This window comes from Meles meles, chromosome 3, assembly GCF_922984935.1.
Source record: "Meles meles chromosome 3, mMelMel3.1 paternal haplotype, whole genome shotgun sequence".
In the NCBI taxonomy this organism is placed as follows: domain Eukaryota; kingdom Metazoa; phylum Chordata; class Mammalia; order Carnivora; family Mustelidae; genus Meles; species Meles meles.
This window is the reverse complement of record NC_060068.1, coordinates 72,514,294-72,586,382: the sequence shown is the minus strand read 5'-3', so window position 1 is coordinate 72,586,382 and position 72,089 is coordinate 72,514,294.

Sequence of the window (72,089 nt, the reverse complement as noted above, 5' to 3'; positions counted from 1 at the left end):
GTTTTAAAAAATTTAGCAGAAGAAGAAAAAAGAAAGAAAAATTGAATTAACCGCAAGACTAAAGAATCATGGGGAGAAAGCCATGAGTTCTGTGCTTTTGCTTTCTCCTCCTCTGGAATTTCGCTCCTGTCTTAGAAATTGAACCTGCTTTCCTTGATATGTGAACTTCATCCTGGCTGGATATTTTGTTGATCTTCTGGGGGAGGGGCCTGTTGTAGTGACTCTCAAGTGTCTTTGCCCAAGGCGGAATTTCACCGCCTTTACCGGGGGCCGGACTAAATAATCTGCTCGGGTTCGCTTTTGGGAGCTTCTGTTCCCTGAACGCTTTCTGTAGAGTTCCGGAGGACGGGAATGAAAATGGAGGCCTCCTAGTCTCCAGCCCGGAGGAGCCGAGAGCCCGGGTCCCCACTCCTCAGTGCGCCCCCAGAGGACAGCACCCAATCACTCCCGTATCCCCAGCCTCTAGCCACGCTCCGAGCTCACCCAGCCAGTGACCAGTTCAAGGTAACCCCGAGCTGAGAGTTCAGTCCTCGGCTCTGTCTCTGTAGCCGGCTTCTCTGTTCTAATACCTGCGAGCTCTGCGACACTCCGACACCCCCGATCCTTCTATGACCCTGCGGGACCTGGGGCCATGCTGACCCCGTGTGGGCTTCACCCCAGTTTAGCCTCTGGAGCAATGTCCCTCAGTGGAACAGACTTTTAAAAGTCCTGATTTTGTGCTCCGTTTCTCTGTCACTTGCCGGGAGCCGGCCCCTCCCCCGCACTCTATCTTCCCATCGTTTTAGATTCACTTCTCCACCAGTCCTACCTTTCAGAAAGTGGTTGATTTTCTGTTTCTAGAATTGCTGTTCTTCTTCTCTTTGATCTCCCGTTGGATTTGTAGGTGTTTGCAATGTTTAGATAAGCTATTGAGCTGATCTCCTTCTACCTGATGTAGTTTCAGCCTGCTACTTCTCCACCATCTTGACTCCGCCTTTGGTGTGATTTATCTTCTTATTCTCTTGACATTGTCTTTCATAGAACAGAAGCTTTTGTTTGTTTGTTTGTTTTTAATGTAATCCAGCTTACTATTTTTTCTGTTTGATTCATGGATCATGCCTCTGCTATTTTATCTAAAAAGTCTTTGCCATATCCAGGTCTTCTAGGTTTTCTCCTATGCTGTCTTCTGGGATATTATAGTTTTGGATTTTCCATTTAGGTCTGTTACCAATTTTGAATTAATCTGTGAAGACTGCAAAGTGTGTGTCTATATTCTTTTTATTTTATCTTTTAATGTGGGTATCCAGTTATTTTAGCACTATCTGCTGAAAGACTGTCTTTTTTCCATTGTATTCCCTTTGGTCTTTTGTCAAAAAACAGTTGGCAGTATTTATATGGGTATATTTCTGGGCTCTGTTCTGTTCCAATAATCTATTTGTCTATTCTCTTGCCAATACCACAGTCTTGATTACTATGACTTTGCAGTAAGAGTTGAAGCTGGGAATTGCCAGTCCTTCACCCTTGTTCTTCTCCTGCAATATTGCAGTGGCTATTCTGGTTTTTTGGCTTCTCTATATAAACTTTAGAGTCAGTTTGTCAATAACCATAAAATAACTTGCTGGGATTTTTATTGATATTTCATTGAATCTATACATTAAGTTGGGAAGAACATTTAACAACATTAAGTTTTTCTATCCATAAGCATTGAATATTTCCCCATTTATTTAGGTCATCTTTAAGTACATTAATCAGAATTTTGATTCATAGGTCAATATATAATGATTAACTCTCAAAACTCTGCAGTAAAAAAGAAAAAATAATTAGAAAATAGACACAAGACATGAAGACACATTTCACCAAAGAAGGTGTACAGATGTGCGATTAGCACATGAAAAATTAAACATTGTAAGCCACTATTTGGAAATCCAAATAAAAACCCTAATGAGCTATCACTATGTTACTGAAACCCAAGCTTGGCTGCCCATTGCTTAAAGGCCAATAATCAAAAAATGAGTTTTGATTTGAAAGGAATATGAGTTTTATTCATGAAGCTGGACACTGTGGGGAAGAAGGCAGTCTCTTGTCCAAAGCCAACTCTAAGGTTTCTGCTTGGCCCGCAGATTTTTATACACTTAATTAGTTAAGGAAATACAGTCATCTATCGCATTTTGTGCAGAGTCAGTGATGCCAGCTACAGAGATATCTTGGCAGTTGGAGGTTGTGCAAGAAGGTCTGGCTCCTTGGTACCTAGGGGTGATTGTGCGGGAGTACTTATTCTTCCTGCAAAGGAGTTCAAGATCTACAGATGGGAAAAGAGTGGTCAGTAAAGTCATTCGTATGACCTTAGAAGAAATGGAAAAAAAAAATTGGCTGAAGGATTGCTGAGCTAATCAGAAAGCTGAAGGCACTTCAAAGAGGCTTGCTGGTCTCTGTGGCCTGCGGAAGTTCTGGTCCCTTGTTTCCCAAGGCCACTGGTCTACAAATCTTAAAGAAAGCAAATTAATTGTGTTACAGATCAAGAGCCTTAATTCAGCTGGCAAGGAAGGGAGTGTGTTAAGTTAAAGCAAGTTAACCCTTAAGACGGCTGGAGGGCTGTTACAACTACAATCTATTAAAATGACTAAAACAATAATGATAGGAGTATGAAATGCTTGAGAATGCAGAATAACTGTATCACTTTCCCGTTGCTTATGGGAATGTTAACTGGAACAATCACTCTGAGAAAATAACATGCCATTTTCTTTTAAAAACTACTCTTGTAACTACCATGTGACCAAATGTACTCTTGGGCTTTTATTTCAGAGAAAATTTTTAGATTGAGGTATAAGAAAAAGTTGTTTAAATGATCAACTTTCATGCTGAAACTTTGTAGTCAAATATCGTATCTATAGAAAGCTTGTACATGATTCTTCATAGCAAATTTGTAATAACTAAAAACTGTAGTCAATCAAAATGCCATCAATAGGTGAAACAATCTGGAAACATCCATACAATGGGATACTACTGAGAATTTTAAAAAGTAGAGATTTGGGCCATTAATATATGTAAAACTTGGATAAATCTTTTTTTTTTAAGATTTTATTTATTTATTTGACAGAGAGAGATCACAAGTAGACAGAGAGGCAGGCAGAGGGAGAGAGAGAGGGAAGCAGGCTCCCCGCTTAGCAGAGAGCCCGATGTGGGCCTTGATCCCAGTACCCTGAGATCACAACCTGAGCTGAAGGCAGTGGCTTAACCCACTGAGCCACCCAGGCGCCCCAAAACTTGGATAAATCTTAAGTACATTATGCCAAGTGAGAAAAGCCAGTCTCCAATGACACATACTATATGATTATATTTACATATTATTATCTAAGTGGAAAATATAGAGTTGGGAAACAAATTTGAGGCTTCTAGGATGTTGGCAGTGGGGAATGGACATGACTATAAATGAGTAACACAAGGGAGATCTTTTTGGTGATGGAGTAATTCTATATCTTGATTATGGTCATGAATTTTTTAAAGATTCTATTTCTTTATTTGAGAGAGAGAGCGAGCGAGGGCACACCAGCAGTGGGGGAGGGGCAAAGGGAAAGGGAGAAGCAAACTCCCAGGTGAGTAGGGAGCCTGTTGTGGGACTCTATCCCAGGACCCTGGGATTATAACCTGAGCTGAGGGCAGACCCTTAACTGACTGAACCACCCAGGCGCCTGCTTATGGTCATGATTATACAAATATATATGTGATAAAAGGGCATAAAGCTGTACACACAGCTTTATTAATAATATTAATTTCCCAGAGTTTATATTACACTACAATTACATAAGTTGGAATCATTGGGGAAAACATTGAAGAGTACATGGGACTTGTCTAACCTATCTTTGCAAACATTTATGAATATAAAATTATTTTGTGGTGCCTGGGTTGCTCAGTTGATTAAGCATCCAACTCTTGATTTCAGCTCAGGTCATGATCTTAGTGTAGTGAGACTGAGCCCGGCACATGGCTCCACATTGAGCATGGAGCATGTTTACGAATCTTTCTCTCCCTCTACCCCTCCCCCTGCTCTGTCTCTTTTTCAAAATAAAATAATTTCAAAATGAAAAATAGAAAATTTTGATTGAAATTAAAAATGTCCCTTTTTATAAAAATAGCAAAATATTGGAGGATGTGCAAGATGGCAGAGGAATAGGAGACCTAAATTTTGTTTGGTCCCAAGAATTCAGCTAAATAGTTATCAAACCATTCTGAATACCTACATACTCAACAGGAGGTCGAAGAAAAGAATAACAGCAATTCTGTGAACAGAAATTTCTGTTCTGTAACACTTTCTGGAAGGTAGGACATGTGGAGAAGTGATATATGGGAAGATAGACCACAGGGAGTGGGAGCCTCCACTAGCCAGCTCTCAACAAGTGATAGAGCAGCGGAGCACAAAACTGGAGCTTTCAGCAGTAGACTCTGCTGAGGGATGTCTCGCTGGTGGCTAAGCAGGGGGGGTGGAATCGTCGCTGGGTCAGTGTGATCTCAGGACCCTCAGGGTCACAGAAAGATGGGGGTGCCTGAGTGTGGCAGAGCTCTCAGGTACTGGAGCGAGGAAGCCAGATGAAAGATGGAGCCAAGGAGTGGGTTTTCAGCTTGGGTTTGCCATAAACCATGATTGGAGGCATAGTCAGCCACTACTCTACGAGCAGGATCCCTACAAGTGGCGAGTGGGAGACCCCTCCTTCCTCCACTAGGAGGAGCAGCATGAGAGTGCACTGCAGGAATCTGCTGGGTTTGAAGACTCCAAATGAGGCAGTGTTCCAGAGATAGAAATGCTTGGTCATAGGCCAGGTGAGCTCAGAGTGGGCCAGAAACCAGGGAGACAGGAGAGATTGCTTTTCTCTGAGGGTTCACGGAAGAGTGGGGCCCACCGAGCTCTTGGTCCCTTCAGGGCCAGAGATTGGGAGGCCACCATTTTCATTCTCATCTTCCAAAGCTATATGGAAAGCTTTCAGAGAACAAAAGCTACCATGAGCAAACTCCAGCAGATTACTTAGCCTGGCCCCTGGCAAGGGCAGTGCAATTCTGCCTTGGGAAAAGACATTTGAGAATCACTGCAACAGACCCCTCACCCAGATCAGCAAGAACATCCAGCCAAGACCAAGTTTACTGATCAGTGAGAACTGCAAGTCACCAGTGCTAGGGGAATACAGAACATAGAATTCATGGCTTTTTCCCCATGATTCTTTAGTTTTCAAAGTTAAATTTCTAAAATTTTCTTTACTTTCTTCTTTTTCTATTTTCTTGAATGTTTCCTCTTTCCTATTTTAACCAACATCTTATCAATACCTTTATAAAAGTCTTTTTTTTAATTCTCATTTTTATAGTCCTATAATGTCCCTTCAATGTATTTAACCTTATTTTTTGTACACATATAAGTTTTTCTTTCTTTAAAATTTTGGGATACAGTTTCTTCTACCAGACCAAAATATACCCTAAATCTAGCATATGCCTTTGTTCTAGTCTCCAGCCTGACCACATTCTATACTTTTTTTTAATATTTTGCTTTCTCTTTTTTAAATAAGTTATCAATTCCTTTTTTAAAATATTTTTAAATTATCACCTTTACATTCAAATTCCATCCCTTCATTGTGTTTACTCTAATTTTTGTATATATATAAGTTTTTCTTTCTTTAAAATTTTAGGAGGCAGTTTCTTCTAACAGACCAAAATACACCCAAAATCAAGTGGATGGCTCTGTTCTATTCATAATCCTAATCATATTTTTTTTTCCTTTCTTCTCTCCCCCACTTTCAGGTGTCTTCTGATTTAGTTAGTGTATGTTTTCTGGGATCATTGTTTCCTTTTAGCTTTTTGTTCTCTCATTCATCTATACTTCTCTGGACAAAACAGACAAAGCAGGAAAACTCACCTCAAAAAAAAGAACAAGAGGCAGTACTGACTGCTAGGGACCCAATCAATATGACATTAGTAAGATGTTGGACCCAGAATTCAGAATGATGATTATAAGCATACTAGCTGGGCTTGGAAAAAAGCAGAGAAGATACTAGAGAATCTCTTTATGGAGCAATAAACAAACTAAAATCTAACTAAGTTGAAATCAAGAAAGCTATTAATGAGGTGAAACAAAAAATGGAGGCTCTTACTGCTAGAATAACTGAGGCAGAAGAGAAAATTAGTGATATAGAAGACCAAAGGATGGAGAATAAAGAAAATGAGAAAAAGAGAGTTAAACAACTACTGGATCATGAGGGGGAATTTGAGAGATAAGTGATACCATAAGACAAAACAATATTAGAATAATTGGGATCCCAGAAGAAAAAGAAAGAGAGGGGGGCACAAGGTATATTGGAGCAAAGTATGGGAAACAACTTGACTAATTTGGGGAAGAAAACAGGCATCAAAATCCAGGAGACACAGAGAATCCCCCTCAAAATCAGTAAAAATAGGTCAGCACCCCCAAATCTAATAGTAAAACCTACAAGTCTCAGGACAAGGAGAAAATCCTGAAAGTAGTTTGGGACAAGAGGTCTATAATTCACAATGCTAGAAATGTTAGATTGGCAGCAGACCTATCCACAGGGACCTGGTAGGCCAGAAAGGACTGGCATGATATATTCAGAGCACTAAACAAGAAAAAAATGCAACCAAGAATACTATACCCAGCTAAGCTAATCATTGAAAATAGAAGGAGAGATAAAAAGCTTCCAGTACAAACAAAAACTAAAAGAATTTACAAACACCTAGCCCTACAGGAAACCAAACTAGCCCTACAGGAAATATTGAAAGGGGTCCTCTAAGCAAAGAGAGAGCCTTAAAGTAGTAGACCAGAAAGGAACAAAGAAAATGTACAGTAACAGTCACCTTACAGGCAATACAGTGGCACTAAATTCCTATCTTTCAATAGTTACCCTGAATGTAAATGGGCTAAATGCCCCCATCAAAAGACCCAGGATATCAGAATGGATAAAAAAATAAAATCCATCCATGCCAGCATAGCCAGCATATGCGGGCTATGGTCAATTCTTCTTTAATTTCATGGTTGACCCATTCATTCTTTATTAGGATGCTCTTTAGCCTCCATATACTTGAGTTCTTTTCAGCTCTCCTCTTGTGGTTGAGTTCTAGTTTTAAAGCACTGTGGTCCAAAAATATGCAGGGAATGATCCCAATCTTTTGATACCAGTTGAGACCTGATTTGTGACCCAGGATGTGAACTATTCTGGAGAATGTTCCATGTGCACTAGAGAAGAATGTGTTCCTGTTCCTTTGGGGTGGAATGTTCTGAATATATCGGTGATGGTCCATCTGGTACAGGGTGTCATTTCAAGTCTTTATTTCCGGGCCACTTGGGTGGCTCAGTGGGTTAAAGCCTCTGCCTTCGGCTCAGATCATGATCCTGGGGTCCTGGGATCGAGCCCCACACCGGGCTCTCTGCGGGCTATGGACATTGGGGAGGGGAGGCGAACCATAAGAGACTATGGACTCTGAAAAACAACCTGAGGGTTTTGAAGGGTCAGGGGTGGGAAGTTGGGGCAACCTGAGGGTTTTGAAGGGTCAGGGGTGGGAGGTTGGGGGAACAGGTGGTGGGTAATGGGGAGGGCACGTTTTGCATGGAGCACTGGGTGTTGTGCAAAAAGAATGAATACTGTTACGCTGAAAAAATAAATAAAATGGAAAAAAAAATAAAGAAGAATTGAAAAAATTCATGGAAACAAATGAAAATGAAAATACAGCTGTTCAGAATCTTTGGGATGTAGCAATGGCCATCATGAGAGGAAAGTATATAGCAATGCATGCCTTTCTCAAGAAATAAGAAAGGTCTCAAATACACAACCTAACCCTACACCTAAAGGAGCTGGAGAAAGACAAGGAAAGAAAGCCTAAACCTAGCAGGAAGAGAGAAATAATAAAGATCAGAGAAGAAATAAATGAAATAGAAACCAAAAGAATTTTAGAACTGATCAATGAAACTAGGAGCTGATTCTTTGAAGGAATTAATAAGATTGATACGTCTCTGGCCAGTCTTGTCAAAAAAGAAAAGAGAAAGGACCCAAATTAAAATCATGAATGAAAGAGGAGAGATCACAACCAACACAGAAGAAATACAAACAATTATAATAACATATTATGAGCAACTATACACCAGCAATTTTGACAATCTAGAAGAAATAGATTCATTCCTAGAGATGCATAAACTACCAAAACTGAACCAGGAAGAAATAGAAAACCTCAACAGACACATAACCAGCAAGGAAATTGAAGCAGTAAACAAAAATCTCCCAACAAACAAGATCCTAGGGCAAGATGACTCCCCAGGGGAATTCTACCAAACATTTAAATAAGAATTAATACTAATTCTAGTCTGAGAACTGTTCCAAAAAATAGAAATCAAGGAAAACTTCCAAACTCATTTTTTCCATTGGGCACTCTTTCTCCTGAAACTGTTCCAAAAATAGAAATGGAAAGAAAACTTCCAAACTCATTTTATGAGGCCAACATTACCTGGATCCCAAAACCAAACAAAAACCCCACCAAAAAGGAGAATTACAGACCAATATCCCTGATCAACATGGATGCAAAAATTCTCACCAAACTACTAATCAGTAGGATCCATCAGTACTTTAAAAGGATTATTCACCACAAGCAAGTCGTATTTATTCCTGGGCTACAAGGTTGGTTCAGCATCTGAAAATCAATCAGTGATACAATACATTAATAAAAGAAAGAATAAGAACCTTATGATACTCTCAATAGATGCAGAAAAAGCATTTAACAAAGTATAGCATCCTTTCTTGATGCTCTTCACAGTGTAGGGATAGAGAATACATACCTCAATATCATAAAAGCCATCTATGAAAAACTTACAGTGAATATCATTCTCAATGGGGAAAAACTGGGAGCTTTTCCCTTCAGGTCGGGAACATGGCAGGTCTGTCCACTATCACTACTGCTATTCAACATAGTACTAGAAGTCCTAGCATCAGCAATCAGACAACAACAACAGCAAAAAGGCATCTGAATCAGCAAAGAAGAAGTAAAACTCTCATTCTTGGCAGATGATAGGATACTTTATGTGGAAACCCAAAAGACTCCACTCCAAATCTGCTAGAACTCATACAGGAATTCAGTCAAGTGTCAGGATGTAAAATCCGTGCACAGAAATCAGTTGCATTTCTAAACACCAACAAGAAGACAGAAGAAAGAGAAGCTAAGGAGTTGATCCCATTTACAATTGCACCCAAAACCATAAGATACCTAGGAATAAATCTAACCAAAGAGGCAAAGAATCTGTACTCAGAAAATTATAGAATACTCATGAAGGAAAATGAAGAAGACACAAAGAAATGGAAAAACATTCCATGCTCATGGATTGGAAGAATGAATATTATGAAAATGTCTATGCTACCTAGAGCAGTCTACACATTTAAAGCAATCCTTATCAAAATACCATCACCTTTTTTCAAAGAAATGGACAAATAATCCTAAAATTTATATGGATTCAGAAAAGACCCTGAATATCTAGAGGAATGTTGAAAAAGAAAACCAAAGGTGGTGGCATCACAATTCCAGACTTCAAGCTCTATCACAAAGTTATAATCATCAAGACAAGATGGTATTGGCACATAAATAGACACATAGATCAATGGAACAGAATAGAGGAATAGAGGCCCAGGAATGGACCCTCAAGTCTATGGTCAACTAATCTTTGACAAAGCAGGAAAGAGTGTCCAATGGAAAAAAGACAGTCTCTGCAACAAATGGTGTTGGGAAAATTGGATAGCCACATGCAGAAGAATGAAACTGGGCCATTTCCTTACACTACACACAAAAATAGACTCAAAATGGATAAAAGGCCTCAATATGAGACAGGAATCCATCCAAACCTTTGAGGAGAACACAAGCAGCAACCTCTTTGACCTCAGCCACAGCAACTTCCTCCTAGAAACATCGCCAAAGACAAGGGAAGCAAGGGCAAAAAATGAATTATTGGAACTTTATTGAGATAAAAGGCTTTTGCACAGCAAAGGAAACAGTCAATAAAACCAATAGACAACCAACAGAATGGGAGGAGATATTTGCAAATGACATATCAGATAAAAGGCTAGTATCCAAAATCTATAAAGAACTTATCAAACTCAACACCCAAAGAACAAATAATCCAATCAAGGAATGGGCAGAACACATGAACAGACATTCTGCAAAGAAAATACAAATGGCCAATAGTCACATGCAAAAATGTTCAACATCACTTTGTATCAGGGAAATTCAAATCAAAACCACAGTGAGATACCACCATACACCAGTCAGAATGGCTAAAATTAACAAGTAAGAAAACAACAGGTGTTGGTGAGGATGTGGAGAAGGGGAAACCCCTCCTATGCTGTTGGTGGGAATGCAAGCTGGTGTAGCCACTCTGGAAAACAGTGTGGAGTTCCTCAAAAAGTTGAAAACAGAGCTACCCTATGACCCAGAAATTGCACTACTGGCTATTTACCCTAAAGATACAAATATAGTGATCCAAGGGGGGAACGTGAACCCTAGTGTTTCTAGCAGCAATATCCACAATAGCCAAACTATGGAAAGAACCTAGATGTCCATCAACAGATGAATGGATAAAGAAGAGGTGGTGTGAGTGTGTACACACAAACATACACACACACGAATAATATGCAATCATCAAAAGGAATAAATCTTGCCATTTGCAACAATGTGTTGGAACTAGGGGGTATTATGCTAAGCAAAATAAGTCAATCAGAGAAAGACAATTATCATATGATCTCACTGATATGAGGAATTTTAGAAACAAGACAGGATCATAGGGGAGGGGAGGGAAAAATGAAACAAGATGAAACCAGAGAGGGAGACAACCTGAAGTTTGCTGGAGTGCAGGAGAGTTGGAAGGATGGAGTGGCTGGGTGATGAACATTGGGGAGGGTATGTGCTAGGGTGAGTGCTGTGAATTGTGTAAGACTGATGAATCACAGACCTGTACCCCTGAAACAAAGAATACATTATATATTAATTAAAAAATAACAAAATATTATGAAATATTACTCTTCCCACACCCTGATGAAGAAAACTTCCTGGAAACCATTCAAACAGTATATATCATAGGGTGTAATATTTATAAATATTTTCCTCCAGTTTTTGCAAATTAAAAAAAAGGAGACATAAGAATATGTTTAGTTACAAAATTATTGTCAGAGCATTGTTCAACATATAAAAATAAAGGAGTGGGACTCAAATGCTGACAGCGAGCAATTGGTAAAATTAGACTTTCAAACACTTAGATGTATGGTACATAGATTTATTATTACTATGTACAGTTAAATTTATAATATATTAGGTTTTCATAAGATATTTACAGAATTCCATTCTTGGAGAAATGTAGACAGAAAAACTTCAATCCCAGAAATCAATCTGGAGACAGTGGTTTTCTATTTAGGATAAGTGATGATTTTTATTCTCACCTTTTTTTTCCTTAATTAAAAAAAATTCCTACCATTAACGTATTATATTGTAATTAAATTGCATATAAGTTCTGTCTTAGTCCATTCAGATTGCTGCAAAAAATACCATAGACTGAGTGTTTTATAAACAACAAACATTTCTTTCTTATAGTTCTGGAGTATGGAAAATCAAATATCAAGGTACCTGTAGATTTACTTTCTAGTGAGAGCTAGCTTTTTGTTTCACAGGCAGTTGCCTTTTCTGTGTGTCCTTACATGCGGATAGAAGCATGGGATCTCCCTGAAAATTCTTTTATAAGGATACTAATTCTATTCATGAAGAATTAGTCCCAATTTTTTGTTGTTACCATGAGTTAAAAAATCCAGAAAGCTTTGAAAATATATACATGAGATGCTATATTTTGGTTACATGCAAAATGAATATCAAAACATAGGAGTCCCAGCTGCCATTGTATTACTTCACTATACAGGTATTTATTTTCATGGTATTTTAAAAATGCAAACTTTAATAATAGCTTTTATACTGCAATTCTTAAATTCAAAACTCATCCTAATTTAAGTGCCGTTTATCTAGGACTCTTATCTTAATGCAGTCATACCACACCAAAGAGAAAGACACTTTTAATCTTAATCACAAATGCTCCATTTCTCCAAATAAGTGAAAGACTTTTTCCTATTCTAGAAAATAATGGAACCCCAATTATGAACATTAGACATAGTGTGGAAGAAAATAATTTGCCCTAAATAAGGATGCTATAGTAGATCTTAAATCTTATTATTCTTCTAGCTTGCCCAAATTAATACTTGAAAAATAAGTTTAATTCAGTAGACACATTTCTTAAAAAGTCAGATACGTAGGTCTTACGTATTAGAAAAGGTCTCTACAGAATGGGATTGAACTGAATTTAAATGAAACTTTAAAACCAGAGCAACATTTAAAAGTTAAAACTGATTTATTTAGTTTGCTCATTTATTTCTTCTATTTATTAGTGGTCTTGGTGTCAACAAAATTGGAGGGCATATCATTAGATCCTGCCAGAAAACATAATAAATGAAGTAGGGAAGAGTTGTATTTCTAGAAATCCTAATTTTGAACCAAGAGGAAAATGCTCAGGGTTATTCATATCCTTTGGTAGGCCTGTCAGACGTTCAAGTACTTAAATCTGTAATGAGCTTGGGAGGTTTAATTGTGGATACTCAAATAGCTGCTCTGGCTAAGCTCATGTCCAGTGAACTAGAAATTAAACTTTAGTGTTTAGTTATTCTTTGAGATTATAGTAGTTCCATTTTACTGAAAACCAGGTTTGAAGTTCACCAGAAACACACTGTTTCCAGAATAAATTACTATTGACAAATTTGGGTCTAAGGAATCCTGAATCTGATGTCCTCAATTTTTAATCCAAGCACTCTTGAGAAGTCAACCTCCTATCTCTTTGGATGAACTAAACACCTTGAGCAGGGTTGGTTCACTTGGACGGAAATTACAAATTACCAAATTTGTTAATTTTCCAGATTTGGATTCCGAGTCTGGGGAAAAAAGAAGTAGAGTCAGGTTATAATCTAAATACCTAAATTATCAATCCATTGAGAAATAATCCATCAGAGAAGGGTTAGGGCTGGAGATAGAATCTGCATAAGTAATAAAGACAAAAAAGATTCCAGGACAGTCAGTAGAGAAAAGTTAAGAAATACAAAGGCATAAAAACTTTAGAATGATCTGTATTTAGTTGTATGGAGAAGGAAAAGCAAGTAATATGGAGAGAATTTTAAAAGTTGTTTGTTGGAGTGCCTGGTTGACTCAGTGGGTTAAAGCCTCTGCCTTCGGCTCCGGTCATGATCTCAGGGTCCTGGGATCGAACCCCGCATCAGGTTCTCTGCTTAGCAGGGAGCCTGCTTCCTCCTCTCTCTCTGCCTGCCTCTCTGCTTACTTGTGATCTCTGTCAAATAAATAAATAAAATCTTAAAAAAAAAAAGTTGTTTGTAGATTTCTGCAGTGTGGGCTTAACCTTGAGGGTCCTCCTCTTCCTTTTTTTCCAGGTTGACTTCCATGAGAAGAGTTTAAAAATTTAATCAGTTAATTAATTTTGTTGATGCACTTTTCTTGATGGAATCAAACTTTGATCTTCCAAGATACCAGTATAAGAAGAATGAAACTGAAAGCACCATTATTTCCCCTAAACTTATCTTTTTCTAGCAATTTCTTGCCTTTTATTAACTATTTTTTAAAGATTTATTTATTTAGTTGAGAGAGAGGGTGCAAGTGGTAGTAGGAGCAGAGGGAGAGGGAGAGAAACTCAAGCAGACTCCCCACTGAGCATTGTGCCTGACACAGGGCTTGATCCCATGACATTGAGATCATGACCTGAGTGGAAATCAAAAGTCCAGATGCTTAACCGACTAAGCCACCCAGGCGCCCTGCCTTTTATTAATTATTAATAGTCATGTTGTCTTCTAAGAAAAAGAGTGATATTTTGTGCAGAAGGTCCTATTGTAGCTGGGGTGAGGATGAATATTTAAATAGGACTTTCATATCATTTTGGCCTCCACAAGGCAGAGAGAGCAGCATAAATTGAGATGACTTTCTCAGGATCCAGTGTCTGTGTGCACTCTACTTCTGAGTTGCCCTGCTGTAGAAATTTTCATCTTAATCTTTACTACTTGAAAACCTTCCAGCACTTCTTAATAAATCCTCAAAGTCTGTACCAGATAAATCATGTTCCCTACAGTAGTTGGATTTTTCTCTCAGATACCAAAAGTTGAAATTTTTTTCAGTGTTGTGCCTGAGAAATTCTTCCCTGGGTAATCGACACCAGTATCCATATCCTCCAGATATTCAAATTAAAAAAAAGAAATCCATGTGAAAAGCAACACAAGGATGCATATGTGGTTAATAATAATAATAACAATAATAATAAAGTAAAATAGCATTGTTTAATGAAATATGTTAGACAGGCATTAATATGTGACAAATATTGTATAGAATCACAGATTTTTGAAATGATAAAGGGATTGTTTTAACCTTTTAATAGAAAGTTTATAAACAGGAAGTATCTTTCAATAATTATCTATGTTTCAATCTTCATCTCCCCTGAATTCATTGTAGCTAATAAAAGATCATGTTTTTGTAACAACATGATAGGTAGAATTACTCAGGATATTTTCAACTCTCAAGAGGAGAAATACCATGAAATGTAATACATTCATTTATAAAAATGTTTATTATGAGATTACTATGTGGCAAGCACTGGTTTAGGTCATGGAGATCCAAAACAAATAAACAAACAAATAAACAAACTAAAACAGGTCTTGCCTGAAGTAACTTACATCATAATAGGAAAGAAAGGAACCAAGGTAATCAAGAGTGTGGTAATAGAAAATAAAATAAACTTCTATCAGTTTGAAATATCATTATGGACTTAGCATAAATATATTTGGACATGGAATAAAAGTATTTGAAATATTGACAACTAAATAAAGTTAAGTGAGGGTTAAAAAAAGTATTTCTTTTCATTTAGGAGTGTTTCAACTACTTTGATAATACATGGATATTCAACATCACAGCTCAACATCTGGTGTATTTATTCAGTATCATTTTATTAATTGCATAGGTAGCAGGGTGACAGAATTAATCAGTGACATGACCAGCATACTGAGTAATTAGAATGATAATGTTAGAATTAGATCATTAACAGCCTGCCTTTTTGTCTAATGACAGGGTATCCACTGTAATTACTAACAAAGAACAGAATAATAACATATTCAGTAAAGGGTTGTGTTTAATTGCACACAGGATATATGGTAGAAAACTAAGAAGGGGGGCAAGGAAAAGATTATGGTTAACAAGGAATACAGAATGTTGTCAGTTGGATTTTGTCATTAACTGAAGAAAAGCTGCACAGCCCCTCTTGCTTGAAACAATGCTGTTAATTGTTACCATTCTCAAAAGAATAGGATAATTTTCTGCCTTAGAAAGTTTATTGAATATCACAAACTTTCACCAGTGACTGCAAATGTGCTGCTTATTTATAGTTATCCCCTCCAGGTCCAACCTTCATTCTACACGCTTCTTTGTGCCCTGGGAGATATGATCTTCACAAACAGTATCAGTTTGACTTCCCAGTTGCTCTTGCATTTTTGGCCAAAGGCATACACTTGCAGGAGATGGGGGAAAAGGGCAGAGGAAGAAGCTGGGTATTTTTCCCAAGCTTTCTCCCTCCTGAGTGGAGAGGAAGTTAATGTTTTTCTGTTCTTCCTATGGGTATATTCCTCCTCCATACTTTCATTTTAGATTAATTACTCCCTAGACTGATGACTTCACACCTAGTGAAGTGATGATAATAGTTTCTCAGTAGTTTCTAGGCCTGAGTGCTTCACTCTTCTTTTGACCTTTCATAGTCTCTTTCATGAAATTTTTCCTACTGTGACTTAGCATCAGTATTACATAGATACAGAAAATACTGGAGACTTAACAAAATTCTTAAATTTTAGTTTACACTCTAGAGCTTCTTTTCAACTAACTTATCTGATCTGTGTACCCAGAACCTTCATAGTTCTCATTAAACAATGCAGCTTTGGAATGGGATAAGGGATAGGGAGAAACACATCATGCATTCCTTTTCTACTATAAACTAATGCAATAAACCTTCATATTATCAACATTTACTAGAATTCCCCCCAAATTACATTTTTCTTCAAATGGTATTATTTTATTATATAAGCCAACAGCAAAGGTAACACCTCATCATACTCATTATTTATTTTATATAGAAACATAATTATTACTTAATTTACATGTTATTGTATAATTTTACCTGCATCTAACTAAATAAAAAACATATTAACATCTGCCATGTAATCAAAATACAAGCTATTAGTAGTTTTTGTATTTTTGTTAGCTTTAGTTTTTACCTACATATAATACTTATAATTTTTAAAACATTTACAAATTACTATTCTACACCTATAAGTGGGAAAATTCATTACTATATATAATGTTTTAGAATAATTGAGATATCAACTCATTGAAACATCTTAAGAATATTTTATTTATCTCTCTTAATAGGCATATTGTTTTAAAATTAAAGGTACTGATTTAAAAATTAGAATATTACAAATTATGATTCATAATTAAGAATTTATAACTTCTAAGCCCTAATGAAATCGTCCTTGATAGTTCTCCATACAGTATCACATTTAACGTTTTTAACATAATAAAAGACATTTTATATAATTCAGATTTGCCTGGCAAATTAATTGGATCAAATTAATTGAAGTTAGGTCCTGTTACCTCTAAATCTTTAACAATATTTGTAAAATTAGCTCATGAATTTTTTGCAATTGCATCTTGTTCCAAATCATGATTATTCTGTTTTTAAACATAATCTGATATAAATGGCTCTGTACATAGTATATGTATTTGTTTTCTACTGTGTATGAGATTACCCCAAAATTTATTGTCTTAAAATAACAAATATTTATTATCTTATAATTTCTGCACCTTGGGAATTTGAAAGTATCTTAGTTAAATGGCTTTGGTTCAGGGTCGCTCATGAAGTTGTAGTGCAGATGTTATTTGAGGCTGCAGTCATCTGAAAGAGCATCTGGTGCTAGAGGATCTTCTACCAAGCTTACATTTTCACCTCACCTATTAGCAGGAGTGTCAGTGCTCTACATGGACCTATCCCCAAGAACATGGCAGCTGCTCTAGGAAGCTTCCTAGAGCAAGGAGTCAAAGAGATAAAAAGAAAAGTGAGAGAGAGAAGCCCTAATGGCAGAGGTATACCATATTTTGTTGGTCTTATAAGCCAATGCTGACACTGTGTACGAGGGGACAAGACAAAGGAATGAATATCAGAAAGTGGAGATCCTTATGCCTCTTAGAAGCTGGCATATTTTTAAATCAGTATATATTGCATCAGATATCAAGTAATGTAAATAATAGTAGTTCTCAGGTCAGAAAATGGTCATAGAATAATGAAGCACATTGCTATTTGAGTTTGCAGTTCTTTGATAACAGTGCAAAAAATTCTACAGTACAATAGAAAATTATACAGACAATGGAATTCAGTTAGTTGGTTCTACTTTGTCTTCTGTGTTACTTATTTTAGTCTCAAATGATACTTAAAGGGATAGTTAGTTCTGAGAATAAGCTGATCATAGCAAAAAGGCAAAGCAGTGCATTGGCTTATATCATTATCATTCTACAGAAATGCTACAGAGTCAACCTCAGTAAAATATTAAATAAATAAATCTATAGGACCTTTAAAATTTGACATAAAAAGTATAAATTATGAATTACACATCCTGTAGGTATGAAAGTTTCACCTGATTTGTTTTGCCTCTGACTCTTTTTTTTCCCAAGATTTTTTTATTCATTTTGTCAGAGATAGAGTATAGGCAGGGGGAGCAGCGGGCAGAGGGAGAAGCAGACTCCCCACTGAGCAAGGAGTCCGATGTTGTACTGTATCCCAGGACGCTGGCATCATGACCTGAGCTGAAGGCAGATGCTTAACCAACTAAGCCACCCAGGTGTCTCACCCTCTGACTCTTTAAACACCCATTGTCTTTATTCATGTAGTTCAGTTTTTAAAAAAATAAGTTTAACTCTATCAGCAAGAAGTTTTATATAAACAAGGAAATGTCAAGAAATAGAGATTTTTGGACTTAACAGTCTCTCCCTCAGCATAGCATTTGTTTTACTCCTGTGACTGTTCTACTGCATATTTATCAAACCTCCTATTGCTGTAGTAACTGACATAAACATAAGTCAAGGAATGTTTTTTTCTGAGACCTTGGCAAATAATTTTAAATTACTAACTTAAGTTAATTTAGCACAACTAGGTAAGGGTCTCTGTTGTCAAGAAATGGGTTTATTTTTCATTCCTGGTAAAGCATTATTCTTCTAAGACACTTATTCTTACTTTCTAAGACAAATAGCAATGTTTAAGTATTGATAGAGCTAGCTTCTCAACTTTTTTGATGTCCCCTAAGGTTGATTTCAGGTTGGATTATGCGACATGCAAAATTACGACACCTATTACTGAAATGTGAAGGCAGCACAACTCTGTGAGGCAGAGAAAATGTTCTGACAGCAGAAGAGGTATATGAGTCTGAGATATATATATGTAGGATCCAAGTTTTCCTAGGTTTATGGGTTTGTTTGTTTGTTTGTTTGTTTTTTACCAGAAACTGGAACAAACTATGATGAGAGTAATGATGAAAGTCACTTTATTAACTTAATAAAATGTTTCAAGTAAATTTCTAGCTGCAGTTAATGTATCTGAAAATAAATGCACATTTTTCAAGAAAGCATATTGAATCCTTTTCTCAATAACTGAGAAACTTCATTCTTTCAGTCATTTACTAATTTAGCATATATTTGTTGGGTATTTTATTATGGGCACTCTGCTAGGCCTTGGGGATAGAGGTGTTTAAAAATACGTATTTCCTACTCATAAGAATTGTACAGACTAATGGGGAAAATAACCAATAAACAAATAACAAAAATTCCAAAAGTTCAAACTGCTGTAAGGACATAAACTTGGTGCTATGATAGTTGAAGATGTAATAAAAAGCAAATTTTTATATTGATAAGAGCATTCTCACTTGAGAGATAACTAAATTAAGGTGGGGCCTGAAGTGTGAGAACACAGGAAGATCTGGGAAAGAGCTTTCAGGGTAGGGTGAATAGCCAGTGAAAATATTGTCATGTATTATAAGAACAGAGACAGCCAATGAGGCTGAAGTGTAATAAATGAAAAGGGAGAATGGCACGAGATGAGGTTTGGATTGGTGTAGTGAGGACAAAACCTTACTGAAATTCATAGGCTATTAGAGTATTAGTTTCCTAAGGCTTATATTACAAATTACTACAAACTTGGTGGCTGAAACAACAGAGATTTCCTCTGACAATCCTGATGGAGAGAAGTCTGAAATTAGGGGACTCCTTTTAAAGATTCTAAGGAAGCATCTCTTCCATTCCTTGCTCCAGCTTCTGGTGACTGCTGGAAATTCTTGTCATTCCTTGGATTGTGATTGTCCTGCAATCTCTGCCTCTATCATTTCATCACTTCTCCGTTTCCCTTTGTCCCAGATCTCTTCTTATGGCTCCGGTCTTTGGATTTAGGATCCACCCGAAACCCATAATAATCTCATTTGGAGATCTTTCGCTTAATTACATCTGGAGAAAGATTTATTTCTGAATAAGTTCACATTCATAGGTACAGGGAATTAGGGCTTGAGTACATCTTTGGGGGGCACAATGCAACCATTATAGTAAGCTTTCCAAATTCAAAGTATTCAAAGTAGTATGAGTAATATAAATTGAAAATTTATAAGCAGGAAACTAAAAATAATATAGGTTCAATAAAAGTAACCTCTTAGCTGTTACATAGGAGAAAACTAGATGTTGCAAGAGAGGAAGCTAATTAATAATTACAGAGCTACTTTCACAGTTTAGATGAGCAATGATAGTGACTCAAGTTGGAATATTAGCAGTAGAAATAAAGAGAAGGTATATAGATTCAGGATATATTTTGGCAGGAGAATAATTAGTGCTTAACAATGGATACTATATTCCATGTTTCAAGGGAAGGAAGAATAAAAGATGACCCCACATTTCTGATTTGAACATCTCAAACTGAATGCCATAAATTGAAATGGAGAAATCAATGATTATCTTGTCTCCAAGTATGTCTTTCTTAAGAGATTTTACCTTACAATTAACAATATAATATAAAATTAATACAATTTTATTTACTGGAACTAATTAACTAAATATTTGACCAAATAAGCTTATACTTCTAGGAGAGTAATATGTAAATTTATATAGAACTCCATTGGATATTAGCATTAATACAGTGTAAAAATTCTAACTGACAAATGGGGACTGGACAAAAGGAATCACCTTTAATTCAGTTATTTGGGTTCTTAACTCAGAAAGGAAAGTGGGTTCTTCCTCTTAGAGCATAACAAATTTGCCATTTCCTATTGATGTTTAATGTTTTGAAGAAGTTAATGCACAAGGCAATCATAGAGGGTTTTACAAACCTTTCATGCAGATAATAAATACAAATTCACATGCAAGTTGCAGCCAAGGCAAACCTTTAAGCATACGAAAATTCCCGCACTCAACACACTAATGTAGCCATGAAAACCAAAGATATATTTCAGTAATCTTTGACTAAGCATAGTCATATGTATTTGTAAACACCTACTTTTCCTTAAAACTAAAAAAAAGAAGGCATTATGAAATAAAATTTTCAAAATACAGAAAATTTAAGAAAAATAAAGAGAATTATCTTTATATGGTTACTATCTACGAATGCTTATGAAAGACTTATGTCTTGTGTGTTAAAAACAGAATAATCTGGGGCACCTGGGTAGTTCAGTGGCTTAAGCCTCTGCCTTCAGCTCAGGTCATGATCTCAGGGTCCTGGGATCGAGTCCCTGGGATCGGCTCCCTGCTCAGTGGGGAGGCTGCTTCCTCCTCTCTCTCTCTCTCTCTCTGCCTGTCTCTCTGCCTACTTGTGATCTCTCCCTGTCAAATAAATACATTCTTTAAAAACAAAACAAAACAAAACAAAAAACAGAATAATCTGTATTATCTACCTCAACTTTTTTTGAAGGAAGATAGTAGGTGAAAAAGAACTTGGCAGCTAGGCTATTTTGTGTTAATTCATGATAACAAAAATCTTGCATTAGATACAAGAAAAATACTTGGATTATAATGTAGTTTCAGTACACTCACATGAGAATACTTCATTTTTTATGTATTAAATATTTACATTTGTGAGTAATAAAGTTCTTAATCATCTTTAATTAAAACACAAAGGGTTTATTGCAAACCATTAACAGGGTTTATTTTAGGCTAACGGGCACATTAAAAAAATGTTCATCATCGTTAGCCATCAGGCAGATTCAAATCAAAACCACATTGAGATACCACCTGACACCAGTTAGAATGTCCAAAATCAACAAGACAGTAAACAACAAGTGTTGGAGAGGATGTGGAGAAAGGGGAACCCTCTTACACTGTTGGTGAGAATGTAAGTTGGTGCAGCCAATTTGGAAAACAGTGTGGAGATTCCTTAAGAAATTAAACATAGAGCTTCCCTATGACCCTGCAATTGCACTACTGGATATTTACCCCAAAGATACAGATGTAGTGAAAAGAAGGGCCACCTGTACCCCAATGTTCATAGCAGCAATGGCCACCGTCGCCAAACTGCAGAAAGAACCAAGATGCCCTTCAACGGATGAATGGATAAGGAAGATGTGGTACATATACACAATGGAGTATTATGCCTCCATCAGAAAGGATGAATACCCAACTTTTGTATCAGCATGGATGGGACTGGAAGAGATTATGCTGAGTGAAATAAGTCAAACAGAGAGAGTCAAGTATCATGTGGTTTTACTTACTTGTGGAGCATAAGGAATAACATGGAGGACATTGGGAGAAGCAGAGGAGAAGTGAGTTGGGGGAAATCAGAGGGGGAGACAAGCCATGAGAGACTGGATTCTGAGAAACAAACAGGGTTTTGGAGAGGAAGGGGTGGGGGGGGGGGGTTGGGTGAGCCTGGTGGTGGATATTAAGGAGGGCACATATTGCATGGAGCACTGGGTGTGGTGCATAAACAATGAATCTTGGAACACTGAAAAAATAACAAAATTTAAAAAAAAAACAGATTTTATTTTAGGTAACTGTTCTAAAGTCTCACTCTATCCTGCAGGAAAGCTAGGAGACTAACAGATTGGAACTAAAATGTGAACAGAATACAGCTGTCAAAGTGCAAATAATACCTTCACTTCCTCAGTCATAATATTAAGATATCCTTTAATGCCTGTATTAAGCCATGTTCCCTTGAAACGGAGTTTGGAACAATAATTCAGATGTGTGTATTGCTTGGGGGAATAATATAAGGGAAAAATAAAGCAGATAAAGGGGGAAAGACTAGAATGTTTCCTCAAAAAAAAAAAAAAAAGGATTGGCATGATACAGAAGCATAAATTGAATCTCAGTTTTTCTACATTAAAGAAAGGGAGTCAGCTTTTTTTATCCTCAGTCAAGAGAAATTCTCTGGAGAAAGGAGACAGATAGCTGTCAGACAGCAGAATTACATCAACTTCCAGTGTTTATAACTACATCAAACAATAGCATCTACAACTCTGTCTCACTTTTTTTTTTTTTAAGATTTTATTTACTTATTTGACAGACAAAGATCACAAGTAGGCAGAGAGGCAGGCAGAGAGAGAGGGGGAAGCAGGCTCCTTGCTGAGCAGAGAGCCCAACACGGGGCTTGATCATAGGACCCTGAGATCATGACTTGAGCCAAAGGCAGAGGCTTAACCCACCTAGCCACCAGGTGCCCCCTCTCTCTCACTCTTGATATGAAATCAAGGCATATCCTATCAGCTATACCTTCCAAATATTTCTTGATCTAGTATCTTTTTACCTCCATGGTTCTGCCTTAGTTTATTCTCTGTCTTTGACTACTACAAATCTCATAACTCATCTCACTGAGCCTTTCACATTGCAGTCAGTTCTTTATGCAGAGAACACAGACTATTTTCTTTCCTTAAAAATCCCTTGATTCCCATTGTTTAAGGACTTCTGTTGTCTCAGACTGGATTGTCAATCAGTGGGTCCTAAATGTATTATTTAAGCTTGAGACACCCAAGCCTTCAAGACAAAGTTCAGTCTTCTGTACACATGTGTCTCTTATGTATTTTAAGTTTATAAAGAGTGATTCCTGTATTTTCTTCAATCTTGAAATATGCAGAGCTTTACATAACACTCAGAAGTATTTCTTAAGGGCAACTAATTATAGAAACAAAGTGGGAAAAGGATAGATTTTGACATCTTTGAAATTTGGTTTTAAATCACAACTGATCATGATCTTGGGCAAATTAGGAACCCTGATATGTTTCCGTTTCCTCACCTGTAAGATGAGGACATTTCCATCAAGTATTTTTGAGGTGATTGAATGGGGTGAGCTATGAGAAATTTCTGACATAATATGAGCAACAAATAAGTGCTGTTTCTACCTGAAAATATCTTGTATGGTACTGAGCACAAAAGTTAAACAAATTTTATAGCCTTGATACAGGCTACTATCAGTTTTGGTCTTCTGTATATTTTCTTTTAGAATCAATTTCTTTACTTTATATAATTTTATTAACATGAAAATAATAAAATTACCTTGAAAATATTCAGAAAAGATTGACATTTCACACTAATTAATGAAAAAAATTAATCTATGAATATCCTATGGAGTATACTTTATTTGCATGTTAATAATTTTCAGGAGAGAGGAAAAGTAAAATGCAGAATTTCTTCTTAAAATATATTTAAGCTACAAGTATTCTGGAGTTGGCTAGCAGGAGCTCACAAGAGCCAGCTGGGTGCATCTTTTCCCAATTCTGGGTTTGGTGTCATCATGCTGATAGTTTGAATTGAGCCATAGTAAGAATATTTATGTCAAGTATGTCATAGAAATTAAAAACTGCTACAAAGCACAGTTTACCTTCCCAAACAGGAGAGCCAGGTTTTAAACGTTTCCCAAGCACTGTATTTAAGAGTTCGTTTATCTTCTCATGATGAAAGACAAAGTAAACAAATTAGTAGAACTGTATATCCAGATAAACATTTGGGGGAAAAAAAGCATACCACTTTCAAATTTCCAGTGTTTAAAGAGAAAGAAATGATCTTCAGAAGACAGTATAAATACCTAACTTAATTATTATTTCATTAATATCAACTTTAATAAATATTTACTATTTTCCACCAAATTGTGGCAGGAAGCAACTGGAGAAAATAGAAAACATCTTATTAAGTTTACACAGAATGTACAGAAAAATACAAAAACTCTATGAATACAAGGACCACATAATCCTATAAATGAATGTTGCATTCATTTATACATTCTTCCTTTCCTCCACACTCTACAGTTGTGGGGTCAACACAAAATCAAAATGCCGCTGTATTTTAAGACAATACAAATATGGTTTTTATAATTCAGTTTGTGCCTTGCTATTCTTTTTTTTTTAATTTCAGTATAATTAACCTACAGTATTGTTTTAGTTTTAGGTTTACAATATAGTGATTCAGCAACTGATTCTGTATATTCCTTGGTGCTTATCATGATAAGTATACTCGTAGTCACCTATTTCACCCATTCCCCTATGCACCTCTCCTCTGGTAACCATCAGTTTGTTCTCTGTAATGAAGAGTCTGTTTTTTACCTTTGTCCCTTTTTCTTTGTTTCTTTGTTTTCTTTCTTAAATTACATTAGTGAAATTGTCTTTCTCTGACTGATTTATTTCTCTTAGTATTATACCCTTTGGATCCATCCATGTTGTTACAAATAGCAAGATTTCATTCTTTTTTATGGCTGAGTAATATTCCATTGTATGTATACGCAACATCTTCTTTATCCATTCTATCAATGGACGCTTGGGATGCTTCCATACCTTAGAAATCATAAATAATGTTGCAATAAATATAAAGATGCATGTATCTTTTCAAATTAGTGTTTTCATAATCTTTGAGTAAATGCCCTCTGGTAGAATTATTAGGTCATATAGTAATTCTATTTTTAATTTTTTGAGGAAACTCCATACTGTTTTCACAATGGATGCACCAGTTTGCAGTCCCACTAACAGTGCAAGAAGATTTCTTTTTCTTTGTATCCTCACCAACACTTGTTTCTTTTGGTTTTTTTATTTTAGCCATTTGGACATATGTGAGGTAATATCGGTTTAGTTTTGGTTTGCATATCTCTGATGATGGATGATGTTGAGCATCTTCTCATGTATCTGTTGGCCATCTGTATGTCTTTTATGGGGAAATCTCTATTCATGTTTCTGATTATTTTTAATTGGATTATTTAGTTTTTTGGTGTTGAGCTGTTAAGTTTTTATATACTTTGGGTAGTGACTCTTTATCAGATATGTCATTTGCCAATATCTTCTCCCATTTGGTAGTCAATCTTTTGGTTTTATTGATTGTTTCCTTTGCTAGGAAAAAGCTTTTCATTTTGATGTAGTCTTAATGGCTTATTTTTTATTTTGTTTTCCTTGCCTCAGAAGACATAACAGAAAAAAATACTGCTATGGCCAGTGTCAGAGAAATTACTGCCTATGCTGTCTTCAAAGATTTTTGTGTTTCAGGTCTCACTTTTAGGTCCTTGGTCCATTTTTAGTTTATTTTTGTGTATTATATAAGAAAGTGGTCTAGTTTCATCCTTTTGCATGTAGCTGTACAGTTTTCCCAGTACCATTTGTTGAAGAGACTTTTTCCCATTGAAAATTTTTGCCTCCTTTGTCAAAAATTAATCGATAATATAATCATGGGTGTATTTCTGGGCCTCCTATCATGTTCCATTCATCTCTGTATCTGGTTTTGTGCCAGTATCACACTGTTTTGATTATTACAGTTTTGTAATATAACTTGAAATCTGGGGCTATGATAAGTTTTGTTCTTCTATTTCAAGATTGCTTTAGCTATACAGGATATTTCATAGTTTCATACAAATTTTAGGATTGTACTAGTTCTTTGAAAAGTGTTAATATTTTGACAGAGATTGCATTAAATTTATAGAATTTTCAATTCAAATTGTTAAAATTTGTTTAACAAATTGTTAAAATTTGTTTAACAATTTGTTAAAATTTGTTTAACAATTCAAATTGTTAAAATTCAAAATTTTAACAGTATTTGTTGTCCCAACCCATGAGTGTGGAATATCTTTCCTTTTGTTCTGTCATCTTCAGTTTCTTTCATCAGTGTTTTATAGTTTTTGTGGTAAAGGTCTTTCACCTCCTTGGTTAAGTTTATTCCTGGTATTTTATTATTTTTGGTGCAATTTAAATAGGACTGTTTTCTTAATTTCTCTTCCTGCAATTTCATAACTACTGCATAGAAATCCATATATTGATTTTGTATCCTGTGAGCTTATTGACTTCATTTATCTGTTCTAGTAATTTTTTGTTGGAGTCTTTGGGGTGTTCTATACATAGCATCATGTCATCTGCAAATAGTGAAAGTTTTACTTCTTTCTTGCTGATTCAGCTGCAAAAGAAATAATCATTTTGTTGTATGAGTACTGTGGCTAGGACTTCCACTACTATGTTGAAAGTGAGTGAACATCCTTGCCTTGTTCCTGATCTTAGGGGAAAATCTCAGTATTTCAACATTGAGTACGATGTTAGCTATGTGCTTTTCATATATGGCCTTTATTATGTTGAGGTATGTTCCCTCTAATCCTAATTTGTTAAGGGTTTCTTTCATGAATGGAGGTTGTACTTTGTCAGATTTTTTTTCTACAGCCATTGAAATGAACACATGGTTTTTATCATTTCTCTTATGATGTTATATATCACATTGATTGATTTGTAGACAGTGAACTGCTCTTGCATTCCAGAATAAACCCTACTTGATCGTGGTGAATGATTTTTTTAGTGTAATATTGGATTTGGTTTGCTCTTTTGTTTAGGATTTTTGCATCTATGTTCATCAGAGATATTGGCTTGTCATTCTCTTTCTTTGTAGTATCTTTATTTGGTTTTGGTATCAGAGTAGTGATGGCCTCATAGAACTAATTCAGAAGCTTTCCTTCCTCTTTCATTTTTTTTTAATAATTTCAGAAGAATAGATATCAGTCCTTCTTCAAATGTTTGGTAAAATTCACCTTTGAAGCTTTCTGGTCTTGGACTTTCATTTGTTGGAAGTTGGGTTTTTTGTTTTGGGGTTTTTTTGTTTGTTTGTTTGATTACTGATTCAATTTCATTGCTGGTAATTGCTGTGTTCAAATTTTCTATTTCTTCCTGATTCAGTTTTGGAAGGCTATATGTTTCCAGGAGTTTATCCATTGCTTCTAAGTTGTCCACATTTGTTGGCATATTTCAAAATCTTTCTTATTTCCTTCTTTCTACTGTTTTGGGGTTTTGTTTCTTGTTCTTTTTCTAGCTCCTTTAGGTAGAAGTTTAGTTTGCTTTTTGATATTTTTCTTTCTCCTTCAGGTAAGACTGTATTGCTACAAACTTCCCTCTTAGAACTGCTCTTGTTGGGGCACCTGGGTGGTTTAGTGGGTTAAAACTTTTGCCTTTGGCTCAGGTTGTAATCTCAGGGTCCTGGGATCGAGCCCCACATCAGGCTCTCTGCTCAGCAGGGGCCGGCTTTCCCCTCTCTCTCTGCCTGCCTCTCTGCCTACTTGTCATCTCTCTCTGTCAAATAAATAAATAAAATATTAAAAAAAAAAAAGAACTGCTCTTGTTGCATCCCAAAGATTTTAGACTAGTGTGTTTTCATTTCTATTTGTCTCCATTAATTTTTTTATTTCCTCTTTGATTTTTTGGTTTATCTGTTTATTATTTAGTAGCATGTTACTTAACCTCTACGCTTTTATATTCTTTCCAGATTTTTTTCTTGTGGTTAATTTCTAATTTCATGTCATGTGGTCAGAAAAGATGGATGGTGTGACTTTGACCTTTTTGAATTTGTTGAAACTTATTTTATGGCCTCACATGTGATCTATTCTGGAGAACATTCCATGTACACTTGAAAAGGATGTGTATTCCACTGTTTTAGGATGGAATGTTCTGAATATATCTGTTCAAGACATCTGGTTCCAGTGTGTCATTCAAACCCACTGTTTCCTTATTGATTTTCTGTTTGGATGATCTACCCAATAATGTAAGTTGAGTTTTAAAGTCCCCTACTCTTTTTGTATTATTATAGTTAATTCTTTTATGTTTGTTATTATCTGCTTTATGTAGTTGGGTCCTCCCATGTTGGGTGCATCATTATTTGCATTTACTGTATCTTCTTTTTGGATTGTTCCCTTTATGATTATATGTCTTTGTTTCTTGTTATAGTCTGTGTTAAATTCTGTTTCATATCAGTGTTGCTGTTCTGGCTTTTTATTCACTTCATTTGCATGCTAAATACTTTTCCATCCCTTCATTTTTAATCTGCATGTGTCTTTAGGTCTGAAATGAGTCTCTCTTAGGCAGCATATACATGGGTCTTACTTTTTCATCCATTCTGTTATCCTACATTTTTTGATTGGAGTGTTTAGTCCATTTACATTCAAAGTAATTATTGATAGGTGTGTATTTATTGCCATTTCGTTACTTGTTTTATGATTGCTTTTTGTAGTTCTCAGTTCTTGCCTCTTATGGTTTACTGGCTTTCTTTAGTGATATACATGGGTTCCTTTCTGTTTATTTTTTCCATATCTATTACAGGTTTATGATTAACATTAAATTTATAAATAATATCTTATGCATATAGCAGTCTATATTACATTGATGGCCACTTAAGTTTGAACTCATTCTAAAAACACAAAATTTTTCATTCCTTTCCCTCACACATTTTAGGTATATGGTGTCATACTTTACATCCTTTTATTTTGTGAATCCCTTGACTGACTTTTATATATACTCTTAATTTTACTGCTTTTATGCTTCCTACTTTTTCTTATTCCTGCTTATGTTCTTTCCACTCAAGGAATCCTCTTTAACATTTCTTATAAGGCTGGTTTAGTGGTGATGAATTCCTTTAACTTTTGTTTGTCTGAGAAACTCTGTCTCTTCTTCTGTTCTGAGTGATATCCTTGCTGGATGCAGTTTTCTTGGTTGTAGGCTTCTCCACCCTCAGCACTTTGAATATATCCTGCCACTCTCTTCTGACCTGCAAAATTTCCACTAAAAAATCAGCTGACAGCGTTTTGGGATTTCCCTTGAATGTAATTTTTTTCTTTTTTCTCTTGCTGCTTTAAAAATTCTCTATCACTCCTTTAAAAAAAAGATTTATTTATTCATTTGAGAGAGAGAAGGAAAGTGAGAACAGGGGAAAGGGCAGAGGGAGAGGGAAGAAAGAGAATCTTCAGCAGATTCCTCATGCACAGAGCCCTTTGCAGGGCTTGATCTCAAGACCCTGAGATCATGACCTGAGCTGAAATCAAAAGTCAGACTCCTAACTGTCTAAGCCACCCAGGCACTCTTTATTACTAATTTTTATTATTTCAATTACTATCAGTCTTGGTGTGGACCTCCTTGGTTGATTTTGTTGGGAGATCTCTGTCTCCTGGATCTGAATTTCTGTTTCCTTTCCCAGATTTGGGAAATTTTCAGCTATTATTTCCTCAAATAAACTTTCTGTCCCTTTTTGTCTCTCTCTGCCTTCTGAGTTTCCTGTAATACAAATGTTATTCCACTTGATGGTGTTGCTGAGATCTCTTAATCTATTTTTATATTTTTAGTTCTTTTTTCTCTCTCCTGTTCAGCTTGATTGCTTTCCATTACTTTGTCTTACAGGTCACTGACCCATTCTTCTGTTTCCTCTAGTCTACTATTTATTTCATCTAGTTTATTTTTAATTTCAGTTAATGAGTTATTCGTCCCTGATTGTTTCTTTTTTATGTTTTCTGTCTCTTTGTTAGGGTCTCATTGAGGTCCTCTACTCTTCTCTCAAGTCCAGTGAGTATGTTTATTGACATTACTTGTAATTACTTATCAAGTATATTACTTATCTCCATTTCTTTTAGCTCATTTGCTGTTATTTTGTCCTGTTCTTTCATTTGGGACATATTCTTCTGTCTCATCTAACTCTGTTTCTGTGTTTTAGGAAAGTCAGCTACATCTCCTGCTCTTAAAAGTAGTGGCTTTATGAGGAAGATGTCTTTTAGTACCCTGCAGTGCAATATCACCAGATCACCAGTTCTGATCACCAGAACCTGCACTTCAGAATGTTTCCTATGTGCATTGAGTGTACTCTACTGTTGTGACTGAGCCATGTTTACCTCTTGTTCAGTCTCCTGCGGTGGCTCTTTTTACTTATTGTCAGCAGGGTTTGGTCTCTTTGTTGTTAGTGGGCCACTCTTGGGGCCACCTTCGGCTTGAATTGAGTTAGAACAGACATTTGCCAGAGGTGTGATAGCACCAGACTATGGTACACTCTCCTTGTTTGTCCTCTGAGAAGCTTTCATTGGTGGGTGAGGCCTATAGTTGGACTGAATGTCTGCCACCATCCCACTACCAGGACCACAGTTGAACTTGTTATAGTGGTTTTCTTTCCTTCTCCCCAGAGCAGGAGTCACTTTGATGTGGTTCTGTCCCCTGTTGAGACCATTTTCACACTGCCACACTTGTGGTGCTGTTTTGAATGGACTCTTGCCAAGGACGTGTTGGCAAGGCAGCTCCATGGGAGATCACAAAGGGCAACAAGGTCTATACTGATTTGCTCTGGGAGGCTACTTACAGAAGATTTGGAAAAGTACTGAAGCCAGCTAAAGGGAGCAGGTCTGAGGAAGAGCATTGGAGTGGGGTGCATGGTGTTAGCAAGTAAGGTGGAGAGTATTTGCTTTACATTGGTTCCTGCAGTTATCCAGGTATCTAGGGTGAGGTAGCAGGGGAGGGAAATGGCACCTGCCAGCTCTTTTATTCTTGGAGAATTCTTCCAAAGATCCCTGCCCCTCCTGCGCATGCTCTGAGGTTAGTAAACAAATTTCCCTCTTACATACCCCAGGCATTTTTCAAGTTTCTATGCTGTATCTCAAGAGGGCTATTTATTTTGCTGTTTATTTAAGAACAGGGACTCAGTTCCTTGTAGCTCTCTCGGAGCTGAGCGTACTGATTTTTTAAACTTCCAGATGTTAAGCCCTACTGATTAAAGGCCTTGTGAAGTTAGGCCCCTCTGATTTTCAAAGCCAAATGTTATGTGGATACATCTTCCCAGATTGGGTCACCCATGTGGGGTCTGCTTCTCTTGACTTTCTGTGCCTGCCAGAGGTCAATTCGGCTCCTCACTGCATCTCCACCCTTGGTACCCTTTTTGATGTGGAATTTTCTATACATTTAACTGTGCAAAGTCTGTTCTGCCAGTCTTCAGGTCATTCTGGGTTATTTATACTGATGTGAATGTTTCTAGGTGTATCTATAGGACAAAGAGAGCCTAGCATCTTCCCACTCTGACATCTTCCCCAGAAAATGCTTTCCCTATTGTTTGCTTTCTTTAAAGCTGTATTTCTGACTTTCATGTATTTTGGATATTTTAATCATAAAGTACTAGTAAACTCCTTCAAAGTTGCCCTCTTTAACAAGAATACAATTTATCCTCCTTAAACCCTGTAATCCTTGCCATACCTCATCCAATCTGAACTGTTACAAAGTTTTCTTTTTTTTTTTTTTTTTTTTTTTTTTAATAAAGTAAAATCTGCCTGAGAAGGCTTTATTATTATTATTTTTTTTTCCCTTTTTATTTATTTATTTTTTTTTCAGCGTAACAGTATTCATTCTTTTTGCACAACACCCAGTGCTCCATGCAAAACGTGCCCTCCCCATCACCCACCACCTGTTCCCCCAACCTCCCACCCCTGACCCTTCAAAACCCTCAGGTTGTTTTTCAGAGTCCATAGTCTCTTATGGTTCGCCTCCCCTCCCCAATGTCCATAGCCCGCACCCCCTCTCCCAATCCCACCTCCCCCCAGCAACCCCCAGTTTGTTTTGTGAGATTAAGAGTCATTTATGGTTTGTCTCCCTCCCAATCCCATCTTGTTTCATTTATTCTTCTCCTATCCCCCTACCCCCCATGTTGCTTCTCCATGTCCTCATATCTTAAGCAGCTTCTTCTCTGAATATGTGATATGGTCTTAAATTAGGATACTTCATTAGTTAGTTTGCCAAGATTCCCATATTCTGTATTAGGGTCCTCATTATACCTCTGCATTAGGCACTACATTAAAAACTTCAAAAAGACAATAGTAGAAGAACAAAAGAACTTGGTAAAATCTTCTGTTTATTAATGCAAAGTTAATTGAGTGGATTTAAAAAGGTTTACAAATGTTGGAAAATTAAGTATTTTATGAAATATTGTTTCCATGAATCATTGTTCAACAGTTAGTTTGTCACAGGAGTGTGATAATTTAACAATGTTTTAGATGTTTACTATTTATACTAATTTTATTCAAATTTTAGTTGTTATTATATATTATTTTTACACTTAAGTACTATTTTAACATAAGAATTTGTCTGAAATCTAAAAATTGGTAATGACAAATGATAGCAGAATGTGTTAGCAAGAAAAAACCTGGATAATACTAATGAAATAAACACTAGATAATTGTAAACAACTTTCTTTTTATAATACTTATGTATTAGAATATTTTAAGAAAAGTTTTGATTTTTTTTTTTTTTTTAACAGACAGAGATCACAAGTAGACAGAGAGACAGGCAGAGAGAGAGGAGGAAGCAGGCTCCCTACTGAGGCGGGTCTCAATCCCAGGACCCTGGGATCATGACCTGAGCCGAAGGCAGAGGCTTTAACCCACTGAACTACCCAGGCACCCTGAAAAGTTTGGATTTTTAAAACACAGAGACATTCAGTGCACACATATGTAATTCCACTGTTGCGTATTTAGGTTAGGATCTGAAGCAAAGTGACATGTTGTTCAATTGCCATGAAGCACCATATTTCCTCTTGCCTGCCCTTATCACCTTCTGAGATCCATGACTCAGCACTTCTTTCAGAACACCTAATAATGCATACACTGGAGACACTCAATTTACTTTTTTGGAATCCTGGCTTGGCTGGAATAAAGAAATAATTCTAGGAACTTGATTATACAGCACCTTTCAGAGTTAGTTACTACATCATTCCAACTTCACAGTTGCTTTTCTAAACTCTGTAAATAGAACTAGGGGTTTAAGGTGTATATAAGGGGACCCTGTTTCCAGGCAGCCCACTGGAAGCCTATGAAACCACATTTTCAATTAATCACAACTGGACAGAAAAGACTATAGCAGGAGCCAAAATGAAGCTCAAGAAAACAAAAGAATAGGTTGAAGATGATATTTAAATAAGCATTTAAATCAGATATTATAGTCTCTGTAAGGACATGGAAAAAGAAAATGATGATGTGCTGACATATTAAAGTATGTTGTCTGCAGTCACCACTGCAGACCTAGTATAAATAGCCAAACTTTCTTGAACTCCAAAACACATTCCTTTGAAGATATTGTGTCTTTTTAGAATTCCACTGAATTTATTCCACTTAAGGTAAAGAATACTTCAGCTGTTTTTGCTCTCCTAGCGTCTCTTTCCTCTTAGTTCTTCCATATAGTTCAGTTTGTGATAACGTGTGGAGGATATGTGCATCTTTTGCTGCCTCAGACTTCCTCGAGTACATATAAATTTCATTTTCATCTTTACCAAAGTGGTGAACTTGATTTGATATGCTGTTTCTTTAATCTTAAGTAAGTTTGGTACAAAATATACTAAATATAGTTTTCATTAATCATATTGTAAGGGACACAGAATTTTTCCCTTGTCCTCTAAGAGTTTTTCAGCTGTGTCTAAGTGTTAACACTTGACAGATTAATGGGAGGAAAGCATACAAATATATATGGTTTTTTTGTGACACAGGAGCTCTTATAAGGAAATGACTCAAAAAAGTGGCAAAACCTAAATACTTTCATATGAGGTTGAACAAAGAGGTGATTGTGAAAAAAAACAACTAAAATAATATGGGGAGGTTAAAGGAAGATAAGAATTGTTTTAACGAGGTCTGTTTGTATAAAATTCTAATTCTCTCAGCTTTGACATCCAGTGGAAAAACATTTCTTTTCCCTGCTACAGAAAGGCATCTTACACATGGGAGATTTTATCTCCTGTTTTCAGGAAGAAAAGAAATTTCAGAGAGATTAGAATGCCCTTTTTGCATCTCCTATTTTTTAAGTGTCATTAGTTCAGAATAATCCTTATGCCAGACAGATATATTTTGGGATGGTATATTTTTTCTACCCTTCAATGTCATACAATGTAGTAAACTTGCGTTGCATTTTTGTAGTGATGGATATGATAATTTGGGACCAGCTCAGTATCTTAGTCTCTGAAATAGTTGGATAAAATAGAGAGGACCTCAACATACAGGTATGTTTACACCACTGCAATAAAATCAGAGAATTATTTTACTACTGCATTTTCCCCGTTGGCAGATAATGAAAACTTGTAACTATTTTTCCAAACAAGCCTTTCGACACATCATTTACTTTCTCAGATGCAAAGTTGACATCACTATTAAACATCTGTACAGAGAAGCAGTATGTTCTGAATTACTTACAGAATTGTTAGTAACTTGAATCTTTCCCCTCATCATTTCTAGTAGCTGTCTACACAGTAACCAGCTATCATGGGCAGGCAGACAGCATAGTTACAATTAATGAGTTTGATCCTTCCAGCAACTGCTTCAGGCATCGTATCTCATTCTTAAGAGATTCTTTATAAAATACCACATTCTTGAAGTTCAGAAACATTAGAAAATTCTTTATTGAGCATTAGGAAGTCTTTTGTAAAAACAAAAGTCTCTGCTTTTAGTTCTTAGGGAGAGAAAACTCTCAGACTACCTTGCTGTTATTTTTTAAATGATTAAGAACACAAAGATTATACATTCTGATAAACTATGACTTTTGCAAAAGGAGAGAAGTCCTTTCTAGCAAATGATGTTTTATTTGATTTCAAAATACCGATTTATTGATAAAATAATTGGTACACTCAACTAGCTTTTATTGACATGGGAAACTGTTACCTCAGATATGCAATCTGTGAACACAAAACCCGAGAATAGAATATTAAGGATTCCAGGCTTAATAAATGCCACATAGTGAAATACATACAAAACATTATAGTAACAACATAAAAGAAAACACTCATTTTAAAATAATGATGAATACTCATGGGTTGCCATCAGAAAGTGGGGGGGAGATTAAGTTTTATGCAGCAAGGTTCTTTAAAAAGATAACCTGAATGTTTTAGGAATATATATACTTTGTGAGACAGTATATTAGTGTATTTGAAAGAGTATAATTCCTCTAAATATACCTTAACTCCTCAGGAATTAAGAAGTTTTCAAATTCTTAAAAACAGGGGCACCTGGGTGGCTCAGTGGGCTAAGCCTCTGCCTTCAGCTGAGGTCATGATCTCAGGGTCCTGGGATCCAGCCCCAAGTAAGGCTCTCTGCTCAGCGGGGAGCCAGCTTCCCCACCCCCACCCCCATCTCTGCCTGCCTCTCTGCTTACTTGTGATCTCTGTCTGTCAAATAAATAAATAAAATCTTTTTAAAAAATAATAAATAAATAAAATTCTTAAAAACATTAGTTATGTGATTAGGAAGGGTGCTGTACATTCCAAGGCTGAAGTAAACCATGCCACATTTTGCCTTATATGTGAAAAGGAAAGCTAATGACTTAATTAGTCAGCTAAAGAGAAAATGTCAAGCCTAAATTCCTATTTCCTTAGATCATATAATTTTCAATTTAAGCAATCTGGATGGTTACATAACGTTATGGCACTTTATTTAACATATATTAACATATAAAGAGGATATTTTTTAAAATGCAGGCATATTTAAATATTGAAAATTACAAGAACACAATGTCATTTTTAAAAGATATTATTGACATGTATTTGGTTTTTGAAGAAGTTTTGTGAATTTACAGAATGATAATTATAGTATGATAAATCTCACGCCCTGGTCTCTTTCTGTATGGCCCAGGTGGAATACTAGTTAGTACAATGGTAATTCTTCGTACTTTTCTGTTTATATTTCTAGTAAGCCACATGAACTGAAATATTTAATTCATGAATTATTTGCACACTACCCAGTAGTGTGATGGTTAGTTTTATGTGTCAACTTGACTGGATCACAGAATGTCCAAATTTTCTGGCTAAATACTGCTTCTGAGTATTTCTTTGAGGAATTTCCAGATGAGATTAGCATTTGAATCAGTAGACTCAGTAGAAGAGATTGCTCCCCAATGTAGGTGAGAATTACCCAATCAGATGAGGGCCTGAATAGAACAAAAAGACACAGGAAAGGAAATTTCCTTTTTCTGCCTGATAGCTTGAGATAGATCAGTCTTCCCCTGCCTTCAGACTAGGGTTTACACCGTTAGTTCTCCTGATTCTTGGACTTAGACATGAAGTGCAGGTCAAAATTTGCAGTGCAGACTCCATGAGTAATCTAGCTGCCATTTGGCCAGGAAATTTTGAGTTCTAGGTATTCAGAACATAGTAGAGAATGAGCTTTTTTATTTGTATAGGCAAGGTGCAGCCAAAAGAAGGATTTTTTTAAATAAACAAACCACAAAAAAAGTGAAATCAATCACAAAAAAATCACTTAATATTTAATCAAATAAAAATAAAATATTTCTTTATGTTAAAAATGAACAATGAGGTAATTACAAAAGGTAAATTTAGAAAACTGTTGAATATGACAAAAAATGCTTTAACATTTGAAATATGAAGAGGTAATTTCACAGAAGAAATGCAAATAAATGAGTTCAACCTAACTAATAAACAAAGAGCTGCAAATTATAATAGCAATGAAATCCAATTTTATACCTATCCATTTCTCAGTACTGAAAAATAGCATTTTTTAATACAGAAAGATGATCACGGTGCTACTGGTGATAGTGTAAGTTATAACTCTAAGGAAAGTGATTAGCTATTATAAATCAGAAGCCTTGAAAAATTAAAAGAACTTGTCTCTACATTTTCATTTTTAGGAATATTTTAAAGAAAACTAAGGCGTATGAGTAAAGATTTGTTTAAGTTTGTGCTCATCACATCATAGTAAAAAAGCAGAATTTAGGTGCATAGTAAGAATGATGGTAAGGGGGGCACCTGGATGGCTCAGTGGGTTAAAGCCTCTGCCTTCAGCTCAGGTCATGATGCCAGGGTCCTGGGATCGAGCCCAGCATTGGGCTCTCTGCTCAGCAGGGAACCTCTCTGCCCACTTGTGATCTCTATCAAATAAATAAAATCTTTAAAAAATTTTAAAAAATGATGGTAAGGATGAGGTTATTTAATATAAGTCTTTTAAAATCAGTTAATCCATGAGCAATCAATAAATATTTTGGTGATATTTAGTTATCTGTCTGCATTACAGATTTTTTACACATTAAAAATTTGAAACAAATGTTTGCTTCTATCAGTATAAACAAACATATATTCATGCTATTATTATTTTGGGATAAATGAAAAATATTTTTTATATATTCTCATGGATTTTTAGTATTATACAAAGAATAATCTGAAATAAAGATGTTAAAGAAAGTTAAAATATAACATTTTAAAACATAATAGAAAGGACACAAAATTAGCATGCTCTGATAAATTTGGTCTGCCTTTGAGGCTTTTCTTCAACATCACATATTCTAACAAATCAAGAGAGGGCATTTGCCCCCAATTGTGATCATCTGTTTTGCAGATCAAACTATTTGGCCAGAAAATTGGATCATGGCTTGTTTGTTAATAGATACATGTGCATTTCTCATTTTTCTAAAAGTACATAGGAGAAAAATGCTAAGCAAATGATAATACATCTATCATATACAGGCCAAATTGGTCCTGATGCTCACATTTGTAAATTACAGCTCTGCTTATTATTCTTTTGTGAAGGTTAGTCTTTTTTTTTTTTTTTTTGGAAATGGACTGCACTTTGGATTACAAAATTTTAACATAATTTAGCAAATCAAAAACCTATTACTGACAGATTCTAAAGAGAGATATTTTACTTCAGATTGAACATTATTAGAGTTTTATTGACAAGAGAATTATCAGTAAGAACCAAATGGACTGGATTTGCTATTTGACATTTTTTTTTTTTTTTTTGGCACAGATACCAGCATAACATACCATTTAGCCATAAAATAAACCTTGGGTGGCTTTATGCTACTAAGCATATTATATTTGGACAGCTTTCCATCCAGCATTATAACAAACAAATGTAAAGGTCACTGAACACAACACAGAGTTTTCGAATTTCTGAATGTTCTAGCAATTCCTTACAAAACCTAAACTGCAACTGGTTTCATGAAAAGCCCACTTATTTGGGTACAGATATGAAATGACAACAGTTACAGATCAAGTTTCACAGTTTCTTTCAAAATCACTGCTTCTATGAGAAATTCACATTCTGGGCATACCAAAGAGTAAGAAGGTGGGGAAAATAAAGGCTGTTTACTGGCCATCACACCTGTCTATGATCACCAGTTTCTGATTTAGTGAGGAACAGAGATGTGATGCAGGCATTGCCAGAATTTAGAGAAGGTATTCTTTTGGTAGGTTCCACTTCTCACTTTGGAAAGGGAAACTAGCTCATTGCAGTTTCCTCCTCAAATGGGAAGTAAGACAAAATGAAAAGAAAGAAAAGGAAAGAACAAAAAAAGAAAGGAAGGAAAGAAAGAAAAGAAAAAGAAAAAGAGAAAAGAAGAAAAAGAACACCATCTTTGCATGAAAACTGCACTGCTTTCTTCCAAAGTCAGCCTTTTCCATTCACTTACCTCTTTACCTTAGATGATGAGAAAGAAAATAATCTCCCCCTTCATTTTAATAATAGTGTACTTTTTCTTGTCTGTCCTTATTCTGATATTTGAGGATGAGCAGATAGTTTATAAAGTGACTATTTTGACCTAAGTAGATGCTCATATCAAGAATATTTGGCCAGGGGCGCCTGGGTAGCTCAGTGGGTTAAGGCCTCTGCCTTCAGCTCAGGTCATGATCCCAGGGTCCTGGGATCAAGCCCTGCATCGGACTCTCTGCTTAGCAGGGAGCCTGCTTCCTCCTCTCGCTCCCTCTGCCTGCCTCTCTGCCTGTTTGTGATCTCTGTCAAATAAATAAATAAAATCTTAAAAAAAATTTTTTAAATTAAAAAAAAAAAGAATATTTGGCCAGACATGAACACAGATACTGAATTTGCCTCCAAAAATCTGTCCTCTGGCCACCATTGTCCCCCCCAGCCCATAGGTCATGTTAGATGACAACATGGCAACTTCTCCATCCCTATGGAACTCATTATTTTGGAAAATGGATGAACAGCTTTTCTCATCTTCAAGGGCTATAATAAATTTCACCTAGCTAGGTGCAATCATGGGCAACACTGGTAGATGAATGAGGAGTAGAGGAAGTGAATCATCCTCTTCTTCTGCTAAGAATTTGACCAGCCTCCCTAAATAACTTTGCACAACTGTGCTACTCCTAGATACTACTATGATATCCATTCTGATCTGAAATCAATCAGAACTGATGGAGATACTTGGATTAATGAGCCCTCAAGGAATGAGCCCATCCCATGGAATGGGATATTAATAATGATACTTGCATTAATGAGCCCATCCCAAGGAATGGGATACTGAGAGACAAATCTGGATGGCCCAGGAGAATGGGTGGTGTTGAGGATGGGCTTTGTTATGCCATGACGTGCGTTTGGTATTATATTGGGCCTATTGGCTCTGGTAGTCCCTTACCTGCCGAAACTTTAGCCATGGTGCACATACTATCTGTGTGCAGCCTGCTTTAGGGAATAACAAAAATTTAGGGGATAGCAAGCACTCCGTTTCATGTCTGCTTGTAAGTCCCACCATCCCTACATATGAACCCTATATTATATATGAAGTATGTGGTACAGTCATCTGAGCTTTACGAAATCACTGGACAGTCAGAGCATCTTATGTACCACATGTGACACTAGTGTATGCCTGTGACCCCTTGAACATATAATGGTGGAAGTAAAGGATGATTGATAGCATTTTCCAAGGGCTGTTTTGAGGTCACTTGGCCACCCTTAGCAGTTACCCAAACTATCAATAGCAGTTATTTAAGAGCCTTCTGTTTGCAGTTATGGCTTTCTTTGCCACATCTCTTCATTCTGCAATTCACATGAACCTTTTACAAGTCCACTAAGCTCAGAGACAATTACTAACCGCACCCCTTTTGGAAACAGATCAAACTTCCTAAAATACAATGGAGACCTCTTAGGTATTTTCATCCACCTTTAAGGGGAAGAGAAATAGTACTCCCACATCAGTTTTCTTTATCTTCCTTCACTTCCCACTTAGGTCCAGCAAATTTTAAGGTAAATACTTTAAGTGACTTCATGTATTTATCCATTCAGATATATTTATTGAGCACCTATTATGCCAGGCACAGTTCCAGGTTCTAGAGACCAGAGCAGTGAGAAATCAGACAAAACTTCCTGAGTCCATAAAGCTTACACACTAGATGAGAAGGTAATCAACAAGATAAATAAGTAAAGTGTATGATTTGATAAGTTTTACAATGAAAAACGAATAGAGCAGGGAAATAAGATACAGAAACAAGAGAGGTTTAAATTAGACATGATTGTCTGAAGTAAGTAAGGGATATTGGAGAAAGAACATTACACAAAAATAAACAGCTACTGGAAAGGAATATGGCTAGAATGATTAATGAACAAGCACTAATGGGAATGAAGTGGGGAGATGACAAGCCTGGTGGTAAGAGGTAGTCAGGACTTTGACTTTCCTTATTTTCAGTAAGTAGGAACTTCAGCTTTTGAATGAACGAAATGGAAAGCAATACAAGTTTTTAGAAGAGGAGTCACATAGGTTTTTTTTTTTTTTTTTCCTTTTTCAGAATCTCTATGGCTTCTGTATTGAGAATGACCATGACTGTTTCAGGGAGGAAGAGCAGAGGATAGGGACATAGGAAAAACCAGTAATGAGGCTATTACAATAACAGGTTTGAAGAGCTGCACCAAGATGTTGGAAGTGGGGGGGAAATAGTCAAATTACAGGTATATTTTGAAGGCTAATATAATTTGCTGATATATTTGCTGATTCTGGTATAAAGGATCACCCTGAGGTTTTTCACCTCAAGGCAAATGACAGAATAGAGTTACCATTGATTGAAAGAGTACAGGAGGAGTTTGTGGGTAGTGTACCTACCAAGAGGTCATTTTAGGACATGTTAGCATTGCACATACTTTATGGAACATATATCAAGGAGATCAGAAGGTAGTAAAGTGAAGATGTCACCAGTCCGTGAAATATGTAGCTATAATACGAACTTTTCTCGGTACAGGGATAAATATGGCACCAATAAAGGTGATCTTTGAGATAATTTTTCTGAGACTCTCACATGGCCACACTTATTAATGTAAGTGATGATGCTCAATTCAAGTTTTAACTGGATTAATATTACACCAAATAATGGGGAAAAGAACATTACATTTGCTAAGTGTTGAAGGTATATATAATTTATGCAATATTATGTAACAGGAGTAACTATTCTGTATTTCACACCATGCAATGTGAACATAATATAGTCTAGTTATTTCAAAGTTATGAAAAATTTTGCAGGCAGACTTATTACAGTGAAATATGTCACTAAGTAGAAATTAAACTGGTAACATCTCTATACAGGTGGAAGAAAATATTTTTAAAAGATACCTATTACTTCTAAATTGATATTTTCAAACAGACTACCTTAGAATAATAAATTCTCAAAAGATAGAGGGTTAAAGTGCTGCTTTATTAAATGCAATTAGTTTATAGTACTTATAGCTTTAGTATATGATGTTGAAATAAATCATTTCCAAAAAAAAAAAAAAAAAAAAACCACGTTGGAGACTCTTAGATGACCACTATTCCAAGTACTTAAAGAAGGATGATATTGACCTGTTAAGATTTATATAGGAGAATAAAGAGACAAACCTTAACCATAATGACAGAAGATCTAATTATGAAAGCAAAGGCAAAAATAATATACTAATAATCAAAAAGTAAAGAAAGCCTCAACTACTGCATATCTTTAAGAACAGACTACACAATCTCTTGGAATAAATGCTTACATTCTTTGATTATATGATAATGCCAAGAATACATATTCTTTAAAGTGAACAATTTTAGTGGCCAAGAAATAATAATAAATTTTGAATCAGTTGCAGTTTTTTTATTTCAAAAAAGTCACCTAAGTTTATGAAAAGTTATTTGTGAAGCCACATATTTAATAAAAAATGGTTTCTGAGAGTACTTGTAATGAGACATTACATTTGGTCTTATTCTCCTTAATCTTTAAATTAACTGAGCAAACACTACCCATAATAGCTTATCATCAGCTCATTAAAATTAACTGCAGTTTTTAATAGGCTATTCTGTTTTCATACTTTTACTTAATTTTGATGTCACTTGTTGATTTAGAAAGGTTTAGTCTACACAATTTCATCTGATCATCTAATTCGTGACAAGACCACCCACATAGGTTTCTGCTTAACAAGATTACAAAAAATACTTTTTTCAAATAAGAGCAAGGAAAGGCCATTTGCCTTATTTGTTCTCATCTTTGATAGCATTTTCCAAGCACAGTTTAAATAACATCATTGAAATCTCCTAAGACCTTTGACATTTGGTATTATTTTTTTTTTCAAATCACTGCCCGTTCTATATAAAATGTATTTTAGCCTTTCTAGCATGAAATTGGAAAGGGTTTGCTTTTCATGACTCTTCCACAATTTTACAGTGTGACTTTTGGCCCTTTTTTGATTTTTCAGTGGAATTCCTGACCTAATGAAATTTGCTTTCTTTTTTTGTATACCTCTTCCGTGTGGCATCCATACTTCAAAATGACAAGAACAGTTTTGAAACTTGCCTTCGCCTTTAGGCCATAATAATATAAAACAGCTAAACCTGTTTTTCAGTCCACCTTACACTTAAATCTAACAGCCGTCCTAATAGTTCCCTACCCTCATGGTTGAGCAAAGCTAATTGGTATGGAAGTCAACAATGTTTCTATTTAGATTTCATTTTACTATCATTCTTTGGCCTCAGATATGATTGCTCTTTATAAGGTTTCTGGAATGGATTTATAAGTTAATTTCTGGCCACGGGGAACCTCCTTCACTTTATATTAAATCTCATTGTCTTCTGAAAAGGAAGTATCTAAAGTTTTCCACATGTATTTTAAGTTTTGTTACGGTCCATTATTATTCCCATCAAGAAGACATTGTTTTTATAGTAATATAAACCTGTGTCAAATTGTTCCTTAAACTTGTTTGAAGGTCCTATGACTGGGTACAGCATAACAAACTGTTGGAAATGTAGAGAACTTTAGAATGGCTACCCGGATGTGTGATTGCAGAACCTTTTCTTTTTTTCTAAATTTGACATTACATTAAGTAATAAATAACAGTAAAACCTTAAAACAATCATAAATGGGTTGATAAATGCAAATGAGAATGTCTTGATGAAGCTTTTTTTTTTTTAACTCCTAAGAAGAATGTAGAAATTAATGGCAACATCTTCAAGCTCGTGACTAAAAAAATACGGTTCATAATTTTAGCTGTCTTATCTTCAGAGCTGTTCTTCCATAGGAGGAACCCAATAAAGATTTGCTTGTGAATACAAACAAGTCATAAATTTCTTTTAGTCCCCTGCTTAATTTTAAGGTTAGAATTTCTGCTTTCCTAAGTGATTTTTGAAAATATTCATCATTTCAAATGCATTTTGAGATAGAAAAAGAATACATTGTGTGTTTCTCAAATATTTTACTTGGAGGCTTCCAGTATTTCTGTAGAGTTCACATTTACTTGTCATCATTAAAATTAAACTTAGTGGGGCACCTGGGTGGCTCAGTCGATTAGGGGGCCAACTCTTGATTTCTGCTCAGGTCATGATCTCAGGGTCCTGAGATAGAGCCCACATTGGGCTCCACACTCAGCAGTGAGTTTTCCTGAGATTTTTCTCTCCCACTCCCTTTACCCCTCCCCATTCCTTCTATAATAAATAAATAAATCTTTAAAAAAATCTTAAAGTTAGTTGTGTGATAGTTTCTCTTATTTGAATTCATATGTGTTTCAAACATAATTTAAATTCTTTACAGAGAAACACTCAAAATTGTATGAACTAAGGAGATGTAAACAAGCAGACAAATTTGGGGAGAGGAGAGAAAGAGAAAATAAATTTTTCATATCTTCTTAACAACAAAACTAATTTTGTCACAAAATACTTTTTAGGCTTATATAAAACATGGATATATTAAACAATTAAAAATAGATTCTGGTATATCACCTTTTATACACAATCTAGAGTATAGGAGTTTTACTACTGACCTTCCCTTCACCTATATATTTCACATATAAATATATAATATAACAAGAAATAATGTTTGTCATGAGATGGACTTAAACAGAAAGCAGACTCTTTCAAAAAATAAATGCTTAATTTAAGTTTGTATATCCTAAATTTCATGCACTGTTGGACAGACATCTAAATCTGCTTTATATAGCAATAAAATAAAACACTGCATTATTTTACAAAAGTCAAACATCAGGTGATGACCCCATTTTAAAATACCAATCACTTCATAAGCCATAAAATGGATAAAATTGATTATTGATGATGATTTCATTCCTCTTTGAAACTAGAATCAAGTTTATTACCCTATGTTAATATGCCAGGGTAAAGCAGGCTTTGGTAATTACACTGAGTATTTTATCTCTGAGTTATTAAACTTGTCTCTGCCTCCCTACACACTAATGTTAGAGGTTAATAGCAATGTTCTATTTTATCCCGTGCCTTATTTCACTTAATGCAATGATGCATGGCTTTCATTAAATCATGAAGCAAAAGGAATTGCAGAAAAATTAACATCTAATTTCAGGACAAAATAACCTTGCAAAAAAAGAATACAATGGTGGTAACAATCTATGTCAAGTTTAGCTAGGTATACAACGCAGTTGTAAAATAACTAGTTGGAATTTTATCACATAAAGGAGAACATTAAATCACATTACAAGATATCCAAAGTGCTATCTCCAGTACTACTTTTTTTTTTTTAAGATTTTATTTATTTATTTGACAGACAGAGATCACAAGTAGGCAGAGAGGCAAGCAGAGAGAGAGAATAGGGGGAAGCAGGCTCCGAGCCGAGCAGAGAGCCCAAAGCAGGGCTGGATCCCAGGACCCCGGGATCACGACCCCAGCAGAAGGCAGAGGCCTTAACCCACTGAGCCACCTAGGTGCCCCTCCAGTACCACTTTTAATACACGAATGTCTGCTTAAAATATCAAGTAGATAAAACATGTACTGTTGTCATCCAATCTATTCTAGAGTTGCGCTTTTACTATTCTAATCAAGTGGGTTGCTTGATACAGTGGTTACAGAGCTGAAATAAAAGATGGTGTAGTTGGGGCGCCTGGGTGGCTCAGTGGGTTGAGCCTCTGCCTTCGGCTCGGGTCATGGTCTCGGGGTCATGGGATCGAGCCCCGCAATGGCTCTCTGCTTGGTGGGGGGCCTGCTTCCTCCTCCCTCTCTCTCTGCCTACTTGTGATCTCTGTCTGTCGAATACATAAATAAAATCTAAAAAAAAAAAAAAAAGATGGTGTAGTTGACCATGTATATATTTAAAATCCCATTTTATATTATCACCGCTTATATTAACTGTATTCTTATGCATGTCAAATGAATGAAATCAGTTGTCATTTGTTTGTCTTTTTGTAGGGAGTTTTACATTTTTTTCTGTTTTTTTTTAATAATTTTTTATTTTTTATTAACATATAATGTGTTATTAACCCCAGGGGTACAGATCTGTGAATCGTCAGGTTTACACACTTCACAGCACTCACCTAGCACATACCTTCCCCAATGTCCATATTACATTTAATTTTTTTTAAATTTTTTTTAACGATTTTATTTATTTATTTGACAGACAGAGATCACAAGCAGACAGAGAGGCAGGCAGAGAGAGAGGGAGAAGCAGACCCCCTGCTGAGCAGAGAGACTGATGTGGGGCTCGATCTCAGGTCCCTGGGATCATGACCTGAGCCAAAGGTAGAGGCTTTAACCCACTGAGCCACCCAGGTGCCCCCATATTACATTTTATTTTTAATGTTCAACAATAGCTCAATCCAGCATGTTTAGGAAATGCAGTATTTTTGTACATTGAGGGATATAATGTAATTTCTGCCTCTAATACCAGAGTCATTACTATTCTGGCCTTCACAGGTGACAGTTTGTGTCGCATCTCTGTTTACAACATTTTGATTGCATGTTATTGTCATAGTTTTCATGATTACATTTGTTGTGAAATGCTTCTTTTAAGTGAAATCTTAGGCAAGTAGTCACAAATGAAATATGTCAAAGTAGGATATTCTGAGTGAAGGTGTCTGTCCTCTCACCTACAGGCATCCATGGCTCTGTTTCCGTTACTGTAGATTAGTTTTTCCTATTTTTTTGTGACTTCATATAAGTAGTCATACAGTATACATTCAACATAATACTTTTGAAATTCATTTATTTTGTTGAGTCTGTTAGTAGTGCATTTTATTTTATTGCTCAGTAGTATTAATGAGTACATGAATATACCAAACTTAATTTTAATAATGGACAAATGTAGTGTTGCAAGTTTAACTATCATGAACAAAGCTGGTATAAACATTCTTAAATAAGTCTTTCTATGAAAGTTTGTTTTCATTCCTTTTGGTTAAAAACTTAGAAAATGGAATTCCTAAGTCCTTTATAACCTGTGTAAGAAACTTCCATACTGTTTTTCAACATGGCTGTATTTTTTTATATTCCCATCAGGAAAGTATAAGTGTTTCAGGTGCTCTATCCTTGCCAAAGGTTGGTGTTGTCTTTTTAATTAAAGCCATAATTATGGATATGATGTTTAGTGTTTGCCAGTGTCTGTTGTATAAATTCTCCTATCATGGGTTATTTCAAGTGCCTCTATGTTTATGAACATATAGTAGGCAAAAGAGGTGTACAGTCTGCTCTTGTGGGCTAGTATAAGTCGGCTTCAGCACACAGCTGCAACCCCATAAATAAGTACACACTTACTTAAGTACTGAAGTGCTTTGCATGCCTTTATGTGTATTTCTCATTTGGACACAAAGAATATTAAAAAGACATGGAATTAAGAGTCAAGATCTAATAAAACTATGCTTTTATTGCTTTGTCAAGGTCATTATTAACTAAACTGACATTTTTAAACATTTTTGACATTTAAACATTTTAAACATTTTTAAAAGGTTTTGTACGTTGGAAAGTGAACAATACAGACTACGTTGTTTGCTGCCACTGCAGTGATCCAAGCTAAAAGGACAGTAGTTTTACCCATCATTATTTTTTTCCTGTCTGTGACAATGCCAACAAAATAAAAAAAGGCAAACATCCTAGTATTATTATGAAAATTATTTTGACCTCACAGATCTCTTGAAAAGGAATCAAGGACTCCTATGTATTCATGGACCATACTTTGCCAACTATAACTCTTAAGTTTATTGGAAATACTGGGAAATTGATATCATCTTGGCTGTTAATGTACACTAAACTATTGTATCTTCTTAGTTTCTCTCTTTAGAAATTTTGGAACAGGGGTGCCTAGGTGGCTCAGTGTGTTAAAGCCTCTGCCTTTGGCTCGGGTCATGATCTCAGGGTCCTGGGATTGAGCGCCACATCCCGCTCTCAGCTCAGCAGGGAGCCTGCTTAAAAAAAAAAAAAAAAAAGAAATGATTGGAACATTCAGGAAACCAAAGAGGGAGAGAGATGATTGATACAAAAATAAAGTAACATAGTTTAGGTTTACATTTCACTTTTCTTTCACTTCCACAGAGTGAACAGAACACTTTGCTTTATGTAAGTATTATTAGTAAGTGCTTAAAAATCAAAACTAAGGAATTTTTAATATCTGCTAAATATCTCTTAATTTTTAATATTTTATTTGAAGCTTATAGTTAGCTAATGAATTGTTACTCATATCAATGTAAAAATGTTAAATCTGCAAAGTAAATGCAAAATGGAATTAATAACAAAATGTGCTCTCACTGAATATGGAAAAGCAAAATTTCTACATATGGAAAATGATTAACTGAAAATTAAAACTAAAAATTTAAATATTTTTAGAGAGACATCAATTTTTGTTGCAAAAATTATATAAGGAGGTTGCATGATATAAGGAGGTTGCAAAATACAACCTCCTTATATAATGAACAACAAATGGAAAAAATACAAATATTAATGATTTGAGGGAGTACAAACTCTTTAAAGAAACTTTTCCAGGGCACCTGGTTGGTTTAGTTAGGTAAGCATCTGCCTTTGGATCCAATCATAGTCCTGTGGTGCTTGGATCAAGCCCCAAGTCAGGGTCCCTGCTTAGTGGAGAGTCTTCTTCTCTCTCTCCCTCTTCCTCTGTCCCCAACTCCCAGCTCATGCCCTTTCTCTCTGTCTCTCTCTCTCTCATGCTCACTCACATGTGTTCTTTTGTGCTCTCAAATAAATAAAGTTTTTTAAAAAAAGGGAAAAAAGAAAAATTTCCAGCTACATTTTTATGTTATAATGTTTTATTTTTTATATACAAAATTTTTTCACATTAGAAAAAAAAATTTTCACATTAGAAAAAAAATAAAATTAACCACCAAATAAAAGATATGACCAGATAACCTATTCAACAGTCCTAATTTTATAAATGGAAGTGTAGTAAATACTGGGAGAAAAAAAGAGGACTAAATACTTTATTAATTCCTTAATTTAATTTAATTTATTAATAATTTAATTTATTAATTCTTTAATGAATTAATATTATAAATTAAAATGATATGACCAGAGCGGTGCCTGCTTGGTTAAATGTTGGCCTCTTGATTTTTGGCTCAGGTCATGATCTCAAGGTCATGAGATGACCCCCATAACAGGCTCTGTGCTGGGTTAGAGCCTACTTTGGATACTCTCTCTGTCTCTCTCTCTCTCTCTCTCCCTGCCCCACTTGTTCTCTCTCAAAAAAAAGGCAGGGGGAGGGAAAACCAATGTGACTAGAAGCACAAAGATGAGATTGTATGTATGTGTGTACAGCTGACTCTTGAATAACCCAGATGTTGCAGAGCCAACCTCCCCGCACACAGTTGAAAATCCATGTATAACTTCTGACTTCCCCAAAACTTAAATACTAATAGTGTACTATTGACTCAAAGTCTTACTACTAACATGAAAGTCATTTAACACATATTTTGCATGTTGTATGTATTATATACTATATTCTTACAATAAGAGAAATTGTTATCAGAAAATCATAAGGAAGAGAAAACACACAGTGCTGTACTATATTGATAACATAATTTTATATCATGTTTACAAGATGAACTGTCAATAACTATATCAATATTATATGATATAAAACAGTATAGATGTTATACATATTACTAACTCTAGACATCAAAAATGAAGATGCTGTGAAAAAGAAATTCATATTTGTTTACAGATATAATGACTCATGTATTAATAATGAAACAGCCATATGATTGCTTTATGGTAGCTTCATGTAATTGATACAATTGCTTTTTAGTAGCCTAGCCTACACACTAACAAATGAATCATTATAAAATTTTTATGGCATATGTATTATAGTCATTTTCACAATACAGTATTGGAAACATTATTATATTTTCTTTAAAAACCATTTCCCTATGATGATAAACTGATACACATTTTCTCTAGTTATTAGAGGCATTTGAATAGTAAGATAATTCCTTGAAAGCAAAGTTGTAAGACAGTAAGAAAACTAACGTAGTATTAATTTTATATTAAATATCACTCACCTTATGCCCATGTTATGGTAGGCTATCCATTTCCTTACAAGTCTTGCACATTATGTTCTACACAGTGACTATTTAGGCAATGATGATGGTGATGACATAAAAATATCTCATACAATTCTTGTCATACAAGTTACTACATTTTCACATGAAGACCCTCATGCACATACACAACAGGTAAGTTTATTAACTGTATGGTATGATGACTGTTTACCATTACTTGGGTGGAAATGGACCATCACAAAGGTCTTCATCCTCATCATCACGAGTTTAAGCAGGCTATAGAAAACAAGGAAGAATAGTTGGGCTTCTCGGGGCAGCAGAGGCAGGAGAGGTAGAGCAAGTTCAAGAGGAGGCAAGAGAGCCAGATAGACTCGATATAATTTATAGATATATCATGATGTATATGTGACCTTTTCACTTTTTATTCCTCTAAGAATGTATGTGTGTGGTACCAATCCTTCTTCCACCATTCACTTTGGCTTCAGCACCCAAAGCATTGAAGGGTCCATGATGTAAAAGAACTCAAAAGCAGTCTTGAATAATCAGAATCCTTCTGCCTGACTGTCCGATGTCAGTTTTTCAGCCCTGCTTCTTATACAACTTCCTTATCATCTGGCACTGGTTCGGAATCACTCTTCTACATCAAGCTGTGTTCTGTTAATTCCTCTAGTGTGGTATCTATTAGCACTTGAATTTCTACAGGGTCCACATCTTGAAATGCTTTACACACACACAATCCCACCTTTTTTGCCATATTCCCAATGTCTTTTATGATTTCCTTTATTGGCTCCATCATAAATCCTGCAAAGTCATGCATGACATTTGGACAGTTTTCTCCAACAGGAGTTTATTATTTGGGGCTTAAGGGCCTTCATATGTTTTTCTTTCTTTTCTTTTAAAAGTGTATTTATTTTTTAGAGATGAAGAGCGTGCACAGTGGATAGGTAGAAAAGAAGTGGGAGAATTTCAAGCAGACTCCCTCCTGAGTGGAGGGCTGGATGCAGGTCTCCATCTCCCCACCCTGAGATTATGATCTTAGCCAAAATCAAGAATCAGACACTCAACCCACTGAGCCACCACAGTACCCCTCATGTTTTTCTATAACAACAATGACACCTTTAATGGTGTAATCCCTCAAGACTTTCATGATATTCTCTCTCTTGGGGTTCTCTTCCATTGTGTTGACAATACTTTCTATAGAGTACTTTCTATAGAGTACCATCTGTAATGAGCCTTAAAAGTCTTATGACTCCCTGATCTAGAGGCTGAATTATAGATGTTATATTTGGGGACAAGCAGATCACTTTGATAATGTCAGTGTTGAACTCATAGGATTCTGGATGGCCACGAGCATTTTCCAATATCAAAAGGTCTTTTAAAAGCAGTCCCTTACTAGCAAGTTACTTCTGGACTTCAGGGACAAAGCATTGATGAACCAACCAGAAAAAAGTTTCTCATTGTCCAGGACTCCCTATTGTACAACGAAAAGACTGGCAGCTTGTATTTATCTTTTCCTTTCACTACCGGGGGTGGTTAGTAGCTTTATAGATAAAGGCAGTCCTCATCATAAACCTAACTGCACTGGCACAAAACTGTAGAGTTAGCCTATCCCTCCCTGTCTTAAGTCCTGATACTTGCTTCTCTTCCTTACTAATAAGTGTCCTTTGTGGCTTTTTTTTTCCACAATAATTCATTTTTATCTGCTTTATCAACCTGTTGAAGCAACTATTCTTGTTCTTCAATGGTTTTCTTTTTTCTTTTCTTTTTTTTTTCTTTTTTCTAAAAGAAAGGCAGACTGCCATGGTCAGAGCCTCATTTGGAAGTGTCTGGAGTCTTGGAAGCTTGACTACCCTGTGTTCTCTTACACATGAACCTTCGGAGCTTGTTTGGAGATTCTAGCATGGGAGCAAAGCTACTCTTACACCCTTGACAGAAGACCGGTCCTCTCCTCTATCAGGGAAGGTCATCCTCTTTGATTGAGCAGGCAGCTTTGGGAGGAACACACATAAAGCAGTCAGGGAGGAAGGGGACACCTGCCTAGCCAGCCAGATCAGCCGAATCAAGCCTGGTGATTAATGGGGTGACATTTTGCAGTCAGATCGCCCTCATATCCCCTCAATGATTTGCTTAAATACATCTGGGAGCTCACCTACCTCTTTACAACGAAGCTACTTCTCCCCTTATCTTGACATATTTTAAGCCAAACCTCTTTCTAAATTATCAAACCATCCTTTGCTGGCATTAAATTCTCCAGCCTTAGATTTCTCACCTTCTTTTTGCTTTATGTTTTATAATGACTTCAGCTTTTCTCAAATCACATTGGAATCTATAGATGGACTTTTTTTTTTCCATTTTATTTATTTTTTCAGCGTAACAGTATTCATTCTTTTTGCACAACACCCAGTGCTCCATGCAAAACGTGCCCTCCCCATTACCCACCACCTGTTCCCCCAACCTCCCACCCCTGACCCTTCAAAACCCTCAGGTTGTTTTTCAGAGTCCATAGTCTCTTATGGTTCGCCTCCCCTTCCAATTTCCCTCAACTCCCTTCTCCTCTCCATCTCCCCATGTCCATCAACAGATGAATGGATAAAGAAGAGGTGGTGTATATACACAATGGAATACTATGCAGCCATCAAAAGAAATGAAATCTTGAAACTCGAAATGGATAAAAGACCTCAACGTGAGAAAGGAATCTATCAGAATCCTAGAGGAGAACGTAGGCAGTAACCTCTTCGATATCAGCCACAGCAACTTTTTTTCAAGATATGTCTCCAAAGGCCAAGGAAACAAAAGCAAAAATGAACTTTTGGGACTTCCTCAAGATCAAAAGCTTCTGCACGGCAAAGGAAACAGTCAACAAAACAAAGAGGCAACCCACGGAATGGGAGAAGATATTTGCAAATGACAGTACAGACAAAAGGTTGATATCCAGGATCTATAAAGAACTTCTCAAACTCAACACACACAAAACAGATAATCATATCAAAAAATGGGCAGAAGATATGAACAGACACTTCTCCAACGAAGACATACAAACATACATACAAACGGCTATCAGATACATGAAAAAATGTTCATCATCACTAGCCATCAGGGAGATTCAAATTAAAACCACATTGAGATACCACCTGACACCAGTTAGAATGGCCAAAATTAGCAAGACAGGAAACAACGTGTGTTGGAGAGGATGTGGAGAAAGAGGAACCCTCTTACACTGTTGGTGGGAATGCAAGTTAGTGCAGCCACTTTGGAGAACAGTGTGGAGATTCCTGAAGAAATTAAGAATAGAGCTTCCCTATGACCCTGCAATTGCACTGCTGGGTATTTACCCCAAAGATACAGATGTAGTGAAAAGAAGGGCCATTTGTACCCCAATGTTTATTGCAGCAATGGCTACGGTCGCCAAACTGTGGAAAGAACCAAGATGCCCTTCAACGGATGAATGGATAAGGAAGATGTGGTCCATATACACAATGGAGTATTATGCCTCCATCAGAAAGGACGAATACCCAACTTTTGTAGCAACATGGACGGGACTGGAAGAAATTATGCTGAGCGAAATAAGTCAAGCAGAGAGAGTCAAGTATCATATGGTCTCACTTATTTGTGGAGCATAACAAATAACATGGAGGACATGGGGAGATGGAGAGGAGAGGGAGTTGAGGGAAACTGGAAGGGGAGATGAACCATGAGAGACTATGGACTCTGAAAAACAACTAGAGGGTTATGAAGGGGCGGCGGGGGGGTGGGGGGGTTGGGAGTTTGAGGAACCAGGTGGTGGGTAATAGGGAGGGCACGTACTGCATGGAGCACTGGGTGTGATGCCAAAACAATGAACACTGTTATGCTGTAAATAAACAAATAAAAATTAAAAAAAAAAAAAAGAAATGAAATCTTGCCATTTGCGACAACGTGGATGGAACTAGAGGGTATCATGCTTAGTGAAATAAGTCAATCGGAGAAAGACAACTATCATATGATCTCCCTGATATGAGGACATGGAGAAGCAACATGGGGGGGTAGGGGGATAGGAGAAGAATAAATGAAACAAGATGGGATTGGGAGGGAGACAAACCATAAATGACTCTTAATCTCACAAAACAAACTGGGGGTTGCTGGGGGGAGGTGGGATTGGGAGAGGGGGAAGAGGCTATGGACATTGGGGAGGATAAGTGCTATCGTGAGTGCTGTGAAGTGTGTAAACCTGGCGATTCACAGACCTGTACCCCTGGGGATAGATAGGACTTTCTTATAGCAATCCTGCACCCAAATAAAAGCTGCATTTTCAATATGAGTTAAAAGGGTATTTCATTGTTGAAAAAACAAAGCAAGGGGCATCACATTGCCTAATTTCAAGCTTTACTACAAAGCTGTGATCACCGAGACAGCATGGTACTGGCAAAAAAACAGACACATAGACTAGTGGAACAAAGTAGAGAGCCCAGATATGGACCCTCAACTCTATGGTCAAATAATCGACAAAGCAGGAAAAATATACAGTGGAAAAAAGACAGTCTCTTCAATAAATAGTGCTTGGAAAATTGGACAGCTATATGTAGAAGAATGAAACTCGGCCATTCTCTTACACCATACACAAAGATAAACTCAAAATGAATAAGAGACTTCAACGTGGGACAGGAATCCATCAGAATCATAGAGGAGAACATAGGCAGTAACCTCTTCGATATCAGCCACAGCAACTTCTTTCAAGATATGTCTCCAAAGGCAATGGAAACAAAAGAGAAAATGAACTTTTGGGACTTCATCAAGATCAAAAGCTTCTGCACAGCAAAGGAAACAGTCAACAAAACAAAAAGACAACCCACGGAATGGGAGAAGATATTTGCAAATGACAGTACGGACAAAAGGCTGATATCCAGGATCTATAAAGATCTTCTCAAACTCAACACACACAAAACAGATAATCACATCAAAAATGGGCAGAAGACATGAACAGACACTTCTCCAATGAAGACATACAAATGGCTATCAGACACATGAAAAAATGTTCATCATCACTGGCCATCAGGGAGATTCAAATTAAAACCACATTGAGATACCACCTTACACCAGTTAGAATGGCCAAAATTAGAAAGACAGGAAACAACGTGTGTTGGAGAGGGTGTGGAGAAAGGGGAACCCTCTTACACTGTTGGTGGGAATGCAAGTTGGTGCAGCCACTTTGGAGAACAGTGTGGAGATTCCTTAAGAAATTAAACCATAAATGACTCTTAATCTCACAAAACAAACTGGGGGTTGCTGGGGGGAGGTGGGATTGGGAGAGGGGGAGGGGGCTATGGACATTGGGGAGGGTATGTGCTATGGTGAGTGCTGTGAAGTGTGTAAACCTGGCGATTCACAGACCTGTACCCCTGGGGATAAAAATACATTGTATGTTTATTAAAAAAAAAAAATTTGGAAGGGGAGGCGAACCATAAGGGACTATGGACTCTGAAAAACAACCTGAGGGTTTTGAAGGGTCAGGGGTGGGAGGTTGGGGGAACAGGTGGTGGGTAATAGGGAGGGCACGTTTTGCATGGAGCACTGGGTGTTGTGCAAAAACAATGAATACTGTTATGCTGAAAAAATAAATAAAATGGAGAAATGGCCACAAAAAAAAAAAAGAAATTAAACATAGAGCTTCCCTATGACCCTGCAACTGCACTACTGGGTATTTACCCCAAAGATACAGATACAGTGAAAAGAAGGGCCATCTGTACCCCAGTGTTCATAACAGCAATGGCCACAGTTGCCAAACTGTGGAAAGAACCAAGATGCCCTTCAATGGATGAATGGATAAGGAAGATGTGGTCCATATACACTATGGAATATTATGCCTCCATCAGAAAGGATGAATACCCAACTTTTGTATCAACATGGATGGGACTGGAAGAGATTATGCTGAGTGAAATAAGTCAAGCAGAAAGAGTCAATTATCATATGGTTTCACTTATTTGCGGAGCATAAGAAATAATACAGAGGACATGGGGAGATGGAGAGGAGAAGGAAGCTGAGGGAAATTGCGGGGGAGATGAATCATGAGAGACTATGGACTCTGAAAAACAATCTGAGGGTTTTGAAGGGGCAGGGAGTTGGAGGTTGGGGGAGCCAGGTGGTGGGTATTATGGAGGGCACATATTGCATGGAACACTGGGTGTCGTGCATAAACAATGAATTCTGTACACTGAAAAGAAATTAAATAAAATTTTAAAAAATAAAAAATAAAAGTTGGGGGAAAAAAGTGTATTTCATAAAAAGTGCAAGGTTTTCACACCTGCTGGTATAACTGAGTTACAGCTTTACAAATTTTCTTTTCTATTTTTTACAATGGTCCTTAACACTGGTTTCCTTTATTTTGAAATGGCAGGCAACTGCAGCTATAGACCTCTATCTGTGGAACATGTCAAGAATTTAACTTTCCTTGTAATGTCATGACTTTTCTCTGCTTCTTGGGAGCACTTCTAGGATCACTAGTGTCAGTTCATGTAGGTCCCGTTGTGTTATTCAGGATTTAAGGTATTGCACTAAACGTGATGAAAAATACACGAGAACCACAAGAGATTTTTTTACTGCAATATGGAATTTACTGCAAGGATGAACTGCTCATACAGAGATGATTAGTATCACAGCATTTTAAGCAATACTCGCAACACTTGAGCTCACCACAATAGCAACAGGAGGTGGCTACAAAATAATTACAAAAATAGTACAGTATTTACTGGAGTTAATTTTATGCAGTTATGATTTAATGCTGCATCTTTATATTTGTTTACGTTTCTTTTTTTTTAAGATTTTATTTATTTATTTGACAGAGAGAGAGATCACAAGTAGGCAGAGAGGCAGGCAGAGAGAGTGGGAGAAGCAGGCTCCCTGCTGGATCCCAGGACCCTGAGATCATGACCTGAGCCTAAGGCAGAGGCTTAACCCACAGAGCTACCCAGGTACCCCTTTGCTTCCATTTCTCTCAACTGCAAATGGTGCCTTGTATGGTCCTTACGTGTTTGTGTAAGTTTTGATAAATTTTAGCTCTTTATAATAACTATGTGTATATTTTATTGTAGGGAATGATAAAGTAGACTTGTGTCTACATGTATTTCTGTATGTAAGTGGACCCACACAGTTCTGACCCATGTTGTTCAAGGGTCAACTGTATAGAGTTCTTCTCAAGAACCAAATGATTAGGATTATAGACCATCCATATTACATATTACATACATATTAACATTAGCTCTTTTTCTTTTCTTTTTTTTTTTCTTTTACATTCGATGTCAGTGACAAGAACCAAGTCCTCCATGTCAAATGCAGCCCTCCGTCTATTTTTACATGGCCTGCAGGCTAAAAACAGTTTCTTAAAATTGTTGATACTTGTAGAAACAGAAACAAGAAAGTGTTTGATGACAGGTAAAAACTTAATGAAATCAAAATTTCAAGGGTCCCTGATTAAAGTTTTATTGAAGCAAGCCATGCCCATTCGTTTAATTTTTTCTGTGGCTGCTTTTGCATTTCAACAGCAGAACTGAGTTGTTGCAGCATAAGCCAGATAACCTTCAAAGTTGAAAATATACACTTTCTGGCCCTTTATGGAAAATGTGTAGCAACTTCTGATTTTAAAAAAATCAGAAATTATATTAATAAGACAATATTTTTTAAGTAGTAAGACTTTCATTATAAAGCTGAAATAATTCTCATAAATCCTCTCCATAGCTGTTTGACCCAGTATTAAGACTGAATTATTATCCAAGCTGCTTCTGTTATCTATAGTAGAACTGATCAGATATTAGAACATAATATTTGAGAGATCGAAGCAAAAACTAATATATCTTCAGAACTTAAAATTAGTATATACACAGGCATTGAAGAGGAAGTATTCCATTTTAATAATTAGAACAACTCTAAAGCAAATCTCTATCTCTCATCAATACTTGGAGAAACTAAGACTCCAGGCAATCAGATAGATAAATGGTGGCACCTGGGCTTGAATTCAGGCATCTAATTCTGGAACCAATATTCAGTTTATTGCATAGACTGCCTCAAGTGTGATTGGAGGGCAGTTCCTAAATGCCCTTATCTATTGTCCATAAAATTTCAGTGAGAGATGGAGTACTTTCTATAAAAAACATAAATATTGTGAAATATTTTCACCAAGAATAGAGAATAAAGAACAATTATGTGTCTTACTATTTCACCAAATCTTTAATATATTTGGATTATTAATTTTAACAAAACACTAAAGCTAAAACTGAGATGTGATGACCTGCTGGGTGCCTTGCCCCATCTGAAACAATGTCTCTACTTCCATACACTCATCATTTCCAAAACTTTTAAGTTACATTTTTATATATCTCAAATATCATATTATTTTCCAGACATTTAAAGTGATACAAATTGTCTCTTTTGCTGTATACAATTGTATTAATTTAAAAAGGAAGGAGAGAAGCATGAAGAGGGAGAGCTGGGGACGAAGGGAGGGGGAAAGGAAGGGGAAAGGGTGAGGTAAGGGAAAGGGAAAAAAAAAAAAACCTCAATAGCTTAAAAAACAGCAGAGGTTTACTTCCCTCTCATATTTGTTGGAGCCAGGGGCAGGTCAGCTGCAGTTCTACTCCACAGAACTCTTCAGTCCAGAACCCAAGCTGAACAAATAATTAGTGATACACCATTCTGGAAGCAGAGAGAAAAGAGAAAGAAAGCTGATGGAAACTTACAAGCCTCCTTACCGCATCTGCTTGTGGCATAAGCCACTTGTGCTCACATCATTTGGCAGACCCAAAGTCAGTGTGGGGCTGTATAATTCTCTTTCAGGGGAGGGAATATGTGCAACTGATAATGTAGTCTACCAGACTGCCGTACCGTATATACCATTCCACATTTGTTGATAAAATAGTACATTTTTAGTATGTAATATTTATATCCATGTTGATATTTCATTCATTTTATCTACTGTATAGAATTCCACTGTGTGAGGAACAATTAATTGTTCCAGCTTATAGTAACTAGAAAATACCCCCACAGCTGTGAACATTATTGTACATATCTGCCTTTGTACACAGGCAAGAGTATTTTCTGGATACATATCTAGATGTGAAATTTCTGATCCTTGGGATGTGAGCACCTTAAATATTGCTAAATTAGTCTCCTAATTTGTTAAAATGGTTTTTCCTACTTTGTCTTTGTCCAAAACATTCCTATAGAGGTTTCAATTTTTGTCCATGTTCTGGGTGATATGAGAATGAGATGACTTCTTTTTCTGTGAATCGTTTAATTCTACCCTTCCTCATTGTTTTTATGTATTCATTTTCTTTTTAGTTTTTAGGTCTTGTCAGTATATTCTGGACACTACTGCTTTATCAGATTTAAGTTTTATAAATAAAATGTCACATTATTTATCATTTTGCCTTCTTATGGTGTCATTTGCTATTCAGAAAGCTTAAAATGTCAATTTAATAAAATCTGACTTTTCTCTCTTTCTTTCTGTCTGTCTGTTTTTCAAGTAAACTCTATGCCAATGTGGGGCTGGAACCCATGACACCCGAGATGAAGAGTCACACACTCCACCAACTGAACCAACCAGGTGCCCTAATTTTTTCTTTTCTGAGATAAGCCTGTGAGAGTGTTTCAGTTGTCTTGCTCTCCTTTTTTCAAAAAATAATATGTTCTGAAAATTCTAAAGTTATACTTTTCTTGTCTAGTTTCCAGTTTTTTAAAATATTTTATTTATTTATTTGACAGACAGAGATCACAAGTAGGCAGTGAGGCAGGCAGAGAGAAAAAAGGAAGCAGGCTCCCCGCTAAGCAGAGAGCCCGATATGGGGCTTGATCCCACGACCCTGGGATCATGACCTGAGCCGAAGGCAGAGGCTGTAACCCACTGAGCCACCCAGGCACCCTTAGTTTCCAGTTTTTAATCCATTTGGAATTAATTATTATACCTGCCCTGAGTTGTAAGTATCTGTTTGTTTGTTTTTTCATTATCCAAATGGAGAAATTGTAGTCCAACACCATTTATTAAGTAGTCCATCTTATTTGGATATCAAGATTATATTAGCACATAAAATGAGTTACACAGATCTTAATCTTTTGTCTAGTTTTTGAACTTTCTGTTACTTGAAAGTATACACATTAAAAGTGGTTAATTTTGTTGCTATTTTTCCATATTTAATTTTTAATTCAATTTTTCTTCATATATTTCAAGGAAATAATGCTTTCTGTGTGTAGGTTTATAATGAAAATTGTATCTTCTTGTAGGTGCATTCATTTTATTAAAATATATCATTCTGTTTTATCAATATTAAATAATTATCTTAAATTCTGGCTTATGTAATATTTATAATGCTACAGTTTGCTTGGCTACCATTTGGCAAAAATTCTGGAGTTCATATCCCAGCTCAGTCATTTATTAGCTGGACAGATTGGAAAAATCACGTAAATACTCTATACTCCATTTTCTTCCTCTGGATTACAAGAATAAAAGAGAAGCTATCTCTTAGAGTTCATGAGGCTTGGGGCAAACTCAATAGTATTTGTAGGGTATGCCTATTTTATTTCTTTCATTGTTAATATTTCATTTGTTTTATTAATAAAAATTTCTTTCATTAGTTTTCTTTGAGTTTTGTTGCTTTTTAAGAAGCATATTGCTAGATTTTTTTTTAATTTTTAAGAATGAGGGAAAGTCTGACTTCTTTTTTTTTTAATATTTATTTATTTGAGAGAGAGAGAGAATGCAAGCTGGGGGGAGCAGCAGAGAGAGAGAGAAGCAGACTTCCCACTGAGCAGGGAGCCCCATGAGGGACCTAATCCCAGGACCCTGAGATCATGACCAGAGCTAAAGGCATATGCTTAACAGACTGAGCCACCCAGGTACCGCTAAATTTTTTTAAAGTATAATGTATGAAATTTTTCTAATAATCGGTGAATTAAATTTGTTCCTATTTTTAGGAGTCCTTTGAAGGACCCTGATAAATATCATTCCATTTTCTATTGGAGGTATGGAGGAATTGAGAAATAAAATAATGTGATAAAATCTGGTACTGAGGACACAGTTTAAGTAAGAGTATCAAGATGGGTTTCCTAACAATGAATCCTATAATTAGGTAAAATTCCCACCTAGAAATGACAGAATTGGCCTGGAATAGCTTAATCTTAATGGCTGGGATAAAAATAAAAAGGAACAACCAAGGAAAGCATGTCCAAATTATTCTTTGTGAACAGGTAAAGAAGAGTAAATAGGTTGGATAAGTACAGAGAAAGAAAAAAAGTATGTATTTATTTATTTTTATTTTTTAAAGATGTATTTATTTATTTGAGAGAAAGAGAGAAAACGTGCAGAGGGGAGGAGCAGAGGGAGAGGAAGAGAAAGTCTTAAGTAGACTTTGCACTGAGCGCAGAGTCCTACGGAGGAGGCAGGGATAGGGGGCCGCTCCATCTCACAACCCTGAGATCAGGACATGATCTAAAACCAGGAGTCGGGGCTTAACTGACTGTACCACCTGGCTTCTGCAAGATGAGTACTCATAAGAACTGAACTACATTCTCAGTTAAGGAATCATAACATACAGGGAAGAAACAGTCCCCTGAAATACCACTTGATACGGTACTTTTAAAAATTGTTATTTGACTTCATATTTTCTGTTTATTATCATTTTGGTTTGTTAGTTTTGTCCCTATCCTCTGCCTTCTGTTTTATTAAACTTTCTGTATTCCCCTATTATTTTATCTGTTTGTTTATGTTTGAGAGCTTTGCATATTTTAAATATTTATTCTTAAATTGTAATTCTTTTAAAAAATGAAATTTAGGGGCACCTGGGTGGCTTATTTGGTTAAGCACCTGCCTTCAGCTCAGGTCATGCTCCCAGGGTCCTGGGATCAAGCCCCACGTCAGGCTTCCTGCTCAGTGGGGATCCTGTTTCTCCTTCTCCCACTCCCCCTGCTTGTGTTCCTTCTCGCTGTGTCTCTCTCTGTCAAATAAATAAAATCTTTTTTTTAAAAAATTTAATATTAGCTCTAAGTGTTTACCTAAATATTTTTGTACAAGATTGTAATTTTTCTCTGTTCCTTTATATGAGTTTTAGCATATTTTGATTATTTTCTAACCACTGCCATTGTGTTGTCAAAAGTTTTTGTTTAAACATTTTCCTAAAATGCATAGGTAAACCCATCAGTACTTTTTTCCATAAGGTGATTATCCAACTTATTTTCCCAAATTCTATGCCTGATGTTTGTCTTGTACCACTTAATTTCTTTTAAAATTCTTATTATTTAACTATATATTATAATGGGTTTGTTTTACTGCTATTGACTTAATATCATCTGTATGTAGTAAGTTCTTTACATTCTTAAAAATACGTGTATTTTACTCCCTTCCCTGCATCGAAAGTTGCCTGGGGTTAAAAACCTATATTGGCAGATTTTTTTTTTTCAGTTGCCTTTAATGTCCATTGGTGTTAATGACAAGAATGTTACTTTTTCTCTCTGAAAGCTATTTAGACTTTTCCTTTTGCATAATATTTATCAGCTTCATGCCAGCATATCTATGTTTTAAATGCATTCTGGTCAAAATTCCAAATACACTTTCATTCTACAAACACTTGACATTCTTAATTCTGGAACATTCTTTTCAATTATCTCCTGACATACTGTGTTTCTTTCATCCTCTTCCTTATCTTATCCTGATAATACTTTCGAATACGTGGTGGAACTTCTTAATCTATCTTCCGTGTCTCTTAAAATAAATGTTTCTTAACAGGAGATTCCAAAAAAGTTCCTCAGTGTTAGCTTCCAATTTACTAAATTCCTCTTCGAGTCCAGGGAAAAGTTACTTTGTCCATTTTATTTTCTTAAAATATTTGAATTAGTTCTCCTTTTAAAAAGATAATCACTTGTTTTAATTTTACATATGTCTGTTTCATTTCAAAATGTCATGTCTACTTTGTATTAGAAGTTATGTCTCATTCGTCCTTTGAGCATCTTTTTTAGGTGATTCAGTAAAATTACTGCCATCTGGAGAGAATCCATGTTTTGATTATTGTTTTAGTGGTTATATGTCTTTACGCTAGATTTATTGATGTATTTTGGAATGTAGGTTTTTACACTCATTTCATTGGGGAGGAAATCAGCATAAAAGCAACAGCCAGTTCACTTTATCTATTTATTTATTTTGATGATAGGTAACTTTCTCAGTGGGGGAGAGGATGGGGGCAGAAACCTAAGTGAATACAGTAATAGTTGGCAAAAAGTCAGGCTGTTGGTGAGGTGAGCAGCAGATATGTGGCTATTTTCTCGGCATGTGCTGCAGGCCTAGGCTTTTGATAAAGTGAAGTTAAGGTGATAGAAGGAAATAGATTCTTTTGGGTCCCACTAATCCAGCTTTTAGTAGTACCTTATATTGCCTTGCTCATAATCTAATAATGAAGAAGTGAATAAATATTCTCTGGATATAAAATGTTTGAAAGATATACAACTTTTAGAGTAGTATTTGAAGTTGAGGAAGAGCTAATTTACCAGATGGCACCATTATTTTCTCAAAGAGTTCATTTGCCTCCGAAGTGTAATTTCTTTAACATTGGTTATTTCCACTCATTCTGATTAACAGTACAGTTGAGACCTCTCTGCTTGACTGAACTGTGTAAAAAAGAACCTTTGCTAAAATTCACAATTACTTTTACCATGAAGACCAGAGAAAGTGTGTTAATAATATGGAACTGTTGCTAAAATGACTTACAACTGGCATTTCCCTCTTTCCTTCTCTGGAGATATTTGTAATCCCCTAAGAACTTTCTGTTTTGGGGCCCTGAGGTTATAACATATGTTCATAAATTTGCCATACAGCAATTTTTGTTAAAGAGTGAGAAAATGAGTAAGATATACCTTGAAAGTCAGGCTTCTAGTGAAACCTTGATCAGTCCCTCATAAAGTTCTGAAGTATAATTCCATTTAAAAATCTTAGCAATCAGAGAGTGAATGATAAAATATCTTGATATCATAGCCACATATTTTATTTTTTATGGTTTTATCCAGAATTTTGTTGAATCTTACGTAGTCTACAATCCTTAATATTTTTGATTTTCTGGTTTATCCATCTATAGAAAATAAGACAAAATAAATAATAAAATAAGGAAAGAGAATAAGAAAGGTGCTAAAAAGAAGGACAATGGGGGGGAAAAAAGACAGGTTACCAAGGAAGAGCCACAACAAAATTATATGATAAGAGCTATTACTCATTAAGACAATGTTAGATTATATTTGGAAACTTCTATTAAAATAAATAGTAGAATAGGAGTACCTAACTGGCTCAGTTGGTAAATTATTCAACTCCTGATCTTGGGGTTGTAAGTTTGAGCCCCATATTGTGTGTAGAGATTACTTAAAAATAAAATCTTTAAAATAAATAGTAAAATAGATGTTGAAATTAAGAAACTTTGCACAACAATGAAGAATATTGAGAAAAGCATGTTCAGAATGTAACAGGATAAGTTTTCATTAACATATCCCAGCAGGTCATCCATGGTATGAATATGTTATAAGAATGCTAACATTGTCACCTGCTTAAAGCCTAGAGTTACAAGAGCCAGTAGTAGAAGAACCTCAAAGCCCATTTTCCAATGCCAAAGCTTCCTTGTCAATTTATACCCTTGTACTTTGAAATGAAAATATTGAAAATATTGTTCTGGATAATTTATAACACATAAGGACAAAAAAAAAGCCCAGAAAATTAAAGCCATTAAGGTTACTTAAAGTATAAACTCTTTTAGCAGAAATTTGTGAATCCATCACATCCATACTCAGTAGATGCCTTACACATACACAGTACCCAATAAATTTGTGTATGAATGTTAGTGACAGACAAAAGGAACAAAATGTGGGACAAGCTGAAGTTTAAAGAATAAAAGTGAGTTAACTGGAAGAAAGGGGAGGTTAAAATAATGGGCAATGGCAAAAGCAAAGTCATGGAAGAGAAGCGGAATAAAGGTTATACACACACACACACACACACAAATGCATATGCATGCAAGATCATGAGGAAATGTTGAAATTAAGTGATACTGGTATGCATATGTTTTAGTTAAAATAATCTTTCAGTGTAAAGGATCACTTCTGGGCTAATGAGTAAAGAGCCAAAGTTAGAACAAAGCTCAATAGAGTACCCTATTTGCTTTCATAACACTTGTTAAAATATTTTATAAAAGGCTAATATCCCATATAATTTTATGAAATCTACCATTAAAATAATTTCAAAGGGAAAAGTTAATAAAATCACTCCTTTCACTATAGGTATCTGAGGAAAAAAGTCTGGAAAAGCTAGATGTTTTACATGTATTTACTAAAATGGACCAGAAACCAACTACTGCCATTTTATTAAAAATAGAGTTTCCAACCCCATCCCTTGAGAATGTGATTATGAGTGGAGCCTAGTAACTGGTATATTTCACCAGGACATTCTGATGAAAATCTTTTAAATCTTTGAAAAACAGATTTAATAAACAACTTCATAGGCACGAAAGTAGAGATTAGTTCTACTAGCAGCTAGTATTCACTATAAATAACATTCTTGAGAACTGCTTTTGAGTCTGTGGCCATACCACTCTGAATGCGCCACACCCAGTCTTGTCTGATTTCAGAAGTAAAGCAGGGTCAGGCCTGGTTAGTACTTGGATGGGAGAACTGCTTTTGAAAAACCTAAGTCATAGCTAGAAGATAACCTAGATCAAGACAACTATCATTTTATTTTTTATAGTCAATATCATCTGAATGAATTTTGTGTCAGTCATTAACTCAAGACAAATATGAAATTCCAAGAACTTGTTCTCCTAGGCAACAGTGTATTTAAACATAAACATGATGCACAGTATTAAAAACGATCCTTATTCCATGCATTGGAAGTCACCTTACATTTTTATTTTATAAATTCTTTTATCCTGTTTTATTATTTTATCCTGTTTTATTCTGTTGTAGAAGAAACCTGAACTTGTGCACATGTGAGTACTATAAACTTTTTTTCAGCACAAATTGAATCACTTCCCTGGTGGATTCATTAATTTGAAAACCCAACCCTGGTTGGCCCAGCCAAATGATGTGCTGTTGATTTTGCTTACTATGGATTATTTTGGTTTAATTATGAAGTTGTTTTCACTATAATAATATGTTTTGAAATCACTGAACCAAGAACCTTTCAGTAGTGAAAGGAAAATTAATTACCTGCATGACGCTATTAAAGTTTATTTAAAGAAAATTAGAATATCACCTATAGATAGACAATGAGAAATGGTTTTAATTATCATGTAGAATTTTTAGGAATTTTTTTGGTGCTAAAGGCTAATTACATATAAGCAATCCAGAATTAAAAGTAAAGCCATTTTCACACCACAAAACAGTGACATTTTGAGGATTATTCCCCCAAATGATTACTTCTGAGAGTTTTAAGAGAACATATACTTCATTTTGATGGCTTCCTCAAATTCAGTGTAGTGACCTTAATCATATGGTTATCAAACTTTATGGAATCAGTCCTTAAAGTGACTTGCTTTAGGTTCCTTGGGTATTTATATTGTGTACTTATGAGAATTATTAGTGGTCTTTTCAGTATGATTGATTTGAGTTCTTAAAATCTAAAACATTGAACCTTTAATTTTACATTGTATTTCTGTTATCTGACATCAATGCAAGAAAAATGAGGCTTTTGAAAAGAGTTCATTACAAATATTTATTCTTGTTACAGTTATTCCATTTAACTGTTTCAGCCATATCAAAGGACAAGCAAGAATTACCATTTGTGGGATTTTTAAAGCCATAAAAGGTATTATGAGAAGCTTCATTTTTCAGTAACTGAACTAGAACTACTGCAGACATTTAATATATCCAATAAAAGTTGGATAAAATGAAAGCACTACCATAGTAATATATAACTAGAAACTAACATTTCAACGACTTCTTCAAGTACTAAATGTAACATCAATTGCAGAAAAACGGTCTTAACAGCTCATCAGGCAGCTAGAAAAGGGAAATTTCCAAAATAATTTTGTACATTATTCTCAGGTATTAGCCATTAATAAAGTGGCAAGCCTTTCTCAGTGTAGTAAAGATTTAGAGACTGACTTATAAAAATAGGGTTATTTAGATTTCAACGACTCAAATTACAGTTTAGTATCTTCTTTTCTGAGAACACTCTACGAAACTTACTGTTTTAAGGGATAGGTATCATTACAAATTTTAGGAATATGGATATGTAACTAAATTTGACTAATTATGTATCTAATAACATTTAGAAGTTTAAAATAAAATATAAATGATGAGGATTAATTTATCAAAAACTAAGGCAAACTTTGTATTTTATTTTATTTTATTTATTTACTTGAGAGAAAACACAAGCAGAGTAAAGGAGGAGGAGCAGCAGACTCCCCACTGAGCAGGGAGCTCAACTTCCAGGCTCATTCCCAGGACCCTGGGATCACGACCTGACCCAAAGGCAGACACTTAAGTGACTGAGCCACCCAGGTGCCTTGGCAAACTTTTATTATGACAAAATATATCCTTATAAATCATTAAATTTCAGTTTCATATACTTAACATTGAATAATTATCATAGTTTTATAGTATATTTCTGCAACCATTCATATTTTATACCAGTAAGTTATTATTTCACATCGCAGGGTTTCTGAAGCTGTATCTTACGCAGAGTTTTAGAACTACTCTGAACCCTTCAATCAATCTCTTTCTCGCTCCCTCTCTCTCACACAGACACACACACACACTCAACACTCTTAAACTGTACAAGAGTTGCCAAGGGAATCATTTAAATCCAGATATGCATCCCTTCGTTTGTATTGAGAAAGCACAACACGAATGTTAACTGAAGAAATGTTCAGTTTTGTCACAATAAAATATGCCATCATTTTTTTGTCCCTCCCCCAAATAAAAGCTACAAACAGAACTAAGTAATTTAAAGATTATGGAGGGATAGGAGATAGGTGACATTCATCAGCAAATTCACTTAAATAGTTTGTATTCTTTAAAATGAACCTGTAGACACTTGTATCATCCCGGGATTGCTACAAATCCAGAATTAGTGACATTTTGTATGTCTTAAATCTGAAGTGGTGGTTACTACACAATGACCATATCATCCCTTGTTTATCAGAAGTTTTTCTAAATTTCTATAATTTTGTTTGGTTTTATGAATTCTGAGAGTTGCTTTTATGAGCCATGAGCTTTTCCATCCAGTGCCATCTCACCTTGTGGCTAACAATCCTTGACGCAGAATGTCAAGTCCTTCCATAGTTCCAGAGATGAAAGTAATTTGGCCATCATGTGGGGAAATACGTGTTTTTGTATTCTCAGTGGCTTTACACACTGGTCCTACTTCTTTGGAGTGTGACTTGCGGCTTCTTTCAAAATTAAAAACCTGCATACTCTGGAAACCAGCAATTGCATGCCTAGGATTTTATGGAAGTGTTGAAGTTACACATATGTGAAAATGTTTGCATAACAATATTTCATTGCATTACATAATGACAGCAAAAAATTAAAAAGAATAAATTCAGGAACAGCCTGGTTAAATAAATTATAGTTGTCCATACAACTTACCGTATAATTCTTTTTTTTTTTTTTTTTTTTTTTTTTTTTTTTTTTTTTTTCCCCTCATTTTATTTATTTTTTCAGCGTAACAGTATTCATTCTTTTTGCACAACACCCAGTGCTCCATGCAAAACGTGCCCTCCCCATTACCCACCACCTGTTCCCCCAACCTCCCACCCCTGACCCTTCAAAACCCTCAGGTTGCCCCAACCTCCCACCCCTGACCCTTCAAAACCCTCAGGTTGTTTTTCAGAGTCCATAGTCTCTTATGGTTCGCTTCCCCTCCCCAATGTCCATAGCCCGCTCCCCCTCCCCCAATCCCACCTCCCCGCAGCAACCCCCAGTTTGTTTTGTGAGATTAAGAGTCATTTATGGTTTGTCTCCCTCCCAATCCCATCTTGTTTCATTTATTCTTCTCCTATCTCCTACCCCCCCATGTTGCTTCTCCATGTCCTCATATCAGGGAGATCATAAGCTAAAAGTATACATTTTTGAAAGTGTTTGACATACACTAATAAATTGAAAGAGCAAGTTTTACCAAAATAATACTGTTTAGGTGAAAAATATATATTCACTTATATAATGATATAAAATTTCAGAAAGGTACATAAGAAAAATTAGTTCAGACCCTCTTTGAGGAAGATTTAGATTTGGGCTGGGATGAGGAATCTCTACTTTTTATTGTGTTTTATTTTGAGAAATTTGTCTAAAAAATAACTTGATTTCTTTAACCAAAAATGTCTCAAGCAACTTTAACCTGTTTGACACAGATAGCATGTATCTTTCAAACATCCTGTGCATAAGATTTTGGTAACTTGATTCTTGGTACTGAAGTTTGTTGTGATGTTTTAAAGATGATTTAGCGTTTTCAGTAATCCCATTGTTTCCAATAGCATAGTAAAAAGTCTTGTATTCTGGTTACCATTTTATCTTCTTGTTCTATTCCAAGCTGTCGATGCATGTATTTTTGTCAAAAAGAGATTTACATATTCTCAATAAGAAATTCTCACCATTAAACCCCTCAAAACAAACAAAAAAAAACTCCTCAAAAAAAGAGAAAATACATGCAGATTTATTATTAAAGTGTAGTCCAAATTCTCAATGCCTATTTAAATGAATTTTTATTCATTCTGACCCACCAATTGGAAATTTTTATAGAAATATATCAGCGTCAATAAATTAACGTGATCTACACAATGACTAAAGATGTCAGTCACACGATTTTCATTTTCAACCAGCAAATTAACCAAAAATGTGGAAATCAATTTGCAATCATTTCAAATCATATGACTTACTCTTTTAAGATATAGTATCCAAAAATAGTAACTCAAAATTTATAAATGGTTTTTTTATGAATCTTATTAAAATAAATTGCTTATGACTCTTACTCTTTATATTTTGTGATAAATATGCTATGCTAATTTTCTTTTTTCTTGGTGCTTTCTGATAGCTTCTTATGTATTATTTCAAGTTTCATAGCTAGTAAATAGGTAAAGCCTTATCATTCCCACATATTCAGGAGAGAACTATGATTCAGCTTAATAAGGTAATGAGAGGATTGCCTACAATCAGTATACTAAAGGAAAAACCTGAGTTCTGGTCTAATTTAGACTTTATTTCCAATGCGGTAAATAATTTACTGAACCTACAACAATTACCTGGCCTAATCTGATTTGGCCCTCATTCTATTAGCACAGTTTCTCCATCTCTCTCTCTTTTTTTTTTTTAAAAAAGATTTTATTTATTTATTTGACAGACAGAGATCACCAGCAGGCAGAGAGAAAGGAAGGGAAGCAGGGTCCCTGCCGAGCAGAGAGCCTGTTGTGGGGCTTGATCCCAGGACCCTGGGATCATGACCTGAGCCAAAGGCAGAGGCTTTAACCCACTGAGCCACTCAGGCACCCCTCTCCATCTCTTTTAAGGATTGTTTAACCACTTTAAGCACAGCATGTATCTGGAGGCTTGCTTATTTTCAAAATTTTCGTGGGATGCATGACTTGTTATTTTAGGAATAATCTCTCACTCTCCCTCTCTTCTTCTTTCCTCTCTCCCTCTTCCTTTCCTCCCTCTATTCTGCTTCCTCCTTCTGCTGCCTAAGCATCCCTTTGTCTCTGTCACTCTGTCTCTACTGGCCACCCTGCACCTATATTTCCTCCACATCAAAGTGGAGTAGTTAGCTATATGTGAGTGTGTTTGTGTGAGTATATACTTGTGTGGGTAAGAAGTGTGCTGAGACTATTCTTTTAGAGTGTTCTTTCAGAAAGCATCTCCCACCCCTCGTTTCAGGTCAAACCCCGAGAACAGATTCTCTGTTGAGTAGAAAAACAGATACTTACTAATACTGATCTTAGTAAGCAAGAAGTGCTAGTGGTTTTCAGTGATGTTTTTTATTTAAAGTTTTCCATGGCTTATTTTATTTAAACTGAAAAAGCCCTGAATCTCTATGACTTCAGAATTTGGCTATGACTTCAAAATTTGGCTAAGTCATCAGAAGAATTTAACATAAATATAGATTTATGGATCCTAACATAAACCTAATTAATCATAAGCTCGTGAGGTGACTGTCTGGAATCCCTCTGCATTTTAAAAAACATTCCTAATTGATTCTCAGAAATACACAATTTTGGAATCCACTAGTCAAAGTGATACCAAAATGGTGTTGATTCTCAGTGTGTGCATAATATGTAAGTTTGAACTTACTTGTATTTAGAGAATATTGATTGTATTTTGTCCTTTGTTACACTAATTATACTATCAATGTATTTAGAGCTTCCTAGAACATCCTTTTTTATAATGCATACTTTAAAAAGTCTTTGAGAATGCCACTTCTTATCTCCTAATTTCACTGGTAAGGTTTACTATTAACTGACATTGAAGTCTCTAGGTGGAAAAGAAAAAAGAACCTCAGTCTGTTTTTTCATCTCCCTGTCCAAATATTCTAAAAAATCATTGAATATTGAAGAAAATCTTCAATTGGTATATCTTCATGAGTCCTAGCAGGCAGGTTATGCCTCATATGAAATCATTATGTACAATTATGCAATGACTCCAAAGGCTGACTGATCCTTTTCCTGTTTTCTCTGGACAGTCATATCATTCTACTGGTCAGGAGAATTTAGGAATAGTTTTCCATCTATCTCAGGGTAGATGTATCTAGATTGTCACTTATCTCTTGATTTTTGGACATTATCTAAACCCTCATACAAATGCCACTGTCCATCTAAGATACAAAATATCATATACTTTTGCCCTAAGGGATAATAGAGGTCAGTTTTCTACCCATTCTGTTTCTAACTATGTATCTTATGTGTCCGAATTTTCTCTACATCCTGAGCACCTGGCAAAGTCTAGTACTGTAGTGCATCAATTAAGGCTAATACCTTCTTTCTGGACTCCTTCCTACAGCTGCCTTATAGGTCTGGCTGCTGTTTTGTTTGCCACAACTTTGCATTGAGCTAACTGACACTTAAATTTGAACATTGATTATATTGAAGGAAAATAGATCATGTCCAGAGCACCTTACTCTAATTCCTGACATTTTTTCCCCTTAGACTCAGTGTGTGCCTAGAATGAGATTGCTCATTTGGCCTTTGATGTTTGATTCTGCCTTGGCTTGCAGCTTCATCCCACAGTTGTCACCCCCTAGCCCAGAGGAATTGGTATTTTTTTTAAGGTTTTATTT